This window comes from Dermacentor albipictus, chromosome 1 (assembly GCF_038994185.2).
Source record: "Dermacentor albipictus isolate Rhodes 1998 colony chromosome 1, USDA_Dalb.pri_finalv2, whole genome shotgun sequence".
NCBI lineage: Eukaryota > Metazoa > Arthropoda > Arachnida > Ixodida > Ixodidae > Dermacentor > Dermacentor albipictus.
Genome location: NC_091821.1, coordinates 445571167 through 445643255, shown reverse-complemented (window position 1 = coordinate 445643255; position 72089 = coordinate 445571167). Strand labels below are relative to the sequence as shown.

The following is a 72089-nucleotide window of genomic DNA, read 5'->3' as shown; positions in this document are numbered from 1 at the left end:
GCGGCTTTTGTGTACTGGCATGACTTTGGTCAATGTTAGGATATCCAGATAGGAATTGGCGCTTGAGGCATGGTTCAATAAATCAGAAACAGAAGCACTGAAAATATCCGTATTAACTTTCAGTACCAATTTGCACCTCTAACCAAGTGTCTCGGACATTCATGGCAGGTCTCCCTCTATCTTATTTGCAACCCGCTGAGTCTCTTATGTGTGCACCGAACAGGCCACATCTGGTAGAAACAACATTTGCAGCTCCGCGTTCTATGGCTGCCACGCTTGCTAAGGCATGGCAGCTTATTATTCGGTGGCATACTCCTAATTTTGTGGGTGTCATAGGATGTGTTCGCGGGGCATCAAATGGAGAACAAGGCCAAAGTCGTAATTTAGCAACTATGCCTAATTATGGTGCTTAACCTAGACAGTCCTCCTTTCTCCTTTTTAGGTACTTATTTACTCAAGCATGTAACATTTTGATAATGAACACCAATATGGCAAAATTTTAAAAAAGCAGATCTCATTCCGGAAATTGGAGGCCCGCCCTCAGGGTGCCATGCGCATTTCCGCGCCTCGTTGGTCGTTGTCGCCGTCTTCCGGCGCATGGTCCATTGGTGGCTTATCAAGTGAACTGCAGAATGCGAGGCAGTGGCTAAACTTGTCTTTAAAAAGAAAGGCGTTGCAAGCTGCTTTCTAATTTTTGAGCATTCATATTTCCACTGCTCTGCATTGTCGTCACCGCTTTTTTCATCGGGGGCTGTTTTCTGACTGAAGTGGCGAAGCTGCTATGAGCTCTTCCTTGCTGCAAGCCTGGCAATCTCAATAGAACTGATTGACACACTTGTCAGTGCGAAAATGTATATACAAATGCTTGCACTAATTTATGCTAGGCCACCTTTTCTTCTTTTCTCAAGATTCTATACATGCATACATACATACATACATACATACATACATACATACATACATACATACATACCATAAGTCAACAAACAAAGACACCAAGGACCACACAGGGGAAATCACTTGTACTTATTCAAATAAAGAAATTATTATTTATGGAATTGAAAATGGACGAAGAAACAACTCGACGCAGGTGGGAAACGATACCACGTATTCGCATTACGCGTGCTGTGCTTTACCAGTTGAGCTGCCCCCGGCGCCGTCTTCCCATTGTTATGAATGGCCGTACGGGGTGGCAACGTGCCAGCTTTCAGCCCGCTACACGTCTTCCAAGCCCACCAGACAGGGAGCCCTTCCGAGAACTGCGGATGACCGGCAGCCATGTGGCGCGCGGTCAGCTCAGGAATGTGGTACTCCGCCACGCCACCCGGGACGGAGCACAGTTCTATGAAGCCCTCGGTCGTCGACACCGAGAGCTATGCGGCACCGCGAGTTCTACAAAGCCCTCTGACGTCGGCTCCGGAGCCTTTGTGTGTGTGGGCTCGAACTCGTGTGCATTAGTGTGTGTGGGCCGTACTGCGGGGCGGCGGCAAGTTTACAATGATTGGACGAACATTCCCGACCACTCGTGCTCCGTCCACGCAGAACGATGACGTCGAACTATGACGTCAAGCGGAGAGCTAATAAGCAGCGTTTGCCGGCTGCTAGAGCGTGCTCGTGTCGTGCTCGTCGTTGGGAGCTGAGTGCTCGTTGTTATGCTCAAAATGTAGTAATGAGCTGTGTGCTCGAATGCTGTTTGCTGAATGTTAATCTAGCGGGCTCCATATGGGAGTCGCGCTAGACTGCCGATGTATGTCTTGTCTTAAAATATGTTAATATGTAAATAAATCCTGTTCACCGAATTCATCTCTACGACCTTCGACTCCTTCAAATGGTGGCAGCGGCGAGGTAGTCCGACGACTCCTACATCTGCTTGACAGTCGTAGGACCGCCCGACGAATCTAATACCATCCACTTTCTGGGTTATTTACGTGCCACTGCTAGAAATAAGGCAGCGCCACCACTCACTGGCGTGAGCATGCCTGCGGCACGCACTCACGTACTCGTGACCCCTCCGGCAGCAAAGATGTTCCTCATCCACCGCCAAGATTTGTGAGCCAGGTACTTGTGCACACCTACGCATCACGTACATGTACACGTGCACGTACAGTCACGTACACGTAGGTCGCGGACTCGTGAGTACACGTACTCGTGACGCCTGTGGCAGAAGGGGTGGTGTGGCAGAAGGCACACCACCACACGCAAGTGGGTTCTGTTCCGTGTGCACATGTCGTGCTGATCTAAACCACCTTTGTTGCTAGTGCCCCTTCCACCTCCCACCAAGGCTTCGTGCCCTGGCCACCATACAGCGGGGACCCTGGACTTCTTCTCTCCGGACTTCGGCTTGCCCGGATACCACGTCTCCGGACCATGCCATCGAGCTGTGGCGAACACTGCTGCTGTTCCTTCTGGACCCTGCAGCACCACCCGTCGGCGATCGGCTCCGCGACAGCCACGAGCGTCATGCCGCCCCCACTTAGCTGCCTCCAGGACGTTCATTAATAAAACGGAGGCAGCCTTACCCTTCCCCTTTTGCGATAACACCCCTCCTCTTTCCACCGCAGCGTCTTCGACGCATTTTAATGTGGAATAAACGTGGTTTCATTCATTCATTCCACATCCGCCGCCAGGATTTCTGAGGGCTGGCGCTGATGGTGTACTGAGTGGTGACGCTTACGTCTACTGATGACTTGTTTCGGCCACAGTACGTGCGACGCAAATTATGCTTGTTCATGCTCTTATTTAACGCAAACGCAAGTATGAATAGACTAACAATGTGCGTGTTAGTGTTGAAAGTTATAAGTGACTTTGCTCAATAATTGTTTTAAATACTTATCCTTTCCCCTATGAGTCATATATACATGCTTCTGGAAAACAATGTCACCGATTTATTTAGCACAGTTGAGCTAATGTAACTCTCTAATGCACAAACAGGTACTGAATCATCGGTGTGATGAGCATTTGCCAAAGTAACGAACAGTAATGCCGCGAAAATGGATTACAAAACACTGTCTCATAGTTTGTAGCGATAGTGTTGTATATACGTAAAATAGTGGCCACAAACTGCAAAAACGAAGAGTACCACAACGGTCCAAAGCACTCGATATTTGCAAGAAACTTAGAATTTTTTTTCATGGCTAAAGCATGTAAAATTGGGCGCCCCCTGCGGGTTATTGTGACAGGAAGAGGGATGTGGCAGAAATCCGGGGCACTGTTCTTACAAGAGAAAGTTAACTTGCTTGCTGTTGATAACCTCATTCTAATAGTGAACATAGACGCTTTGACAAACTTTATCACAGGGAATAACAAAGCCTCACAAGTCTTTTTAGGCGACATCAGAAATTTATATTATTCTTTATCGCACGACATGTTGTTGCAGTGTGTTGATGACGCCATTGATTCCTTTGTGGCGCAACTTTCCAAAATCGCACTGGTGTTCATAACAGCAGCCTCATTGAAGTTTAGTCGTTTTACCTGAAATCTACTTTTCTCTGTTTTAATCATTGGAACTACATTCAAAACAGTGATCTGGGCATTGGGTCATGCCTGGGCCCAATCCTAAGTGAGATCTACCTTGCTCATCATGGCCGGTTGCTAATGAGCACGTTAGATAAACGAAGCGTTGTCAAAGTATGCTGATTTATAGATAATTTTTTGGTCCTTGTAGGTTGCAGCAACGCCGCTCTCCAACGCACATCGGCCGCCCTTATGAAAATGAACCATGAGTTTCTGTGGAGGACGTGATGTGTTCCTAAGGTGACATCAGACATTCATAAGGAATGCATCGTCTAATGTTTTTTGGCATCACAAGTACATCAGAGACTCAAATGACAATGCACCTTAGGATTTCTGATGAGAGGAGTGTACAGCTTTTTTGTGTTATTGCTAATGTCAAAGTACATCATATATGAATGTGTACGATGCCAAGTCGCGAAAAATTCTTTGTAATGCGATAGCATTAAATGGCTCATGAGCCGCAAAATCCGGCATTGTCGGCGTGAGCACTCGATGTACAAAGAGGTTACAAACTCTCAACCTTTCATGGGAGTCGAACTAACCTACCTTTGGCGGCAATTAAGGCTACGAACCCACGACCTTTGGTGTTGATTAAGGCACCGTTAATTAAGAATGTTATTGAAGATATGGTTAATTAATGCACTCGAACGCACGTACGACTCTTAGTGGAAGTCGAAGCCTGTTAATTAATATGTTAATTAAGGCGCAGATGATTATTATGTTGTTAATTAAGACACTCGCATCCGCGACCCTTGGTGCTTATGAAGGCGCTGTTAATTAACGCGTAGTTAAGATGCAGTTATTTGAGGCACTCGAAACCACGACCTTTGTTAATGATGACGATGCTAACTAAGGTACGGTTAATTACGATGTAGGAATTAAGTCACTCGAACACATTACCTTGTGTGGGAATCGCACCCACGACCATTGTTGTTAATGAAGGCGATATTAATTGAGGTAACGTTAATTAAGATATAGGCAATTAACACCCTCGAGCCCACGATCTTATGTGTTAATGAAGGTGGTGTTAATTAAGGCGCAGTTATGATACAGTTATTTGAGGCACTCGCACCCACGGCCTTTGTTAATGAAGATGGTGCTAATTAAGGCACATGTAATTAAGGTCTAGCAATTAAGTCACTCGCACCCAGTACCTTGGGTGCGAATCCAACCCACGACCTTTGTTGTTAATGAAGGCGATGTTAATTAAGGTAGTGTTAATTAATATAGTCAGTTAAGGCACTGGATCACAGGGCTTTTGTTGTTAAAGGTTATGTTAATTAGGCATATTAAATTAATATATAGCTACTGAAAGCACTCGAACCCATGACCTTGTGTAGGAGTTGTGCCCACGAATTTTGTCGTTAATGAAGGCGATGCTAATTAATGTACAGTTAATTAAGATATAGTTGATGAAAGCACTCGGACACTGGACTATTGGTGGAAGTCCAACCCGTGACCATTGGTGTTAATGATGACGATGTTAAGTAAGGAACCGTTAATTAGGATACAGTTAATTAAGTCACTCGAACCCTTGGCCTTTGGTGGATGTGGTTCCGATTCATCGTTAGGGACAGTCTGAGAGACAAAAATCATGAAAACGATATAACACAGCATGAGCGCCGAGTGCTCAGGAAACGCTTCCGATATATCAGGGCTAGGCACAAAACAACGACGTCATTTTCTTTCCTTTTTAAAGAGCACTGTAAGATGGTGTTACCCCGTTATCACATTTGGTAAACAGTGCAATCCTATAGCGTATGCCTTGTTCTGAGCAGTTTGGTTTCTCGGATGTGTTACTAGTCTTTAAGTGGCAAACCGACAATTGTGCAGATTGACATGATCATGACATGGAAAACTGCGCGTAAAAAATTATGGGGTTTTACGTGCGAAAACCACTTTCTGATTATGAGGCACGCCGTAGTGGAGGACTCTGGAAATTTCGACCACCTGGGGTTCTTTAACGTGCACCTAAATCTAAGTACACGGGTGTTTCCGCATGTTGCCCCCATTGAAATGCGGCCGCCGAGGCCGGGATTCGATGCCGCGACCTCGTGCTCAGCAGCGAAACACCATAGCCACTGACCAACCACGACGGGTAAAAAGAAAAAAAAAAGAAAAAAAAAACTGCACGTAAGCGTCAGCGTCTACTTGCTGGAACGCACTGTAGTACTTGGTTGAAAGCACATCGTACGCCAGCGCACATTTCTGGCATATACCACATAAGACAAATGCACGCTACCGAGACATGTGGGTTTTTCGAGGAATCTTCGTGGATAGCACGATCAACACAGAAGGCACGAGCGACAGTAGTGCAACCCGCGCAGATTAAACGCACTAACACGAAAGCAAGATACGGACGACAGGGGCGTAAGCTGCGCCACACGAGCAGATTTGACGCTTTCCGACTGACACTGTTGCAACTGGCACTAAAACATCGCACACTGCAAACATGTGTCCCTCGGAGATCACGTCAACGATGTCTGAGGCCATATAGTTGATGTTAACGACAGCAGGAAGTTATTTAAATTGAAGTGACGGCGCAGGTAGCACGGGGAGCAGCGAAATGCATAATTCACGGGTTTTATGAGAGGTAACCGAAGCGAAAATCGTTCGAATAACGTCACCGCAACGGCTTTCTATAGGGTTAACATTTTCAGATCTCGAAGGCCATGCTTTTGCTGTCTGCAGATAGCAGAAACGATTTAAATTGAAAATGCGTTATAGAATTTCTTTCTATGCCAAACTATGGCTTACAATATAGACTTATCTGCGGTTCTGCTTGTCTTGCAACAGCTATGCGCAATTAGGCAGCCGCACAAATCCTCAGATGACGCTAGCCGAGGCACTGGCCGGCCCCAGCCGACCTGTTGGTGGCGCCACCCACCATCCCGTTTCCTATCCAATCCAATCCAATAAGCCTGTCGCTCTGTTTACGAGTCGGTCGGGCGTGCGAGCTGCAACGATGTGCTTGTTTGATCGTGTGTTTTTGTGTTTGCTGTAACTAAATATGACTTAGTTCGCGTGCGCATAAGTGCCACAGACAGCTTGTGTCTCGCTGCAAACTCGCCGTGTGCGTGGCGCGCCAGCCAAATGTGGACCAACGATGTTCATGCCGTGGAGTGCGTTCCCTTTGTCTCTGGTGGTCGTGGAAAGTTGGGTGGACGTCGCGAAGAAATAATGCGTATTGTTAGCGTGCCACTGCTCCTCCACTATGCACGGGTATGTCTGCTGGGAGTAACATCGAAGCATCGGCAACTTGGAGGGCGCTTTTCGACCGCGTCGTGCCATTCAAAAGGTGAGTAACCGTGCTTGCTGACTACACACGTGTTGTGCGTGCTTCTCGGTGTGGGCATAGGTTGCCTTGCGAACGTAGGAAAGAGAACTCCCACGACAACAGTGAAACCTATGCCGATGCTTGCTGGGTGTCAGAGTTTAGTTGCACGAATTTATTGCCATAATGCGGAATTGAAAATCTTGATAAGCGTTTCCTTCTGATGAGAAAGATTAAGTTCGGAAATAATCGTGTTCATCATGCGCGCTTGTGCGTGAGCTCCCGCATTTCTGCTGATGTCGCATAATAACGACTCATCTACCTCTTGACCGATTCTCACTGCAATGACGTTTCCTCGCTTACAAATGATTCGACATTGTAGATAATCTCTGCTTACAAAGTTTTCGATTTAGGAGTAGTATTAGGAGAAAAGAAATGTAAGCAATCACAGCGTGCTACTGGTACAGGTTTGTTTTGAAGGGGTGTTGCCATAACTTTGACGTAACTAAACATCACAAGGGATAGTCACATAAAGTCATAAAAGAAACTCTAGAATCGTTATGTAAACAAACATTCATGTAATGCGCTGCTGCTGCGTGTAAAATTTTGCCTTGTTGAAGGGGTCCCCGTTATCGTGACATTCATCAGTGACTTCGACTTTGTGCTCTGTTGCCACCCTGCACCAGTGCAGGCATTGTTTTCGTGACTGTTTTTACATGCTCCTTCGATGTGTTCACGATGTGATGGTCTTATTCCGCCACAGCTATAAGTTAACACAGAATTCTCTTTGTAGTGGTGAAGCCGTAACCTACAAGTGTCCACATAACCCGTGGCCATCGCTGCAGCAGCACGGCATGTAATCTGGATGGACATATCAGGTATGCTTTAAGTGTACGTGTTCACAAAAGTGAGCTTCGGTATCATTAGTGGATAAGTGTATCGACATATTACTTAATGAATCTTGCTAAATAGGCTAAATATTTATGCAACTTTATTCCACTTGCTGCTTATTTGTGTTTGTAGACATTATGCACACGTAATCTTGTTCTGTTAAAACTACACCTCGCATGTCCTGACGTTTAGTATTTTTCTCGCATCAATTGCTTGGCTGCAAGTCCGTTTTATTTTTGCCTATTACGCAGTATGTTTCATTTTTATTTTGGTTTTATTCGTTTGGAACTGTTTCTTATGCTGTAGCATATATTTCCCTGTTTTCCTTTCTGCTTATGATACACACATGTGCTGTTTTTGTCCATGTAAGAATTCGAAGTGTAGTGTGCCATATATGTCACAGGTCTAAGCACGCAGTGTGCATACCATTGTTTAACATTGATCTTTACAATTATGTCTGTTTTGTTCTCAGAATAACTGTCACTGGCAAATACACATTTGGTGAACTCGAATTTCTTGAAATGAAATAGGAAGGCCAGTATTCATTGTGCTGCAGTTACTTAAGTAGTGAAGTCTTTTCTGGTAAGCTTTCTATTTTTTCTCTCACTTTCTTCGTATTCTTTTCTTTGCAAGCTGCCCCTATTTATGCTGGTAGGCATTGTAGCAGTTGTGAGTGTGTCTAGTGCAGCAATGTCACAGCTAGGTTGCACACACTACAGGATACCAACAGATACCCATCACTGTTTTTGTGCATTTCTGAGAACCAGCTGTGTCCACTCGGCAAAACTTGTAGTGTCTATTTGAATTTGCCAATCAGTTCATGTAACTTTTCAGGACAACATTTACGCAGCGAGGGAAGGGAGACCACGCAACATGACCTTGGCTAACAACTGTTTAAGTTGTTGGAAGGACTAACAAAAATAGCACTCGTTGTGCACCAGTTAATTTGTGGGATGGCAGAAGTTGTAATACAAAGGCATAAAATCATGATAAATGGTGTTTGCATAAAAAGAAGTAAGTGAATCGGCACACACTAATTTCTATCCCTTGTAATCTACAAAGGATGCCTTTCTTCATGCATTGATAATGGGGGCTGCCTGACACTTATTGTTATTTATGTGGGGTGCCTGACTGATTTCTCTTGCCAATTTTCATCCATGGGTGAAAACAGATAAACAATCCTAATCCGGCCTGAAGCCCCATTGCGGATATGTGCGGCCAAGTCGGACGAGCATACTGGTCTTTTGAGTGAAATATGGTGATCTCATAGGTACATATTTAGGCACCAGCCAGTCTGCACTATGTACATTTGACCACATGTGAAAGGAATACAGTACAGTGCCTCTGACACGTACTGGACGAATTTGGTGCCACTTTTAACCAAGCAACCCTCGCTTGCCTCCTTGCCTTTCTCGATTCAATTTTCAATTCAATCAGTTCATGTAACTTTTCAGGACAAAATTTGCGCAGCGAGGGATGGGAGACCACACAACATGACTGTTGTGCATATGCTGCCTAATTTATTTTTGCTGGAAATATATGTGCATTGCAATCCACAAGTGAATTGACAAAGGCACCCAGGCATTGGAGGCTTGCTTAGTTAAAGATACCCAAAATTTGTTTTGTATCTCTGAGGGGCAATGTAGGCCATTCTTTTGATCACGTGCATATTTGGTCCAATTTACTAGCCGGTGCCTCAGCATGCGCCTAGGAGAGCACCATAATTCACTCAAAGGACCAGTGTGCTCGTCCCATTTGACCATGCATTGACACGACAAGCTGTGCACTAGATTTAGATTGTTTATCTGTTTCGTTCGCCTATGGCAACCGATTGATACAACAAAATCAGTGAGGAATACCACATCCAAAAATGGGACATGTGTCAGTCAACGCTCATTATGATTGCATGACAAAGAGGAATACTCAATAATGACGTGGGATAGCAACCACCATGCTTATTTATTAAATTATTTTTATGCAAGCTTGTTCATCATGCTTCTACGCATTTGCTTTTCAACTTGTGCCCTCCCTCTCAAAGCAGCGCTCGGGTTTAAATGACAAAAACACCAGACATGGTGGGGTGTATTTCTTGAATTGGATGTATGCCGTCATTCAGGAGGCCAACACATGCATGACATAGTAGGCTTGGAATGTATGAGAACTGTGCCCATAGCTGATGCAAATATTCTGTAACGACTGGCACTTGGATGTCTCTGGGATGCATTGGGTTGCCCGTGCACAAACACTCCTACGCTCATTTCCAAGCCACGTAATTAGTGAGATTTTCTCATTCACGCTAGCAATCCACAGACACTGCTGTCCTTTGTCAAGTGGAAACCGATATAGCTGAAGTAGTTCACGAAATGTACACACGCCACACCTGATCCACGTTGCACGTTTTTACAGCCAAGAGCAATTTCTGCTTACTGTAGTTACTGCTCCACCCAAAGGCCACACAGTGGTTCCTCAACAACTTTGTGTGAACCGACCCCACATAAATTTTTCGCAGAACTATCTATAACATCTCCAGATCGTTCTGCAGCAAGTGATACAGCGTGTATTTCTGTGGTTGATTGCCAAGTTTTGTTAATTTTCTGTGCTTTCTACCATGCAGGGTACACGTGCACTTACTTCAAGATGACGACACTCCACCTCAAGAACAGCCTCTCCTCAGTGATAAGTAGCGAGATTAAATGAAAGGAAAATATCACATCCGTAACCAGACTGATACTGTGTTTTCTTTCCATTTAACCTCCTTCTGCATTTAAGGAAGCATTGATATGCCCAATAAATGTTTTTGTTAAATATCTTTCTTTGAGTAATGTCTAACATGCAGCATATGTAGGGCCCATGTAATAGTTGACAGAAGTGCTGCATCTTCGCTGGACATACATACATGCATACAGGCTGCATATATCAAGCACCAAAGACAGTCACGCACAGGTAACATATTTAAATAAGGTCTGACTGCCATTGGGACACATGAGGAAATGTTACCACACGTGGTGGCCAATTTTGTTATAGGAGTAATATGAGCACCAGCAGTCTAATGTATAAGCTGATTAGAGATTCATTAGGAAGACGTGAGAAAGTCACAAGAAAACTGCTTTGGAGCGCACATTAGGAACACATTTCATGCTCACGAGAAAAACACTCGTCAAGAATTCTACAGAAAGACGGTGGCCAATATGTTATAGAATGACATTAGGAATACGTCTGAAAATTCCAAAGAAACTCATCAGAAAGTCTAATGGCTTTGATGTCAAAACTCGTCAGACTTTCTTGTGAAACTCATCTCATATTTTCATAAGGGCGAAACCGTGAAAACCTTTAAAGATTCCATTCATACGCTTGTGGTAAATCATGACATGCTGACTGACAACAGCTTGCGATTTTTAGACCTCCATTTCCTTCTCGTCGAGTATCTTGCGGCCCGTCGGGGTGCCGGATAGCCTGAGCAGCTGTGAGTGCTCTTGTGCCTCGATAATCTCTCAATCCTGTCGACCAGTGCCCTGACGCCATGCGGATTCCCAGCGACATCAGGTCTCAACTGCACATCGCGCCCCTGCCTCGCAATATGCACCCCGCAAACAACGTCGGCAGACGTCGGGCCAGGGGTAGAGCTCTACTCGAGCATGTCCGCAATAACCACATTGAGGCAAGCTTCGTGGATGCCGCGGCATATGTCCAACAAGAGGCATTCGCCGTCTCCATCGTAGACTCCAATTCAAGGCTCACTTGCTGCGCTACGGTACGCACTTCAAGGCCCGTGGTAGCCGAACAGGTTGCAATCGCGCTGGCTGTGCTCGATGGTCGCAGAGAGGCAATATATAGTGATTCCAAGGCAGCCATTAAGGCCTACGAAACCGGTATGGTCTCCCCCCAGGCCCTCCGCATTCTCCAAAGCGCCAAAAGTATCTCTCCGCATTCTCTATTTTGGTTTCCCGCTCACTTGGGGTTGATTGAGGGTTCTCCCTCTAACCCTAACGAGGGCGCACACGAGGCCGCGCGAGGACTCACTGACCGCGCCGCCTCAGCAGTCCCTCAGCCCCGCGGTGAACCCTTGCTTACGTTTAACGAGATCACCACGCACTACTATCTGTCAAGACGGGTCTTCCCCCTCCCGCACCCCGCGTTATGTAGGGCGCGGGCGGTTACCCTTCGACTTTTACAAGCCCGTGCGTACCCTAACCTCGCGGTTTTTCATGCCATATACCCCGAAAGATACCCCAGTGCGGACTGCCCTGCCTGTGGACTAAGGGCAACATTGGACCATGTGTTGTGGGGGTGTGAAGCCATCGGCTCCTCCTTCAGCGAGGATAGGTGGGCTGCGCTCTTGGGCAGCCCCGAACTCAGCGACCAAACCCTGGCCGTCCAGAGTGCCCGCGACCGGGCCGCCAAGCTCGGCTTGGCGGTCCCTACGTGGGACTAGCCGGGTGGCGCGGAGTCTCCCCTGCGTCTTCTCTGGACCAAAATAAAGTTACTTCATTCATTCATTCCATTTGCTTCTTCCACCTGACCATGTTTGCTGGATGTAAGAAAAAAGAAGTGGGAAACCTTTTTTTTCTTTGACTCTGCCCATTCTAAGCTAGTTATGCGAAGCATTACTAATCTTTGTCGCATTCATGCCCTAAGAAAATTTTGTAATCATGCCATGCAGTGCAGTTTTGCAGCTCAAGTTGGTCGGCTTTTGTGCGCCGGGTACCCGACTACCCTATCGTCAGCTATAGTTTGTAACCTATCGAAGAACACAAAGAAGGACAGTAACTTAGATGCCCAGCAAAGAAATAATGAACGAAAGAGACCGGTAGTCATATCATAATTGCATGCCTTGTCCCGCAAGTTAAGAATGATTGGCCCAAAGGTTAGCCTGGAAGGAGTATTTTCCGCAGCAGATAAGCTCCGCAGGATCTGTCTGTACAGCGGTAAATCCGCTCCACTCCACGCGCCACAGTCTGTTCTACCATACACAAGTGGCATTTTGTGTCTTGCGTTGTTGGAGTTGTTTATTCAATTCCACTAACATGTGGGATGAGCTATGTAGGCCAAACTGGTATATAGCTGCCATAGTGAAATGCTAAAAGAGCATGATTACAATGTGCACCAGGCTATTCAGGGACATATAAGAATTCACTGTCGCGTTTGAGCGCGTAATCCGAATTTTTATCGCTGTGAAGAGCTGAGAAAGCACCGATCACAACATGCGCGGGAGGTTATTTAAGCCGATTCTATAGCAACGCCTTGCAGCACGCATGTCAGCACGTCATCTCTGTGCCGATCTTTACAAAACGTAAGATTTCTTGATTAGTTTAACCATGCATGACATAATTACGCGTGTTCTATCACTTATTATGGTGTAGTCTTCTTCTCTCGGGATGGTGTATTCTGACGTTTGTAACGACATTGGTTGTTGGTTGTATATATTTCGTGCAAGCTGCCAATAAAACCAGTAGGAAGTCAGCGCTGTGTTCGTTCCTCTTGCCGGCTCGGCTTGTTTCTTCGTTTCCTTGTTGCGCTGTACCTGGTTTAAATGCAATACGAAACTCGCCCAATCCTGAACCATAAAGTACTCACTCATTACCAGGCCACATGAGCATTCGCCCCCCCCCCCCCCCCCCCACAAAACAGATAACGTGCAACCCCAGTCCGAACGTACAACAGCCGGAAGCATTGCTTTCCAGCGTCGACTACCGATCTGACCAAAAAAACACGTAGGGCAGCTCTGCTTGTTTCAGACTGAAGCCACCTAGACGTCCTGGCAGCAAGCATGCCGATGCGATTTTGTAGTACATTGAAATTAGCATCTCTATGTCTCTGGAATAATATCTATTTCTTTATGCAGAAATGGAAGTTCTTGAAGCCTAGAGCTCGCCGCTGCAACCAAATCGGTGTAGCGTGTAGATTTGAAGAAACCCTGTGATAACTCACGCCCACATACATGTTCCATTTTCATAAGCATGGGGAGTCAGACCCTGTCGGTAAGTGCTACGCAATAGTCGGTGCACCTGTTTATTCCACTTAGTTTCAAAATGCAACAGTTCCTGTGCCAACACTGCAGAAACCAAGCCTTTCATACTTAGTTCAAGTTTATTCTAGCCGCATAAGGCTAGGCGTGTCAATTCGAGAGAAAACACTTGCAGTTGTGGTTTTCTTTTCCGAAACTACCATCCCTATATGAAGTTAAGGCTCAGTCGAACTCGCGGACATAGTAGTTTTTGCTGTTGCGTCCTTAATTTACACGGAAGACTAGATAGGTTGCAAAAGTGTTCCTTTTACAGATATATGCGTACCACACAGTCGCTCACCGAAGCAGAGCAATACTAGGCAAGTAGTGCCTTCATAGTCCCCCCACAGCTTTCATAACTCCTTGTGAGCAGTTTCTGTTCTTTCGGCTAGGACGTGCCATTTCTTGAGGGAATTGTTGGCGACCATAGTAGCCCTGTCGGGCTCACATATATATGGAAGACATCCAGATATTTGCTGTCACCTCTCCGATGCTTGCCTGCTGATTAGCGGTCATGTTCTCGGGCAGAACCTTGACCACAATGTAGCTAGCATCAAATCGTTCCCGTCGTCAGCTCTTGGACCAAGTTTGCATCATTTCTTAAGAACAGACACTATTAAATGTTTGAGAAATGGTTTTCATGGTCTACCATCGTTCAAACCCTAACAATAGGTTCTAATCCGGTGTGCTTCCTGGAATGCCTCGTAAACGCTCAGACGCCTAAGTCTTACGCATTTTTCCCTCAAAGCGTACTGTGTGCCTCCCTGAAAGACGTTTTTGTTGCCCTGAATAGTCATGTGGCTAGACGTTTGCGGGCTCACACGAGCTTTCCGTCGTTCTAAAGGCACATTCTGTATTCTAAGCCACCGCCTAGTACATGTGATGTGTAACCATTTGTTCAAATTTGTGTATCGTCAGCCGGGCGGTCAATGCTTCGGTCTTCACGCACCGCATCTGCCTGTCATACTGTGGCATGTGCCTATGTAGTCTGAAATTCCTCAGTTTAAGGTTTTTTCTTCGTGCTGCCTCCATTCTTCGTTATTGTAGGGATTTCCAGCTCTTTAGTTCAGTTGTTTTGTATGCTGCCCAATCACAGTTCAAGAATTTTTATTAGGCTTTCTAAATATTTTGTTATTGTGGTGCGCGCCACGACTGCTGGAATATTAAATTTTGTCCTTGAACCACACGTTTATTCCCTGCCATAATATTTTTCTGGGACTGGTCTCATACCAAGAGTATTTCCACTTTGCGTATTGGATGCAAACTTTCTGGCTTTTTTATGCTTTGTCGATTCCTGTTTATCTTTTTATATAGCTTGGTTATTTTTTTTGTTTCGCTACCGCTGTAGTTTCGGCTTTCCCCACCGACGGTTCTTGAGCCGTAGTTGCCTGATTTTCTCATGCATGCAATCTAGCATTCCCTATAATTTGCTGTTTCATTATGATTTATTTTTGAGCACTCTGTTGTTATTGCTACTTGCCTTTAGTCGGAGTCTATTGCTAATTTTAAGATTCTATGTCATTATCACTACTCAAGCATTCTTGTCGTTTTTTTTATATGTGACCATCTTGATCTAGTTGTTTATTTCTCATTTCTAAGGCAATGGCATAATCGAGACATGACTGTATATGCCGCATTGCCAGGTTACCCGACGAAGGTACTTTTACTGGTGGTTAACTACTACGAGATCCCGTTTCTCGCACAGACACCTTCTAATCTTTATATTCACATAGATCCTCCACGTGGGAATTCCCATCTCCTACTACAATATTCTCACACAGTTTTTTAAAAACGCTTATGTGTGTAATTTCTGATATAGCAAATAGTTTTTCTTCTCCTCTTTGCTGCCATTGCCAGGGCGTTGGTACGCCCATCCACGTGCTTCTTGCCTTGCATCATTATTCCATGAACGCTCCCTCACGTAACTCTTTTACCTTCTATTATTTCATACCTCACCTAATCAGCGCGCCGGTGGCTGCGCCTTTTCTCGACAAAGTCATCATATTGCACCATCCTCCCGCAAAGTTGTCAATAACAGGTGGATACTCTACATATCGTTCTTAAGCTGTAACAATGAGTGAATAGTTATACCTCCTTCATTCGGGTGTAGTTGAATTTCCACAATTTATGCTGCTTGAATCCACACTGCACGTTTATTGAAAATGCCAGGTGGCACTTCCGCCTAGATTTATTCGTTTTCTTTGTATTTTTGTGCTAATAATAATAATAATAATAATAATAATAATAATAATAATAATAATAATAATATCTTTATTGCCACAACACATATACAACATTATAATCAGGCCTGTCTAAGCCTACAAGGGCTTGTGGGACATGGCCTTGCAGAATCGGCAAGGCAATACATTGAGATAGGAGAACAATCACATATCAAAGAAAATAATGACGCTGTTACATAAAGCGCACGACATTACATTTGGCTGCGCCAATTTATTGCAGCAATAATAATAATAATAATAATAATAATAATAACGTTTAAAGGGGTGTATAGCGTCGTTCCCAACAGAAATTATGTTTCCAACACGCCTCCCTCACCGTATCATGCGATGAATTGATCAATTTGACCCACTAATGAACGCAACTATTTGCTCCTATATAAAATGTAAGCGCAGCTTTCAATGCAATTATATGATAAAAAGCCAAATTTCGCTAGCTATGCAGTGTAATCAGACGCAAAGAGAACCAGCTATTGACAAAGAAGATGAAGTGTGTTTACCTTTATGAATCGGACGTTCAAAATTAGCGTTGAAAATTAACAATGCAGCGGCAGGCTTCCCGGCAGGCAACTTCTCAGACAGCCAGCTCATCGTCCGTGAGGAGATCCAGGCGCATGCTCGGTTGCACCACCTTGTCGCAAGAGACGCCGTGCTCGTGGGCCGCCGGCAGCATCTCGCACATCGTGGTCTCCACTCCTGCACCGGCTTCATCAGTCGCCGGCTGTGCGCGTCAGCTGTCAAACCGGTCGGCGTCTAAGGCTCCTTCAGCTCGCCATGCTACGTCTTTGAGCGTCTCCGAAGCTATCAGCGATGCGAGCGGGCGCAGCGTGTCGTCGTACAATGTCAACAACAGGAACTTTGTGAGCAAAACGCCTTCCACTCGCCTTTCGAGGAGAAACGCATCTCAGCTGCCTAAATCGAAGTCCATTAGGGCCGACTTGAACACTGAAAGTAGGATCAATGTGGCCGTGGAGACCAAAGTCAGCGAAGACACTCAAGGCGTTCGTTCTCATACGAATACGCTTGGGTCGTCTGCCTTAGCTGTGCCGAGAGAAGTCCAGTATACTCCAAAACCCCCTGTGTCACGCTCCTTCGCGAATGCAAGACTCGTTGTGGACCGAGGTATTGGTGCACAAGGTATTGGGTTTCGACAGTCCAGTTTGATGACCTCCCGCACGCAGAATGCTTCGGCGGCGTCGAATAAGTGTAATGGGTTGCGTGACAGCCCGCAAGTCACATCGATTGTCGTCAAGCCTGTCGACATACAGCCAATTCAGGCAAAATCAACACAGCCACTCTGCTCAAAAAGCTCGTTGGTTGAGCCGAAACTTTTTACAAAGGTTAACCTCGATGTCTCAAAATCCAACACGCTCGCGCCTGATGCTGGTTTGCCTTCTGAAGCACGGACGACATACCTAAAAGGTTCGGAATTGGACGAGCGCGGCCTGCTTAAGACAGATCAAACCAGCTATGGTGAAAGAGCGATTGTTCCGAAATCATTTGGGACATTAGTTTCGCAGACAAGAAGCTCGGAAAAGCCGTGGAAGGCATCAAGCTCCTGTTCTTCCGAACCTCCTGCCGTCATTCCTTCGCCGTTGCTGCAGGAACGTCCAGCGCAAATGACGTTTTCGCCGCCAAAATCACTTCAACCGTTGTCGCAAGGCACGTCCCACTTGAAGTCATTGAATTTAGGTGGAGCGAAAACTGATGCTGTAGCTTCACGATCTTCAAGTAAGCACATCGACATCGTCGGCGAGAAGAGGTCTCAGTCACAGGCGACAGCTCCAATGCTTCTTTACACGCCTGCGTTGTCAAAAAAACCTGTTCCGACTCAGCAAATCGAGCGTACTGACATCAAACCTGCGACATGTTCACAAGCCCATTCGCAAGGCACGTCCCACGTGACGTCATTGAATTTCGGTGAAGCAAAAACTGATGCTGTAGCTTCACGATCTTCAAGTAAGCACATCGACATCGTCGGCGAGAAGAGGTCTCAGTCACAGTCGACAGCTCCAATGCTTCTTTACACGCCTGCGTTGTCAAAAAAACCTGTTGCGACTAAGCAAATCGAGCGTATTGACATCAAACATGCGACATGTTCACAAGCCTCTTTGAAAAAAAACTGTCTGTAATGAAACGCGACTGGTTGAACTGACGTCGTCCCCGCCTGTTGAGCTTGAACGTACAGTTTCCGTGAATGTAACCCTCAAACGACCTTCGACGCAGCGTAATGCGGGGCCAATATAAATGGGGTCGTCGCATCTACAGGAACTGCGATCTAAGGCTTCTCGTAACTTCTAGATCCGAATGCCAGGACATCTAGTGCGATGCACTCGTAAGTTGCTTGCTACCATCTCCTCAAATACTAATAGCTCTTCAAGGTAGAATTCAACATTGCGGCGCTTTAGTGCTAGCACCAGTAGACCTTGGTTACAGTATAACACATACTTACCAACGCTATAATCTTCCATCAAATTATTGTGTCGACAGTTATCCGATTCTTATTACCTCTCAATTGACAAGGCTACAGGAATAGAAAAAGCACCTTCATATTGCCTGCGAAGCGCGGGCAGCCATTAGCATGTACGTATAAAGCTGAGAGTATTGTACAGAATAACACAAGCGCGCTGTTCAGGTAAGCTACGCCGGTAGAAACTGTATGCTCCACAGTGTGCAACATCATGGAAGAACCACTGGAACCAGCGGCATTCCGCGCGCTTTGACGCGGCCAGTGCCGGAATTGAGCATGTATTTAGTATCTCACGCTGCAGCCGCTACACGTCGGCTAGAACAAGGTGCACCACGAGCTAGCTTGGTCGGGCGGTAACATGTAGCCCTACATTTCAAGTGCGATAAGGAAAGAGCGCCAATTTTGCGCCTTTGCTAAGCGCTAACTTTCTCGTTCTACACGCACTTGCGCAATAGAACTTGGGTTTTCAGCTGATCGCCGCGCTTCTATGGGCCACGTTCAGCGCGCCGCACTACATGGGCCAAATATTTGGCGCTTGTGGCGTAAGCAGGGTTTGTAAACATATATAAAAGAACACTTTGTCAAAAATACCGACGGCTCAAGTCGATAATCTTAAAACAAGAGCTGCCGTTTATTTTCTTCATTTTTTAATGACAGAAATAATGGAAGAAGACGTAGCGCCTGTGACGTGTGCCTGTATATCTTGATTGCAAGTGTGCCTTCGCGTAACATTATGTCGATTATTAAGATTGGTTGAGTGAATATTGTGAAAACCATTTTTGGCATTCACAAATACTTACATACGCGCCTGCGAAAAAGAAGAACGTTACGAATCTACAACACTAAATGATCGGCTGGTGTTTAATTTCTACAGTGAGAGCCAAGGTGATCTTTCGCTCAGCCACGTCAACTGGAGCCTCTCTAGAAAAGCAAAAGTGTTGTTACCACCGACAAATACTGTGCGAAATGCTAGAACACTGCTTTAGCTTTACGTTATTCATATCAGAAAAGAAATTCAGAAATATACAACGATCACCAGGGATGCTGGAAGGGTTGTTATAGCCAATTCCAAAAACTATCTCTCACTCGTTACACAACTGAGCGTGCATATAACTTTTCTGTTCAGTGCAAAATAGCTGCGCAAACATTCGTTGATAAGGGCTTATTTAGACAGCATACCGGTTGCTCATAGTAGCACGTGTGCCAGAATTCGTAGGTCCTGTAGGTAGCGTAGGTAGCGTTTGTGTCTCGCCTGTACACAAGCAAGTCAGATTTTCACGCAGGTTTGTGGAACAACTCAAAACTTCTTTTCGGCGTGGCAAGAGCTTATGCAATATTTCAGGGAAATTAACTAACGTGTCAGCGTAACATTACTTGCAGCTCCACAAACCTGTGTTTCGCATCGTACAAAATAAAGCAAATAGGACGCGCAGCTTTTTTTGCGGATGCTATGATTTCGATCAGCGGCCGATATTGAGGAAGCCTCTAGGCGGATTGCTAGTCCCTCGTCATCATGGCAATATTACGACAACGTACCTTTTCCGATTTCGCTATGCGCGTGCGCGCACACTCGCTCAGCTGCATCCTAAGCTGCGCAACTATTGCCACAAGGAACGTGTGCGAAATAAGTGCGTGAACCCTTGCATGATCCGTGGCAGTTTCCTGAGTTTGAGGGACTGAACAATAATTTGGCGAGAATGTTAGTTAAAGAAAACACTTCAGGCAGTTCGTGGGAAATACTGAAAGACATACTGTCGACGAATGTGACTCCATGAACTAATAATGATCGAGCGATAGGCTCAGAGTTACTGACGAGTCCCAAACCGGATACTTGCTGTACTTTTGATTGCACAACCCACCTTAGAAAGTTGACCGTATTGTACTGGTGCGGCTCGCATAGTCATCTTACAAAAAAATGCCATGTTACCAGTGAGTCATCACTCGATTCTTGCCGAGTAAGACGAACGGGCGTTCTCGTGAAAGCACGATACCAGCGCATTGAACATTTGAACTGCACCTGCCGCGCTACGACTGATTCGGAAGTCTCGGCGATCTTTTAATCTACCGGTATATGTATTGCAGGGCGTATACCATTGGCTGAAAAGCGCGTGAGCACATGCAGGGTTTACGTGAGGTCAAGCAATAAGAGGAACGTCGCCGTACAGCCCACCGGAATGCATCGTACGAGACCAAAGCGACATACTCGCGGTGCCGCATTATAAGCAACTCGCGAGTCTTACTTTTTGCCGGCAAATTAAATTTTGTGCACTTGACAAAACGACGTGTTACGCCCACTTACCTCCATTGAACGCATTATTCAATACCGTGTAAGAGAAAAGAAGTGAACACCCCCGATATGAAACTGACATACAACTTTAAAGCGTCGCGACAGAAAGTGCTTCTGTCGTGACGTCAGAACTTATGTTGTTGCGAAAGAAAGTGACAGATTTCTAACGCCGCGACAGAAAGTGTCTCTAGTCGCGACAGAGAGCTTCTGCTGCGACTTCGGAATGGCTGTCGAGATAGAAAGCTGTTGTTGCGACTTCAGAACTCTTGTTGTCGCGACAGAGTGCAACGTCAGAATCGCTGTCACGATAGAAAGCTGTTCTTGCGACTTCAGTACTGTTGTTTTCGAGACAGAACGTTTCTCATGCGACATCCGCACTCTTGGTCGTCACGACAGAATTTTAAATTGCGACTTCAGAATCATTGTTGCTATAGAAAGTTGTTGTAGCGACTTCAGAATTCTTGTTGTCGCGACATAATGTTTCTGTTGTGACATTCCAGCTCTTGGTCGTCGCGACAGAATGTTCTATTGCGACGTCAGAATCATTGACGCGATAGAAAGCTGTTGTAGCGACTTCAGAAGTCCTGTCGCTGTGACATAACGTTTTTGATGCGACAGCCCAACTCTTGGTCGTCGCTACAGAATGTTCTACTGTGACGTCAGAAACACTGTCGCGACAGAAAGCTGTTTTTTTAGAAGGGTGATGGTTTGGGCTAGTTGGTTTTCCGTTTTAGATTGCGTGGAACAGCGCGAAGCAGGGACAAGAGACGCAAGGAACACGATACATGGTATTGAAGCGCTTGTACTCGTTTTTTTTTGCGTCCCTTGTCCCTGCTTCACGCTGTACCACACAATCTAAAAAAGAAAGCTGTTGTAGCTACTTGAGAACTATTGTTGTCGTGACATAGTGTTTATGTTGCGACATCCAAACTTTTTGTTGTGACGACAGAATGTTTCAGTTGCGATGGCGTACTTTCTGTCGTAATGTTAGAAATGTCTGTCGCAACTACAGAAACGTCAGGAACTTCTGTCGTACAACAGAAATTTCTGTAGTCGCGAGAGAAATTTCTGTAATTGCCGCAGATATTTCCGTTGTCAATATCAAGTCAAGCCGGCAATATCATTACTAATATGGATGAGCTAGTTCAAGTGGCTGAGGAGTTCTATAGAGATTTATACAGTACCAGTGGCACCCACGACGATAATGGAAGAGAAAATAGTCTAGAGGAATTCGAAATCCCGAAGGTAACGCCGGAAGAAGTAAAGAAAGCCTTAGGAGCTATGCAAAGGGGGAAGGCAGCTGGGGAGGATCAGGTAACAGCAGATTCGTTGAAAGATGGTGGTCAGATTTTTCTAGAGAAACTGGCCACCATGTATACGCAATGCCTCATGACTTCGAGCGTACCGGAATCTTGGAGGAACGCTAACATAATCCTAATCCATAAGAAAGGGGACGCCAAAGACTTGAAAAATTATAGACCGATCAGCTTACTGTCCGTTGCCTACAAAGTATTTACTAAGCCGGACGAGTAGCAAGTAACAAAAAGCACTTTATTCCAAAACGCAGCCGGGTATATAAGGAGCGCGGCGATAAGTAGGGGGCGTGTTGCACATGCGCACTGGTTGACTTCCAGGCACGATATGGCGCTCCAGTACATCTTCCCCTCCTTGGAAAAAAAAAGAGAAGAGAGAGAAAAAAAAACAAGGTACATTGATGAACATTTTCATTTCCAAACAGGGATTGCTTGGCTATTTACGTTCAGGAAGTTGATAACGTTGCGGCACTTGGCGTACCCGTTCACTTCTTCGAAGTGGGGCTTGAATTGCATCTGCTGGGGTACTTGGCATAGCCTGTTTTCGGGTTTCTGCTTGTGATTCAGCAGGCTGAGCAGCATGTGTGGCCCTGAGATGCTCTCTCGTACGGCGTAACTGCTGTCCACTGTCTGTAGCCACTAAGTAGGATCGCGGTGGCCCTGCAGGACCAATTACCATGGCCGGGGCCCACGTTCTGCTTAGCGTGTCGTATACGAACACTCTGTTTCCGCTACGAAGGTCTGGCAAAGCCCGTGTCGTTCTGTTGTAGTAGGAACGCTGTTTATGTCGTATTTCTTGTAGTCGCTGACGAACTGCTTCCGTGGGTATCGTCTTGGGCTCCAGGTGACAGTTGAGAACAGGGAGTTGGCTTCTGGTGTGACGTCCCATGAGCCTTTGAGCTGGCGACTGCAACTGTCCGTCCCTCGGAGTATTCCGCCACTCCAACAACGCATTGCAAAATTCAAGGGTGGAAAACGGGCATTTGTTTAGCAGATGTTTAGCTTCCTGAACGGCACGCTCTGCCAAGCCGTTGGCGCGCGGATGGTACGGGCTAGAAGTGGTGTGGCTGATATTAAATTGACCTGTGAATGCTTGAAATGTTGCACTGTTGAAAGGAGGGCCGTTGTCAGTGCACAGTTTGACGGGAATGCCATGTGTCGCGAATATTTCTGCACATGCGTTGATCACAGCAGCAGCGGTAGTCCGGCTAAGCTTGCGAACCTCGAAGAAAAACGAATAAGAATCTACCACTATGAGGTAATCATTGCCTTCGTGGTGAAAAAGATCGACCCCGACAACCTGCCATGGCAAACTCGGTAGTTCGTGGCTCAGCATGGGCAGCCTTGCATTTCTTTTTTTGTACTTGTCGCAAACAGCGCATGACTTCGCTACATCAGAAATGTTGGCGTTCATGTTTGGCCAGTACATTACCTGTCTTGCTCTCGCCTTCATTTTGTCTTCGCCGCAATGTGCAGCGTGGAGCAGGCCGAGAACTTCCTTGCGTTTTGATGGAGGAATTACAAGCTTGTTGCTTATGAGAAGCAGCCCATCCTCGACGTGTAGCTCATCACGGTAGCTCCAGTATGGCTTTAAGGCATCCGGGAGCTGCTGCTTGCTTTCGGGCCACTCTGTACTCGCGTAACGGCAGAGTTCGTTCATGAGGGTGTCCTTATCAGTCTCCGTTCTGATACTGAGCAGCTGTTGATCTGAAACAGGTAACGAAGAAACAACATTGACTTGAAAGTGCTCCGTTTCATCCACCAGCTCTGTTTTGCAAGGAAAGCGTGAAAGTGCGTCGGCCAAAGACAGTTCCTTTCCTGGTTTGTATATCACGCTGATAGGGAATCTTTGAAGCGTGAGGCGCATGCGTTGAAGGCGAAGAGGGCAATCGCAAAGTGGTTTCTTGAAGATCGATTCCAGGGGTCGGTGGTCTGATTCTACCGTGACTAGTCGTTGACCGAGTATGTAGTCCTTGAATTTCATGCAGCCATGAACTATGGCTAGGGTTTCCTTTTCAATTTGGGCATACCGCTGTTGTGTGGCAGTTAAGGAGCGGGACGAATATGCAATGGGGTGGTCATCTTGCAAGATGACTGCTCCGACACCGTACTGGCTCGCATCCACGGACAGTTTCACTGGCTTAGACTGGTCAAAGTATGCTAGGACTGGTGCTGTGGCAAGACTAGCTCGTAACTTTTGGAAACTGTTTTCCTGTACTTCTGTCCACGTCCAAGCGACGTCCTTCTTAAGTAGCTCCCGAATAGGTGCAGATGCGACTGACAGGTTTGGGATGAACCGAGACACAAAGTTTATCATTCCAAGGAACACTTGAAGCTCCTTACGGTTCTTCGGCGGTGGAACTTGCATGATGTCGTGAACTCTGTCTGGGTCCAGTGACAGTCCTTCAGCGGTGAGGAGGTGGCCCATGTAACGTACACTAGTCTGCAAAAATTGGCACTTCTTTTTATTGAGCTTTAGATTACGTTCCCTACAGCGTTCAAGCAAGGCGGTGAGGTTGCCGTCGTGCTCCTGCCTTGTCTTTCCCCAGACCAATATATCGTCCATTACGACAGCTACGCCAGCCAAGCTTCCAACGACCTCGTGCATGGCGCGTTGAAAAACCTCTGGTGCTGATGTGATGCCGAATGCCATGCGCAGAAATCTGTACCTTCCGAACGGCGTGCTCATGGTGCAAACGCGCGAACTTTCTTCGTCGAGGGTTATTTGCCAGAACCCTGACGCGGCATCGAGGGTAGAAAAATATTTGGCTCCTTGCAGCCGCGGCAGTACGTCTTCCAATGTAGGCATATGGTAATGCTCCCGCAAAATCGCCTTGTTTAAGTCGGAAGGATCCAAGCATATGCGTATCTTATCCTTTTTCAGTACTACGACCATATAGCTAGACCACGAGCAAGGGTCTGTCATCTTTGCAATGACGCCATCGCGTTCCATCTCGTCGAGCTTCGCTTTCACGGGCTCTTGGAGCGCGACGGGAATTCTCCTCGCTGGTTTTATGGTTGGTCGTACATCGGGTTTCAGCTGCAGGCGATAGGCGATGCCCTCAAGTTGTCCTAGACCCTGGAAGACGTCTTCAAAGCCAGATATGGGGATCTCGGACACTTCGTTGACGGCATCTATGCGTTTTATCAGGCCCAGTTTCTCAGCGACGTGTCCGCTTAATGTAACTGGTACATCTTGGACGACAACAAGAAACGTAACCTCGGTGCTTCGAGCCTTATTAGACACGAGCAGGTTTATCTTTCCGATTGCTTGTTCTGTGTGGCCGAAAAACGTACGCAGGGTTGCGTAACAGTTCTGCGCAGGCGCCGCGGACAACTTTCGAAAGACCGTTTCTGGCATAACACAACAGTTCGCCCCTGTGTCTATCTTACATTTGGTCATGATACCAGCCACATTTAACACTGACACCCAATGCTCGTCACTCGCGACCGCTTGAACTTCCAGAGCTTGAAGGAAGTATGTCTCGTCGCCAGCCCCATCTTCGTCACTAGTTATTTCCACCTGTCGCACGTGCCGTCTTTCTGGCCGTGTTTTCGAGCTTCTTGTGCGGCATACGCTAGCAAAATGGTTTCGGCCATTACAATTTTTGCAATACCTCCCTATTGCTGGGCATCTTGCCGCTTTTTGATGTTGTAAGCCACATTTCGGGCAGGTGGCAGTCTTTGCTTTTACAGCGTCAATGTTGATTTCCGATTCAAAAGAAGTGCTGCCGCCCTGGCTGCCTCGGATTTCAGCGACCTGTTCTTTGCTCTGTTCTTTAGCACGGCAGATCTCAACCGTTCTTGCGTAGTTCGGATTTTCAGAAATAAGTCTCTGCTGCAGTTCTTTGTCTCTTATTCCAAGGATTATTCTACTGCGTAGAAGTCTATCTTCAATCTCGCCAAATTCACAGTGCGCAGCTAGAGTCTTCAGTTCTGTGAGCCATTCGTTAAATGACTCGCCCTCGCGCTGGTTCCTGGAACCAAACCGAAACTCGTTGTAGGTGAGATTTGTAACTGGTCTGTAATGTTCTTCGAACTTCTGCATTAATACTTTCCGATCATTCTTCTGCTCATCGTTTTCAAACTTGAAGGTGCGGAATACACGCCTTGCATCTTCACCGATAGTCATTAAAAATGTAGCGGTCTGAACATCCTGGGGCTGCAGACTCAGCCTTGTCGCTGTTGCAAATAGTTCGAACTCACTTTTCCAGATGTTCCAGTTGTGGAAAATGTCGCCAGTAACGTCGAGCGGCTTGGGCGGTGGTAGCAGAGTCGAAGTCATCGTTGTGGCTTGTGGTTCTCGTTCCGGATGAGCCTTTGTCTCGTTCATGGGAATTAATACTGCTGTTAAGCTGGCGTCCTATGGCAAAACTTGCCGCACGGGCAGGAACTAACTGCCGTGCCCACTTCTGACACCATGTAAGCCGGACGAGTAGCAAGTAACAAAAAGCACTTTATTCCAAAACGCAGCCGGGTATATAAGGAGCGCGGCGATAAGTAGGGGGCGTGTTGCACATGCGCACTGGTTGACTTCCAGGCACGATATTGCGCTCCAGTACAAGGTAATTGCAAATAGAATCAGGAACACCTTAGACTTCTGTCAACCAAAGGACCAGGCAGGATTCCGTAAAGGCTAATCAACAATAGACCATATTAACACTATCAATCAAGTGATAGAGAAATGTGCAGAATATAACCAACCCTTATATATAGCTTTCATTGATTACGAGAAAGCGTTTGATTCAGTCGAAACCTCAGCAGTCATGGAGGCATTACGGAACCAGGGTGTAGATGAGCCATATGTAAAAATACTGAAAATTATCTATAGCGGCTCCACAGCCACCGTAGTCCTCCATAAAGCAAGCAACAAAATCCCAATAAAGAAAGGCGTCAGGCAGGGAGATACGATATCTCCAATGCTATTCACAGCGTGTTTACAGGAGGTATTCAGAGACCTGGATTGGGAAGAATTGGGGATAAAAGTTAATGGAGAATACCTTAGTAACTTGCGATTTGCTGATGATATTGCCTTGCTTAGAAACTCAGGGGACCAATTGCAATGCATGCTCACTGACCTAGAGAGGCAAAGCAGAAGAGTGGGTCTAAAAATTAATCTGCAGAAAACTAAAGTAATGCTTAACTGTCTCGGGAGAGAACAGCAATTTACAATAGGCAGCGAGGCACTGGAAGTCGTAAGGGAATACATCTACTTAGGGCAGGTAGTGACGGCGGATCCGGATCATGAGACGGAAATTATCAGAATAAGAATGGGCTGGGGTGTGCTTGGCAGGCATTTCCAAATCATGAACAGCAGGTTGCCATTATCCCTAAAGAGAAAAGTATATAATAGCCGTGTCTTACCAGTACTCACCTACGGGGCAGAAACCTGGAGGCTTACGAAAAGGGTTCTACTCAAATTGAGGACGACACAACGAGGTATGGAAACAATGATAGGTGTAACGTTAAGGGATAAGAAAAGAGCAGATTGGGTGAGGGAACAAACGCGAGTTAATGACATCTTAGTTGAAATCAAGAAAAAGAAATGGGCATGGGCAGGACATGTAATGAGGAGGGAAGATAACCGATGGTCATTAAGGGTTACGGACTGGATCCCAAGGGAAGGGAAGCGTAGCAGGGGGCGGCAGAAAGGTGGGTGGGCGGATGAGATTAAGAAGTTCGCAGGCACGGCATGGCCACAATTAGTATATGACCGGGGTTGTTGGAGAAAAATGGGAGAGGCCTTTGCCCTGCAGTGGGCGCAACCAGGCTGATGATGATGATGATGATGATGATGATGATGATGATGATGATTTCCGTTGTTGTTTTCATCAGGGCTATGCGGGAACACCTAGCTACCATGAATGTCATCCTCAATTTAGGTCATGTAGTAGATGCGAATGAGCTCGTATGCGTTGTGAAGCCCGAACTACGCTACCATGACATTTGCGTGAGACTGCGTAGTCACCGTGACCACGCTTAAGCATCATAGGCTTACGCCGTTAGACACCATTTAAAGCCATGCACTGAAAAAGTCACCATTTTAATATATTTTTATGCAGCTAGCGCAGAATATTACGTTGGAAGAACGTCGCTCCACAGAAGCTGCCTCAAAGTGGGCTGGCTACTGCACTGCTGACAGTGTCCGTTCTATAAGACTGCCAAAGCCTCCACAAAACGGACTATGATATTTTTTATTCACAACAGCTATTTTGAGCTACCATGTAAATTGATGCCATTGGTTCATTGATTCACTCAAATAATCGTTCGGTCATACATAATGGTAAAAACAGAAGGAGACTTGCTGGAGAAGACACTAATTTCAGAAATGGAGGCCTAAACAACTTCTGAAATATTTCCGAAATACGAGAAACGTAAGTTAAGACAAAGATGCCATGATAAACAGCGTGGCTTTTGTTGCAGTCTCGAAGCTTGTTCCCGGCAGCGGCGTTTCCGGTTGCTTAGGAGGTGCTTTGCAGACCGTCAGGCGCCTTCTGCGCCACCCCCACCCCACTTCCATATGTCGCCCTGAGCAAGTTGCGCCTGCGCGGGTGGCACCGAAAACCCGACCGTTTAACGTCACTGCTAAAACAGTTATACTTTTAACCTTGACGGGTATCTGAAATGGTTGATTATGAGTGCGGTCGATACTAAATGGTTGATTATCGCAGTTCATTAGCACGCCTGCTAATAAATTGTTGATCATAAGCCTCCTGTATACGAGCGCAAACTGTCGAAAAGAAATGTTCATCTGCGTTCGCGCAACATTTCCAAAATTTCATTCGCCACACAATGGATATGCTCTAATGACAATTTGTAAATTTCGAAGAGCACATCTATCATTAGAAGCTTCATATGTCTCACCCACATACTCCTCACTAATGAAAGTTTTTTTTCTATAGATGTTCACTTCAATACGCCAAATAGATGGTCAATAGCAACAGCTTGTACCGCAAATTGTCGACAAAAACCGAATCAGCGTGAACTTAATTTTTTACGGGATTTGCAATGAATCTGCAACGAAAACATTACGCTGTAAAAATATTGAGCCAAGGAAGAAATACCAATCTAGGGCTCTCAATAATTCTAACAACTAAAATATGACACCTGAGATTTATATAATGGTCTTTCCGTCCATCTCATATGTTACTGAACACTAAGAAAAAGGGTTAGTTGTTTAGAATAGAGAATAAGGAAGGACCAACAAGAAACGTGGGGAGGTTAATCTGATAATCATGCTTGTGTGCTACCGTGTGCGGGAGAATGGGATCACGATTTACGCCGCAAACATTTTTCTTACGTGGCTAATGCGTTTACCTTTCAAGCTTTAAAAATACTTCCGTGCCATTGGTAGCACGTATCATCATATTTTCTCCTCACATGGAGTCATCATACAGGAAATTTATTTACGCCGTCAACGGCTAGATCATTCCCTTAAGGGCACGATAGCCATAAGACAAACGCAGTGCCCAAATGGCGTAAAACGTTTTACTGAGATAGCGGACCATAATAGCCATATCAGATGCGATGAAGCTGCACCTAAGCGTGCTGCTAACATTAACTCGCTATAGCGGAGCGTGAACTTTGACATCCGACAGCAGCAGCAGCAGCTTGTCATTGCCGCGTGAGGCACAGCAGCCAATTTTTCAAGATTTTGAACACCTTCAACCTACCTGACCAACTTCTCATGTTCTGCCACAGGAACATACGGATGATGATTTGGTAAAGAAAATAAATGGGATTTACAAGGCATTTGCGAATTTTTTTGCTGGCGGTCTCATATAAGCGCGTTGTCATTAAGGAATAAAGCAGAAGCTTGCTACGTAGATGCCTGTAGAGACCTCGAGTTCGGAAATGTGTATGAAAAACTAAAATTGACAGAACCCATCTCACGATGACTGTCGAGGGTATTGCGCTTAGCAGTGAAGCAGTGTAGCGACGCAGCGAATTGCCACCGTCGAAACACCTTATGTATGAGGCTGGTACTGCAGTGGGACTTCTTTATCGGGTTTCCCTTTGAACGTTTGGCGCCATCTAGTAGCACCACCGCGAAGCGTGTGCGTGGCCTCCGAAATGCTTGGCGCGCGGTGCCTACGCCGAAAAAGGCATCCTAGTAGCGGGGCTCCTCTCTCGTGATTTTTTTTTCTGGACACGCCCCGCCATTTGATTGCACTGGAAGGAATTCCGAGCGTGCTCTCGAAGACTATCAGCGTGGCTCACCGATGCATGGCAATGCTGAGAATTGTTGCCTCTCTAGACGCAAAACCGCTGGCACATACTCAGTGGAGCAAGTTTGCCTAAGATTCAATGAAGGGCGGCTCATGCCACGTGCATTTATGGCTTAGCTCTCTATAGCGTCAATCTGAAAGACGTTCAATGAAAAGCGACATGAACCTAGTACACGTGCGATACACATATCCAAAGCACCGATCTGCTGTTGTTGAGGAACCTTCGTAACCTTGGCTCAACTCTGCAAAGCATGGGGGACATATCCATGGTTTCCTACTGCTACGTAGATTCGGCTGCTCAAAATCGCGCATTGCGAAATCGGCCGGAGGAAGTGCAGCAGGGCTCCGCTTCCGATGAATTGTTGCTACAGCGCGCTGCCTCCCACTGCACACGCTCCGCCATCTTTCATGGGTTCGGTTCCACCGAGCATCGGAAAAACTAACGGCATCTTTCTCGTGTCATTAAAGAGCGGCACGTTCCTAGTGGCAATTGCCTATTTACCGACGTCCGCTTCAAAGACGTTCATTCAAAAGCGGCACACACCATCTGGCACATACCAAGTACACCGAGTTGGCATCTAAAAGGTTCAGTGAAAAGCAGCTCAGACCGAGCTGCACAAACCTAGCGTTCTGTGTTCACAAAGAAAGAGATTCATTGAGGAGTGGTGCATGTCCGTTCCACGTACCCAGTCCCGCATTCTCAGCGACCCATTTCAGCGTCAGAGACGTGTCGTTGAAGAGCGGCACATATTTACTTACACAGTGTCACATACTCAGCTACCCAAGTCGGTGCGCCGGTTGGTTTCGAACATTGTCCCTTAAGCACAGCAGCCGGATGCGCCACCTTTCCGAAGTGGAGGTCCAGTTTCGCGGCAAAATGGTTAGATACATATATATCCAGTAGAGTCTCAGTCAACTGAAAGTGCTTGAAGTACTCCAAGAATGCTAATGGCGTTAAAAGCTGCAAGGCGATTCGACGTTCACCTTAAGTCAGTGAAAGACAACGCCTTCCTGGGTGAGCTGGAGGTGAGAATGTCGGTTATTAACCGTAGAGTTGAGAGCTGCGCTGGAGCGATAATGTTTGGTCGACATCAAGTAGACGTTGCGTCACCTTCAAAATTTTTGTCCTCAGTTGCCTTCATCATCATCATCATCTTCATCGGGGTCATATTGAATACAAACTTCATCGCAATCATCATCAGCATCATCATTAGTGTCAACACATAGCCAGTAAGACTAGCGCCAGGTACCTATTGGCCTCTAAGCAGTCTCATTAAATCTCCCGGTAATCCTTGTGTGACGAAATATTTACTGACTAGTACGACAAAAAACAAAAGCCTATACAAAAACACTAAAAAGAAACCTTTTAATCTACGCTTAGTGGCACGCTACAAAAATTGTTGTAACATTCTGAACAACTTGCTAAAGAAGTCCAACCAACAGCATTACGAAAAGGAATTTGCAAAACACAAGAGCAATTCCCAAAACAATGGCAACTTAGTGCGTTCACGAACTCACCTGAGTCCGGCAATACTGCTGACCAAACAAATCACAACAATGAACCCTTACTGATTCTTCTAGCATAGCAGATGGTTCCAGTGACTACTTTTTTAGCCTATACAGCAGTCGTCATATGACTACTGCCTATGCCATTTATTGTTGCAATCATTCTTTTTTCTCTTTCCTGTAATTGCAGATGAGGTATGCTCCGAGGTACTAGCGGCAAAGAATGCTAGTCCTGGCTTAGATAACATTTCTGTATTTGATCGAAGACTTGTTGCATCACTTTTTCTGATCCACTTTGTACTATAATATAATATATTGAAATGTGGTATTCTTCCCACTTCGCTTAAGAGGGCTAAGATTATTCCTGTACACAAGAAAGGCCATAAAACGGAGGTGTTTAACTATATATCATCCTATTTCTATTTTCCCGTTGATCAGTAAAGTTGTTGAGAAGTTATTTTGCGCCAAATTATTTACTTAAAAAATTAGATTTGTGGCAATCTTCTCCATTTGGTTTTCGCGCTGGCAGTTCGACTAACTTAGCTCTAATATCCCTAACCGACTACATTCATCACTCGATTGATACGGGTAACTTCGTTGGTTCGGTACTTTTGGGCTTCACTAAAGCTTTTGATAGAATTAACCATAACGTACTTTTTACTAAGCTATATGCCCTGACAATTACTGGTGCTGTACTAAAACTCCTGAAAAACAAAACCTGCATGATGGAGAACAAAGAGTTTTCTTTTTCTGGAGGTGCTTATTCTGATACTAAAGTTATTAACCATGGTGTACCATAAGGCTCCACACTAGTTCTCTTACTATTCTTCCTTTATATTAATGATTTTCCCACGTGTCTTAAAGGTGCACATTGTTTACTTTGCGCAGACGATAGTACCATCTCGTCGTATGACAAATCTCTAGCAACTTTAATCCTCAAACTAAACAATGAGCTTGAACACTTTGTTGCATTTGTGTGCTTCCGCCCATTTAATTATCAATCCTACCAAAGCCCAATTCATGATTTTCCGATCAAACCAAATAATACTACATGTGTTGATTGAGATAACTCTAGATGGTCATCACATTCCTGTCTCCGGCTGTGCATAATTTTTTATCGTCACGTTAGATTCTAACGTAAAGTTTTCTCAATACATTGCTTGCATTAAGCAAATGTGTGCCTGCGGTATTAGAGCATTATTCAAATCAGGAGCATATTTCTCCAAAGATGCATTATTAGCATTATACTTTGCTTTCATTTAAAGGCGCTATAATTGTGGCATTGCTTACTGGGGAAACTCATACTTCTGTCATATCTCGTCCATTCGGCAGTAACGAAACCAAGCAATAGGCATTATCACTAATAGTGGGTTTTTCACGAATGCTACTCTATTACTTCATGAAAATAACATCCTTGTTGGAACGAACTTCCTTATCTATCATCTAATAATTATGCTTTGTAAATTACTTGCTAAACAGCTTTCATACGAATTCATTTATTCCAGGTGCATGATCAATAATAAGAATACTAGGTTTGCACGTAACTACAATTTTCTACGGCCTATGGTTCATTCTAAATATAGAAAAATGACATCGTCATTCGCGGGTATAAAACTCTGGAATGGTTCACGCAAGAACATTAAATCTTCATTCTTTCATGCATTTAGTCATGCGCTTAAGCTTTTTTACGTGTATAACTAAGTTTACATCATTCCACTACATTTGCCATTTGTATGTATTGACAATTTTTTTATGCACTGTAAGCTTGTATACTGACAAGTGTTTTCGTTTATTTGATTTTTCTAAGCTGTATTTTTGGCGATTGTGGTTGTTCCTTAGCTTGCTCATCTTTCATACGTCTCTACATTGTTATCATTCACCAAAGGTCTCGCTGCCATCCTTGAATTTGGAATTCTCGTCTGCATGTTGTCGCTTACCCATTCACTGTATTTCAAGAATATTACTCCAAAACTGACACTGAATAATAGGAGGCACATTTCAATGGCCCCAGTGGAACTTATATTAAAACTGCACGAACCTCAAGATTGTCCCACTACAGAGGCTGGAAACAAGTTGGAAACAAACATACCCGGTACGGAATACTGGCGAACTCGCCGGGGAAGATTCATAAATTATCCACCAGCCTCCAAGACGAGTGGCAAATTAAGGCGTACTTGCATATTTCTTCGTACATTGTATACTAGAATGTCCTTGTGTCTGTGTTTTGCTCGTTCTTTCAACGAAGAGCTATTTTTTCCAAGTCTAAGTGATCTATGTCAACTACGTCATCGTCTGACTTGGCTTCACACAGGATAGCACACACGCATCGTGCTAGAGAACATGTATAGCCGTCGGCAGAGGTGCGGTTGCAGGCTCTTTATGGAATTAAGGAACGATATGTATTAACTGATACCAACACATGCCTTACCATATCCACCAGCGCCGGCCACTACCCCACACTATTTTTTCGTAAAAGCAAATTTATTTATTTGACTCTTTCAGCCGTTTGAAATCAAATAATTCATGTTCTCTCTATCGTCTGGAATCGTACTCGAAGGGGCGCTTACGTCACCAAACGCCAGTTATTAGTTTAAAATGTAAGGCCTGTCGCGAGAGAAGTTAGTGGGGTCTGAAGATTTAGATACCGTGGCAAGTGGTGGCGCCGTGTCACGTTTGTTCGCAAAACATTTGCTCACCTCCTTTTGGTCCATGCTATGAAATGCATGCTCTTCATTCTAAACAGCGCTGAGTGAAACAGTCACAGCCAAATTACACAAATAGGCACTCCAGACACGAAAATGTGCGCCACTTTCTTGTCCTCTCCGGTGTCTCTATTTGCGTCATTTGCGGGTGATTGTTTCACTAAAGCGCCGTTCAACATGAATAAACACTAAATGACACTGTTTCTCACTTATTTTGGAATCTTCTTGCTTGCGTATTACAGATTTCTTGGCCTTATGCTTGCTTGTGACTAGTTTGGCTATTCCTGTGCCACTCAGCATGGCAACCAGCGTTCAGAGATGCTGTTGAGTCCCACGTACAGGGATTACATGGTGGTAAGGGGTTAACCATGCTCTACGCATTCGTGGACAACAACTTTGGTTTGTTCTCCACAAATTTTAGAGGAGCCCTGTAACAGTGTATGACCATGGTAAATGAATTAAACGACGCAAAGAAATGCTTCCGTGAAAACTTGTGCCAAATATTTCTCACTTCGAGGCAGTGGGCAATGGAGGATGTTGCTGCAAAGATCGGTAATGTTTGACTGCGCTTCATTATTGAAAAATTAGAAAATACAATATTGTTCATAGTGTCGCCATGACACTACGGATTTGTATATCCGGTATTCGGCGCATGTAGTCTAGTGAAGCCATGTTGGTTCTTCCGCAGCGCCAGATGTTGATATCGCTTAAGTTTCGCTGACGCTATTGCAGTGCTTGTTGGCGTGTTCCCGTGCGCCTTCTTCTTTGTGTGTAGAATTCCTGTACTCGAAGATTGACTGGAACGCAATCACAATGAAAAACGGGGGGGGGGGGATGCACAAGCGTCGCCTTTAAGAGTGGAACGCGATAGCATTCAAAGATCCCTGACTGCTGACCATGCTTCCCGGCAACTGCAGCTTATGTACCCGTAATGTTTAGCGGGAAACGCTTGTGGCGAACGCTACGTACGAAGGCGAGCTTTCTGGTAGAAATGCGGCCACTTGCGTGTGCCGATCCAGGAGATAGTGCACAGCCGCGCCAAAAGAAATCATCATTTTCGTGTTTCTCTTATCGTTCGACGCTTATCGTCGTCCTCAGCCTCGCTCTGGCGCAAAGCCTCCCAGGCTTCTCTACTGTCAATGTTTTAACGCGACAGCGTTAAGGAGCTCGTGTCGCAGAAAAGCTGGTGTCGTCGGCGTCGGCCGTGAGTGATAAATCTCGGGGCACTTCATAAGTAAAAAACCAACTTGCAAGATGGGCTGGTTGGGAATCGAACCAGTGTGTCCGGAGTGGGAGACGGAGACGCTACCACTCAGCGACGAGTTCGATGCTTCAAAGCCGTACAAAAGCGCCGCTAGTGAATGCGGTGTTGCCTTAGAAACGAGCCGTAGAAAGTTATACTGCGGTGTATATCGGTAATTATGAACATGTAACTTACAGAAGTCGCAGTTACACGAGTAGTGAAGTGCGTTTCCGCTACATTTCTTCTGCACTTTCGGCACACGCAGAGCCATCTTGCGGCAAACACAGAAGACCCCCTCCTATCAATGTACGGCGCTGCCCCGACAGGTGGCGCGCCACGTGCGCATTGGGGCTGTGAGGGGACCGGTGCGAGGCGCGTCGCGACCCGGACTCCCTCTCCCCTGACGACGATTCGCCGTGCTCCCTGATGGGTTGCAGGATCAAGCGTCCTTCTTTCTTTAGATCACTATCTGTCTATCTCTCTGCCCGTGACGATCACGACATTTGGCTGGTGTACATCGTTTCGCCCTCCGAGACACCGAGTTCTGTGGTTTGTTCCGCTTGCTCAGGCGCACGTTTCGTTGCCGCGCCGAAAGCTGCGTTGCTCGGCGCTCACCGCGTGATAGGTGGGCGCCAAGTCCGACGCGGGGCGCGTCGTAAGTGATCGCTGTGCCGTAGCACATTGTCTTATACCCCTCGGCGGGTCGACGGGAACGCTGTCGCGTCCCACTCTTGAAGGCGAAGCTTAAGCGTCCTCCAATTTTTCCTTGGCCCCTGGGGAGCCAGCGAGTTCCTATGTTACATGATCTAGCGTACCTTTCTCCTTACAAATTTTGCAGAGGCCATCGTTATAGTCCCTCGTCTGAGTTAAGTAGACCCAATATGGGGGATGTTTAATTCTTTCCCTGGAGCTGCCGCCAAATACGAGCGTTCTTCACAGAGAGAGAGAGAGAGAGAGAGAGAGAGACCAATGCGGAGGCAGAAAAATTCTTTCCGCTTTCTAATGGTGAACAATTTTCCTGTACGTGATGATGTTATCCTTGATCCCTGGAACTGGCTGCTCTAGAGTTGCCCAGTGGTAGAGTGCTCGGTCGAGCTCGTGAGCGGCTTCGTTACCTGGGATTTCTTCATGGGCCGGAACCCAAATAGAAGTTATGTTCCTCCTACGAGGGTTTTTGAGTAGAACTTGGAGGGCCTCTTCCGAGATTAAAACTTTTCCGAATTAAAATTTCTTATAGCTAGTTTGTTTTCGCATAATATGACTCCCGCTTTCGTACCCGCAGAAGCGAGTGCTACTGCAACCTCCTCGGCTGTACAGGCATCCCTGGCCGTTGAGGCCATGAACACTCACCGTCCTCAACGTGCGGGGACTGTTTCATCCTGCCCCCGTACCTGCAGGTAGGGTCAGAGGCGGGCACCCCAGTTCCCTGGAATAATAATGTTTTCATTGAGTCAATGAATGATCTTATCGTTTCACATTTTAATATTTCAGTCAGAGAAGATTTCACATAAATGGCATGCGCCTCAAAGTTTTGAGGAAGAACTTTGTCAAGAATGTAAGACAAGGTATTCGGAACTTTAATGATAGAATGGTGTGGCAATATAACCCGCATATATCGCATCTCATATATCGAAAGGCGACATATACATATGCCTCAATATATACGGCACTCGTAGCTCACGGAGAATTCTGCCGATACCAACATCGCATTTTCTGGGACACAGGCACCTAACGCTGTCGCGTTAAAATACACCTGCAACGCAAACAAGGCATTTCTAGTGTTCGCCCATGCGGTAGCTCTGCAAAAGGCGGTTCACAAGCCGTTTACTCTAAGTGAGTGGCAAACTGCGACACTGTTGTGGAGTTATTGGCTGAAGAAATGGTGGCAACGGGAAAAAGAAGCACTGCACAGGTTACCGCAAGACACGCAGATTAGGGAAGCGTGAACGGACGCATCAAACTACCAGCGTTCAAACAGCGAAAATGGCCGCATTTGTGGCCGTTGCTTCATTTAGAGCCGGACTACGCACAATACCCAGATGTAACGCAACCTGTTGCTGGTAGTGCCAGGCAGGATCGCTTTCGAGCGTTGTTTCACGCAGTGATGAGCGAAGTATGGCTCGACGCCCACGTCAGACGTCAAGCGCTATAGACACCATCGCAAAGCCGAGTTCACACACTCCTGAATACAAAGAGTAAGAATACAAAAAATGCAAAGTTCGTGCCACGGTGACATTTAGTGCGCCTACGGGGCATTTCAGGCAACGTTCCATTGCGCCGTAGCCTGTGAAGCACGGGCCGTTGAAGGAGCAGGAGCACCGCTGGGAGGTAGGACTATGTGTGCTTGCCGATAAATCCGCTTATATGAAACGCGTTGAAATGTTTTTGCTGCAACATGTTTCTAATGTAGTGCTTTCTCATGCCAACTGCATTTCTTGACTAAGATAACCTTTACTGCGAAACATATTTTGTCCGAGTGAGCTCAGCTGGTTCACAGAGAGCGGGCGTATCTTACATGCGCTCACCAAGTTTTTCATCGAATTCGGCGGAAAAGCGCATCCAGGTCAAATATAGAGGCCACTATCGGTTGAATTCAATATTGTGCTACTGTGTACACCTCTCCCAGGCTGGTGTGGCTAGTTTTGGAGAATTTACGGCTTTTTCTTTGTGGGACCCCAGTAAGCATATCTCCGGTTGGTAAGCCTAGCAGTAGTATTGCAAATGCAAGGCTCATCCGCTAACAACAGAGAGTGCCATGCGCCTACTCCTGACCCTTAAACCAAACGTAGAGGAAGACTACGCGATACACCATGAAGCAAGCGACGAGGATTACGCAGCATGGACACAGGAAGACAACACGTAGTGGGTTGACTTCATAAGCAGGGCTCACTGACACCGACAGCGCAAACCCAATTGTGAAATGAGCCCAACACCAACCCTGCCCGTAACCAAGGTCAACCAGCCCATTCACAGGCCGCTACCTTGGCCCAGCCTAATACCAAGGGTAATTTTAAGCTTGTTCTGCGACCACAGAACGGGCTTCAGATAAATGAAGTACAAATATCTATGCTATCGCTCGTCCTGCTTAATGGAATTCGCACCACGCAGCAACAAGCCAATATCAGGATCCGCGAAGACGCAGCGCAAAATGCGTCGTACTTATTGCACTCATTACTTGTAGCAGTAAAGTTAGGAAACAAAGTATGCAAGCTTCCTCAATGGAATGATGTATTGTACACAACGCAACTTTCCCTGATGATGAAGCTGGGTTCGGTTGTCGTTATTTATTCTCTGCTGCCAACGTTTTACGCGCAAGCGTAAGCGGCCCGCCAGTGAGGTCCAAGGAAGTTTGAAGCTGCGTAGGAAGCGAACGCCCGACGAGGAAAGCACCTGGCGGTGGAAAAGGGAGACGCGTTCCGGGGAAAGTGTGAAGGAACGCGCTCAGTACGAGGCAAACGAACGCTATGTATATATACGTAGAGGAAAGTCTACGTGGCGTTGTGGAAAGCGGGAAAGGAGTAAAGAGGCGAAGCATCGCGGAGGAGGAGGTTGGCGGAGAGTGCTGGTCCGATCTTCTATGGCAATTGTTACTAGTTCTGTGTCTAGTATGCACGTACCAGGTGCGTCTCGTGATAACATCGTCTCCGCGTGCAATACGCTGTTTGTGTCAGTGAAAGCGTGCGACGGTGAACCGACGATGGCGGCACAATCTCACACGCGCAAAGGACGCACATGGCGGCGAAGCGCGGCGGCTTATACTCCGGCGGCGGCTGCGTGTGGCTCGCCCGCGCGTGAGCCCCATGTTGGAAGCAATCTGTGATGCGGACGGTCTAAGCGCCTAGGCGCACCGAGGGCCAATAGTTTCCTGTGCGTATAGCATCCATATGCTTTCGCGTAACCTTGTCACTCTACCTGCTTTACTATTGTGAGCTCTCTATCACGAAAAAATAAAGTTGTGGGTTTGCGCATTGCAATTTTCCTGGAAGGAAAGGGTAAATATCAACATGTGCACGAACGCTTACGATGGGCCAGTTACTTACATGATGCGGGATCTTAAAGGGTATGGTTGCATGGCAGACACACTTCTTTGCAGCTTACGATTCAAGCAATTAACTATAGCTGTTATTCGTGCGCCTAACTTGGGAGTCATTTGGAGAGCTCTTTGTCAAGGTTTTTTTCCCATTTCATGCAAATGGAACTACATTACGCTTGTCTCGCCCACGTTTCAACTTTGCCCCGTACACTTAATATTATGAATCACGAACTTGTTAGTTAGAATATATAGAAATTTTAAGAGCAACTACACATAGAATGTCTCTTTTTTTTTTTAGTAAAGCAACACAGGCAAACCAAATAGGAACACATAAGGTGAGCTGAAAGCAAATATTTACTGTGTTTTCCACCACTTTTACGCCAGGGACATAGTACAGGGCGCTTGTTCTGAAGGAACAGCTGTGAACCCTACTTATTTCTCATGAGAACAATTGATAATGCCCATCTGACAAGTCTTTCGCGCGCTGTCGATAACACTTCAGCAAAGGGCGCGTTGGAGGTCATTGCTTTCAAGCATTGCTATAAATGACGATACAGAGTCATGGGTTAGGGCAGTGGATATGCAATATCGGTGAGTTTTGGAAGCTCGGTTACTAATGTAGTTTCGACGCACATATTTCTGAGGTCGGTTATAAGCGTACTTTGGCTGTGCACGTGTCTTTAATTATACGCATTGTGTTCCACACAGCGCACACAGGCCATCCGAGGCAAATATGCACTACCTGCTGCTTTGCATAGCTTTCTTTATGGCATCTACCACAGGTAAGCTTTTAAGTAGAAATCGATATTAGCCTACCACATCTATACAATTATGATAGCGTAAATACATCCCATAAATCGGGGCCTCTGTTAGGTGTACACCGATGTCGCTTGATGAAGCTGATTTCTATTGACCGCCCTTGATCTTCTGCTCCTAATTCTTACTTAGGTGAAGCGTTGCTTAAAAGGCCTTCAACTGCGTACATTATGAAATACTGCTTAATCAAATGTTACGGTGTGGTAGAGGAGGCTCAGTGTGAATACTGACTACAATTATTAATGATATTTATTAGTTATTTAGGTTAAATAATGTAACACCGTCCGAGCTCATGTTAACGCAAGCTGTGCTGCAAAGATCAATACTAGGGACCCTTTTGTTTTTGATTTCGGTGAATTACGTTACAAAGGAACCCAATAGTCCTGAAATTATCATGTGCGCAGGAAATTCCAATGCATTCTTTAAATAAAGACAGTTACAAGCACTGGAATCTAAGGTGTTAATAATGTGTCGTCTCTTTCATGCAGGCTAAAGCAAATGAAGTGCAACTTAACACAAGAAAAAAAACATACATAAAATATTGCCCAGTACATCAAATGATTACTAACGAGTCGAAAATTGCGTTTAATGCGAGCCTAATATCAGACAGAGCAAACACAAGTTTCTTGGTCATTATTTGTAGAGTACCTATCTTGTAAAGCTCACATCAGTAGCTTCGCCGCAGAACTTACAAAGCGTATGATGAGTTTGCACAATATAGCCGCCGTGATCCCACAATGGTAATGAAATCTGTTTAGCGTGCACTCTTTCACTGAAAATTACGTTATCGTAATTTATTATGGGGAACGATGACACAAAAACATTGCAATAAATTATTAGTTTTGAATAAAAAGAGTACTGCGCTGCTATGCAAGCTACATATACATAAGGATATCCTACATAATGATCTCCGTGAAATCTGAAAACGTCGCCTGTATTCTTAATATAGCACATGTTCAGGAAAAATGAAATCTGTTATAGCAAACTACTCCAGTTAGTGTACAAACAAAAACTATGCACAAATCGCAACATTGATGGACTTTAGCGACCAACTTTAGGGACCGAAAACGACGCATGTCAGTCATATGAACTAATTACGGAAAAAATACACGACAGAACAAATAACCTTGCTCCTCAATAAACGCAAAATTAAGTCAAACTCTTTGACCTTAGTCTCCATCTCTTTAAAAACAACTAAGAATTATATCATGACCCAGTATGTTCATGATTACTTTGCCCAGCAACGCTAATTTTCTGTCCTTATGGTGCATGTCAAAATATTTCCTTTATAAAGAGTGCATTTGCCATCTATGTCTTGTGTTTCATATTTGTTAGATTGATTATTTGCACTGCCCGTAGCTAAGATATTTGTGTTAGTACTATTGTTAGGTGACGTTCTTTTTTTCCTTTTTGCCTTTCGGTAAAACTACTTGTGAATTCACCACGTTTATATTTTATTACCTCTCACATTTTTTCTTTATTTTCATTATCTCTTTAAATGTTAACTGGGCAAAAGCAGCGAGCTTGTCACTGTCTATTTGGAATGTTCATTTTTGCAAACCAGCTAAACAGACCTCTGTCAGGCATTGCTACATTATTTAGGGTCTGTACCTCTCTTGGCATAGCTAAAAAAAATAAAGCATCTGAATAATGAAGAACTATATAAAGAGGACTTCAATTACCCCAGTGCAATGTTGGTTTAATGTAACATCTTAAGAAATGCTATGAGAACACAACCATTAAATGTCAAGAGTCTCAAGGCAGGTTATACTATGGTCATTTCACAAAGCTAACAAGAAGGTATTTGGAAGTCGATTAATTTCAGTAAAACTGTGAAAATTGTAAACATAAATTTATTTACCGATATAGGCGGACTACTGTTTATGTCACATAAATGTGTTCCCTTGGAAGAGTCCGTACCACAATAATACGCGGAAATTTATCCCTGCGCTCCTATTATTAAACTCAAGCTTGAAAACTCAGCATAGCGTCATCACTCGATTAGGCACTATAAACAGATAATAATACGAAGCATCTTACAACACTCACGACTGATACATTATTGTAATTGTATGAATAAAGCAGGGTTAGAGGTGGGTCGACTCTTGAGGTTAGAAGCTGCATGCTTCTTCATAATATACTTCACTTATTTACATAATAGCAGAGTGCAATCAATATTAATCAGAAATTAAAAGAAATATCCCGAAACAATTCACTGAAGGTTACCATACGTCCCAAAGCGAAAGTTAAGGGAACATGCATATGTGTCTTTATTTCGCGATGTATCGGCTGGCCAACCAGTGTAGTGCTGAACGTTGCAAACTGAGGGAAGTGTGGCGCGACTGCTTCGCTAATCGGGAGATCGCGGGCCGAAGCGCGTAGGACATGTGTGGGCGCGAGTCACAGCAATAGCCGCAGACAACCTCTACTCATGCAGCGCTTTGTTTCCATACAGACGATGCGCACTACCATGATGGCTTCTCGTAGCCATCGTCGGCGCAAAGGCGTTTGCGCGTGGCACTACGCTTTTTTTTCTCACGTTTCTGCCATGCCTGCCTCCTCCGCTATCTTCCTCGCGCTCTCTTTGCTCTCACCGCTCTTTGCATGCCCCGCTGCCGCTCTCATCTTTCGCTGTGCTCGTCCATTCTGTTACGAGGTAGGAGGCCAACGCCGACTGAAGGAACGGGTGCCTAAGAACTTCACTGTAAAAGCACATTTTCCCCCATGAAAGCACTATTATGCATGGTTCGAACCATTAATTTGGGCTAGATGGTGCACACTTGAATTCGGATCACGAGAGGGAGAACGACACAGGACAAGCGCCCATGTCGTTCCCCCTCTCGTGATCGTATTAGTTGGTGGTGTTGCTTCCTAATTCAACTATTATGCATACTTGGACATGCAAAAAGAAGGAAAAAGTGGAATAATTTAAATGCCTGCGCCATATATTCACTTGTGGACAAGTATCGCCTCGTCATGACACTCTCAACGGCGAGCAGCTCTGCGATCAACAAATTTATTTGCTATAAAACTTAACTCTTTTAGCTTTCTTGAGGCACTTGAAGCAATTTCCGGAGTCCATCCATCCGTCTGTGTCTGTAACCGCTTTCGCGACAACAGGCGTTTTTGGGTATTACATTGTCTATTGGATGGAGCACCGGACTGTTGCACTGAGGGAACCATGTTCGAAACCAACTATGGACCAACTTGGATTATGTATATGTGATATCGAGTATATGCCGCTGATCACTAAATCTATTTAACTCCAACTTGTATCACTGTGTATGCGCCACTGGGTATATGTACTGCGGTGATGAGCAGTTTATATGTTATGTTCTGTGCCAGTGCCGGTAGTACAGCGTACACTGACAATTGGTATTGCGTAAGCTCGTTTTTTGCAATCCACCGCGCTGTGTTAACTTCTACAACGGAAACCTATTTTTCGTAATTTCTCTCTCTATGTTTCTATATATTATATATATTTTCTATATAAAAACTAACAAAGATGTGCCTGTCTCTCCATCCTCTTCTCTCCCCCTCTTTCCTCCACCTCAGGGAACACTATCATACTGGGAACTACAACCTGGTTAACCCCCCAACCTGCTATTCCCCTTTTCAATTTTTCTCCCTCGTCGAACTCACTTTTACTGACCTTTTGACCTTTCGGTGTTTTTGCAATTACTGGTGCGGATATCTGAGACTTCTGAAATTAATGCGCTACATATTAAAAAAAATACATATTTTCTATTCTAGGGGATGAAATTAGAGACGTAAAGGTCGCGGTCGGCCGTGCCCTGGAGACCATGGGCGAGTGGCTGCAGAATGAAGACTCACCTGGCACGGAGGAGGAGCGCGCCGCCCTCCAGGAGGTGCTGCGACAGATCGCCCAGATTCGCGCGAAGGACGCCGACCTCGAAGAGGTGGACCCGTATATCTGGGCCAAGGTCACCGAAGTGGCCACAAGCATCGCCAAAAAGGTTGTCATCGCATTCGTCACCCAGCAAGCGATCGGTCTCATTGGCGGCGCCATTGGCTGATACATCCAAACCGACGTTGTGCACCATAGTATTCCTGGCAATCTGAAAGATTTTTTTTTTGTAAGCTCATTTATAAAGCAATAACAATCACTGCAATGTCGTATTACCTTCTTAAGTTCTGGCCCTGTGGCCGCAGAAGAACAGCGGATCTGCAAGCACAACGCTCGTGCTCTTTGTAGGGCATATATAGAAGGCCGTGCAAGTGTATACGCGCTAGTTTTGGGCTGTCAGATCAAACATTAGCTCCGTGTGCGGACGGTGCTGAATAGGTTTCTTTGGAGTGTTGTTCTTCGAGGCCCTATCTCCACTTCCAGTACTACAAATTTCTTACTGCTCGAGTCACTCGAATATTTTAATTTCGTCAATGCAAGGTTGCATTTCGCAACTGATCCGATTGCTAGCCTTGAAGGACGCAATAAAACAAGTTGCGGCGTGCATCGAGGAACCATAAACTTCGGTAGTGCTCCTGGGGTATCAAAGTGAAGCTCGCTCAATCACGATGTCCACTTCGGGCGCTTACACCAGGAAATCACCTACGGATAATTTTTTTTCATCTTATCATTGGTTCTTCAGGGAGCACCTCCTCACAGTACGTACAATTGCACCAGACGCGAGTATTTCGGGCATTCAGTAACTAGAATCTTGTGCGCAAGATATATGAATGTTACAAGACCGATCTTCATGGCCATGCACACATCGAGCGAGGTTTCATTCGCGGTTCCTGGTGTATTTACAAGAAAATTAGAGAACGTGCAACACTAAAACATGTATAAGTGATTGCTAATGAATAAAAGCACTACCACACACTTCTGGAGCAGTAGCTGGTCACGGTATTGAATTAGATGTTCAATTTGTTATTGTAAATGCAATCGCCTACTTATTTGTGAAGTAAGAAACACGGTAGTTCAAATTGTTATCGTTTTCGCATATGACGCATGGAGCGTGTCTGAATTACGAAACGTATAATCATAACTGTACTTAAAGGTCTGCACACCTATGAAGTTGCGCGTCAGAGATCGTTGTCTGCGATCGTAGCCTTTCGCGAACAGAGGCGTACCGATGTTGGCAGCGTGCCCTGGTGCAGCTTCCCACTTCTTGTGCACACATCGTGCGATATGAGTGGTATGTAATCGTTAATGCCATAACTAAACTTGAAAAGTAGGTTCTTCCGCCTTAATTGATTACCGGCTACTTCAGGTATGCCGGTGCCACGTGCACAGACTCATCATTAGCGCCATGGGCGTAAGCTCCGCAGAATGGAATGAACGTCATCTCCCAATTGACGTAAGCAACTTGAAAAGGCGGACATTTGTGAATTTCAGTACTGGAAGCATGTTTCGACTTATTTTGATCAGGATAATATATATATATATATATATATATATATATATATATATATATATATATATATATATATATATATATATATATATATATATACTATTTATATTATCACGTTCAAAAGAAGTTCTACGCAGATTTGCCAGTTGGCTTTTGGCTTTTCTGCAGTGCGTTTTCGGTCCACAAGGATGAATCAGTGTGACATAGCTTCGCTTTAATATATATATATATATATATATATATATATATATATATATATATATATATATATATATATATATATATATATATATATATATATATATATATATATATATATATATATATATATAGTTGTGGCTAAAGAAAGCACGCTGGCCCTGGTAGTATAAGAAAACGAAAGTTCGACGTAGGTTGGATTTGCATAGTCAAAGTCGCACTTTGACCAAAGCTGGTCCACCAGCCGTAACGTGAGTAAAGTATGCTGTATGCTGTGCAAATCAAACGTCCGTCGTGCTCTCGTATATATATATATATATATATATATATATTTCATGCGTAACATGAATAACAATATTTATATATTAAAGCGAGGCTTGCCATGTCTCACTGTTTTATCCGCGAGATCTGTACACGCACTGCAGGAAGGCCAACTGGCACACGTTCGTGGGACACTACAGTTTGCATTCGCAGTAGCGCGCCAGCGCCGACTGGCCGGCTGGTCATTGCGTGATAACGGCTCGAAGCGACGAGCTCAGAAATAGTAGCACATGCGCACAAGCTTCACTGGCAGCGCGAGTTGCATCTGCTAGGCATGACATCACCCTTATCGTGATCAGCGGAGCTTCCTTACTCATAGGAGATAGCAAGTTCGCGTGAACACAAGATCGTCTTATGGTCTGCAAAAAGGAAATCAAAGCCACTTAAAGAAAGATGGTTGAACGCCACGCTACCCTGACGAACTGTACATATCAGAATTGCATTACGGCCTGTCACGCAATGCATTCCCGGCTGTCATGATGCACTCAGGAATCTTTGAATTCTATCGCGTCCCACTCATAAGAGGAAGCTTTAGCTCGAGTGAGTACTCCTATCTAAATTCATGTAAAAGGAGAATTCGTTTTCACGGCAACCACTACACCACATTTGGCGAGATTTGTTGCTTTTAAAAGAAAAACCTAAAATCTAGTGACTGCTGGATTCGAATTTTCGATAGAGGTGAATTTTTTTATTGAGAATCGGCAAAAATCAAAGAGTTTGAGAAAACGAAACTATCAAGTGTAAAACTCTGTAATTCAGCCGAAGAATGATGCCATAATTGTGTGCATTGCATCTAATAGTACCTCTACAGCGGAAAAACTTGATATGTTACAGATGAATCTAAAAAAATTTTGTAATATGAAAATACAGCTTTTGCAGAACCCTTGTACACAACGCACGGAGTTCACGTAAGATGTAAAATGGCATATCCACGTTGTCCGCTTTCAATGATCTAATGGATGCCTTTTAGAGAACCACGATATATGTTTTTGATGCAGACGTGTTAACTTGTAAACTTCGTGCCTCTGTATGTTTTTTAATCTTTCGAAATTCGAAAAACATTTTAACAAAATTCAGGCTCTAAATCTAAATTCCGCTCCCAGCAGTCACTAGACTTTAACTTTCTCTCTCAACTGCAACAAAGTTCTTTAAAATATGTCCAGGGGTTATCTCAGTAAAAACGTTTTTTGCGTTTTACATGTATTTGAATAGGCCGCGTCGAAGTTAGGCGCAAGTTAAAGCTTCCTCTTAAAGGCCATGCTTAAGCGTCTTCCAAATTTTGCTTTTTACTCTAAGACCCCGGGTTAGACAGCTTTGGCTGCTGCAACGAATTGTAACACAGTCTATGTAGGCCCAGCCAGCTTGCGTCATCGTTTTCCCACACGTGTTAGCTACGCTAGTACCTGTCAGTGCGGGGTTTCTGCAGCGAAACACTGTGTGCTCCGGATGACACAAACGTACCCTAACGTGGTTTCAGAACGCTGGAGGCGCTTAGGCGCGGCGCTACAGGATCAGGAAGCCTAGAGTTATCGTATATAGCTCCCACAGGGAGACCGAGTTACACATAGGCCAGCCATCTTGCAATCCACTTTTGTGCAATGAAGCAACCTCTCGTTCGCGCAGGGGCTATATCATTTATAATGCCCTCAAGACCACAAAGGTATTAAAGATGGGATCTATATCACGACCTGCTTGCAGCACTGTGGAGGCTGCACGAATTCTTAGCCAACAGGAAAGCCGAATGCCCCTCGTGATGTGCGGATCCACGCCTGCTTGCCATCATGTTACACGCGCCATGGTTGGTGGATTGACGCAAAAACATTTTTTTTTTACCATGTTACCGTAAACTGTGTTTGCGGTGCGTGGGACAGCAGGGTTTAGCTTTACCTATACGCTTTCCCTGCAGTTACCTTGCTGCCTCTTGAGCAAGTAGTACGGGCGGATCACCTTACATATGTTGACCTGCGCCGCAGTGTCTGCTCGGCGTCTATTTGGCGTCTACTTGGCGTTTGGTCGCTACCGTCATCAGTGTCATTATGTACCATGCTAGAGCGGGGTAGTAAATTAATGATGCAATGAACATGTAGTTAGGCGTTTGTAGCTTTCCGCATCATTAACGCATCACCAATGCTAATGCTGTAGCGCCATATGCCAACTAGAAAGGAAACTAGTTTTACGGCTTCGTGCGGTGTCTGTAGTCCTAGCATCCTGAAAACAGCCAACATCAATTATTACAACAAAACATGCCTAAATGATTTGACCTCAGCTGTACATGAGACTTAGCAATGACGGATTTTGCCGCTTGTTTTTGGCTGATAGGGCCGAGTGGCAGTAACAAACGCGAATTCTGGTCGAAGTGGGTGGTGGGCGCTGTATGGGCGCTGCCATGCTGCCGCTGTTAGGGTGGCTTCTCTCCAGCAATTCGAAATTCCACGTGATGGCGCTTGGCGAATGGCAAACGAGCGGCACGTTGAAAACAGAAGCCCAACTCTGCGGGAGCCATAGACAGTAGCTTTCAGGAAGCCGAAATTAGCCCCCATATTGAGCAATGCATCTTAATTTGAAGCCCATGCTTGACTTGATATAAATTACGCCTTTTGTGAACGTCGCAAGACGCTCGCTGCGTTTCCTTCGGTACGTTCAGGACAGGCGTCCTTTAAATCCCCTCAAGCGTGCGCTTCAAGTTTAAATGCATTTCTCATTTCTGAATACGCGGGTAAGTGACAACGTCGACAAAACCCTGAAGTTTAAAACCGCGATGCCAACGCGCATTGGGTGCTCCGTAACCGTGACACTGTACGAGAAGGCGATGCCGACGCACACCAAAAATGCCGACAAGGCCCTGAAGTTCTAAACGAGGCTGCTCGCGGTCATCGAGTTCTCTCTGGTCATGGGTCCTTGCGCACACCACACATGTTTACTTACTTTACATTTACTGCAATTGATACTGCCACTAAAGCTACGAGCCTTGCTTCATGTGATATTCTACCATGTTGCTATCGCATTCAGTGACTAACCATTATGACGAAACTGACTGCTTAATAAATAAAACAATCAAATTTTTCATTAGCTGCATACGGAAAAGCGGCCTCTAGCACAGAAGCGCTATACAGTACCAGTTATGCAACGAACGCTTTTCGCCCGCAACTACGTGCCTCATAATCCCATTGTATTTTTGGCTTGGCAAACCCCGTACATCAAGTAATTATTGCGTCATCATACGTCAAAATGTTGGCCAGTTCCAAAAATACTGCAGCTTAGAAATGTAAGCTGATTCAGAATATAGTGTAGTAAAACGAAACTCGCAGTTTCTCCCAAAAGGCAAAGCATCGATTGTGATAGCGGATTACTAGACAGCTATAGGAATTAACGATAGTAGTTTATCCACCGTGTAGAGTTGTAAACATTCGATTACTAAATAAATCAACAAGCACGTGCGAACAGCTAAACATGAACACATGTGCTCAATGACCGCGGAAACTCGCTCTTAAAATGGTTGATAGGAAACACCATAGCAGCAGCGAGCGAATTGACCTTTCCCTCGTATCTCTCTTCAATGCGAACTAAACATCTAAAGCACAGCGCATACGAAGCTACTGGCACTGGGTCCATGCACTTTGTTCCATAGCAGATCGCTTGTAATATGAGACCCACGCGGACACGCACTTTGCCCAAAGCGTAGGTCACTCTCGAGATACGCCGCCAGCGCGTCCAGCCCGTAACCAGCAGAACGAAAAATTCACCCCCCCCCCCCCTCCGTCTTCTCCCTCACCTCCCTCGAGCGTGCGAGATTGAGCCGCGATCTTCGGCTGAGACTCGCAAGCTTTCACTCGCACCTACAGCACACGGCGACTATGTTGCCGCATTTGGACTCACGGTGACAGCAGAAGTGACCCTATAATTGTTTCGCAGTAAAGATTTTACGTTGCGACGCTCCTCCTACCCGCCTTACACAAACGGTGAGACGATAAAGTGCGGTTCGCAGTGACTCTGCCCCTATCTCGCCCCCAACTGTCTCGGGCAAGCTTTCTTTCACCGACTTCAATTGGATCTCGACTCACCTTCCAACTCTTCGGAGCGCTCCTCTTAGGCGCCTGTTGCTTCGTTAAGCGTCGGCGTAACCGGCAAAAAGAACGAGCCCACCGAAGGATGAAAAAGCAGAATGCGAAGCGCAACGGAAGATCAACGACGGCGATAGCGAAGAGAGCGCGATTAGGAAAGCGGCCTAGGAGGGCACAGCGGAAGCATGAGGAGGAAAGCGGAGAAGGGAATCCGACGAAAGAGTGAGGAGGAAAGCGGAGTGCTACACGAGACGTGCTCCAAGGCGGCGACCTGCCATGAGATGGCGCCATATTAATGTGCGCCGTGAAATCCCTCAATCTCCAAAAGTAGTGCCAACCACTTTCCTCCTCCTCCACTCCATTCCTGTGTTCGGCACCGCCTCGACAGTGACGCCACCTAGGCTGGCCCTGCCGTAGCAGATGACGGCTAACGCGCTACTGGAGGAAATCTGCGGAAAAATTAGTTGGAGCCCTGCGGAGCAGTTATTCAGGGGAGATTGTTCTTCGTCAGTGGGTAACTGGCCTTAATAATATTCTGTTGGACGTGTGCAAAATAATAGAGAAAAGAACCATTATTTAAGGCGTAAAGTACCCGCGCGTTGGTGTTGTTTAAAGACGACGCATACAAATGGTGTGCTCGAACACGTGCTTAATTACCTCAGTTTCAGCTTTTTACTGCGTGGAAGTATGCGTATACGTGGTTTCGTAGGTTCATGTGCGCACCGGCCGTATACTTTTCTTCGGCCGGCGCGTGAGAGACTCCAACTGTCTGGGGCCAGCAATGCCTAGCAACATGGTCGCTTCTACTCCGCGCCTTTTACAGATGTGTGTAGCTCATGCATGGGTTGCGGCAGCCATGAGCAACGTTTTCACACGTAGACAGTATTGATAACTTGAACAACGTACCAGCACATTAAGTAGTTAATTATTCATTTATTAGAGCGCAATTGCTTGAAATTTGATTACAAGAACAAACTTTATGGGACAACTGGACAGAGGTTCCGGTAATAATTATACCTCCCCCCCACTCATTAGCGCCTGTAACACTTTTGCTGCGCTAACTTTATATCGCTATACTGCGTGCGTCTGTATCTTTTTACGTTGTAAGTTTTCGCATGGAAGCACTGTTGCTTTAACTGGAACTCTCAAGGCACACAAGACCGAGAAAAAAAAATTGAATATTGGGTTTTACGTGCCAAACCCACGATCTGATTATAAGGCACGCCGAAATGAGGTACTCGAAATTAATTTTGACCAGCTGGGTTTTTTTAAAGTACTCCTAATGCACGTGAAAGCGGCCTCTTTGCATATCGCCCCCATCGAAATGCGCCCGACGCGGCCACGATTTGATCCCACAATCTCCCGCGATCAATCCATCTGCGCGTACTTTTGTAGCACTGAGCCGGCAATGGCTTTTGGGTGGCGCTCGAGATAAAAAAAAATATTCAAAAGCGCATCGCGTGCTTCTACGTGACACAGATTGGCCAATGGAGGAGCGGAGGAGGCTGGGGCGATTGGAGGCGTGGAGGAGGAAACGCCGGAGAGAGCGGAGTGGCGGAAAGTTCCAAAAATGGCGCTACCTTTGGAAAATTTAGGGGCCTTAGTGCATCTTCACCCAGTCGATGATGACGTCATTACTAAGACATGCGGCGATCTCATCCAGCGATACCACATATAAAAAGGAAGCACTGGCGTGGGTTTCTGACCCACTGCGCATGCGGCCATGCGCTACTTCACTCACGCCGCAGCCGCTAGAGAACATGTTCCGCGCGAGCGACGCATTCCCTTGTTTACGATTTCATCGTAGACAAAGACATTCAACAAGAGTCGACACTCCCATAGGGCCCAGCAGCCGATTTGACTGCCGCACACCATGTGGCTGGTATTAAAACCTGAAGCACACTGCCGGTTTAAGTTTCGGGCGCGCGCGTTTTGAACGCTAGCTTGTACGCGTTAGGCCGGTTGCGCTGATCGACGCCGCATTTCCTTTTGCTTCTACTGTTCAACCGCGCGTGGTCTTAGCCCGGAAGGGCTTTATTATTTACTAAAATAGGTGCGAACGGTCTTTACAGCCCTCCATCGAATCTTTGCAATGCGCAATTTAATAAAGTAGACGCAAGACTCATTGCGTAATGAGGAAATGTTTATTTGGCTCTAAATAAATGCTGGTTCTGGGTTTTTTGTCGATTAATTCAATGTTGTGGCACCAAGTAAACAGTAGTAGCTCCCGTACGAAGTTCCACCGTAACGCTTCACCTGAAAAAAGTAAGAACAAGCATGTGCCATTTTGGTATTTAGTCATAGGAATACTGAATCTAGGGGCGAAATGTGCGAAAGTGGTGAATAGGTGGCATTACTAAAAAAAAAAAAGCAATTCGCTGTCACATACAGAGCGTAGACACTACCCAGCACACCCCAAAGAATACCCTACAGTATGACGAAAACATCTAATTCCCAAGCATTCCCCCATTCCCGGGCATTATGTTCTGCACTTTAAGAGCACAAATACACGCGGTACGGCGCGTTTTCGCGACACAGCTCGGTCTCAGCTGACGCGATGGTACGCTACGTGCACAGAGTTGGCCGCAACACAGCATCTCAGCTAAACCATGCCAGATGCTCGCAGACACTCGCACTCAATACAAATACCTGGGTGCAAAGCCTGCTTTCAGTCGTTCAGAAGTTGCAATTTCGGAGTAACAAAATCCAATTTTTTAGGCGCCTCGGCGTTACCTTTTGCGCGTTCTGCCAGCTCAAGCAACACACTTCTGTGTTGTAACGGCTGACAACCGGTTGCGTTTTCGACAAGTGTGTACCGAATAAAGATATATGTTGTTGTTCTTGGGGGAGGGAGGGGTGGGGGAGTAATGGTTTTTGGCTCCGCATCGTTCAGTACACGCGAAGCTAAATTCGTTACAACCCCGTGTTCGCCAACCTTGCTTGAAAATATCCCAAAATGTAACGAATTTAATTACAATAACGTTGGGGTAGGACCGAACGTCTGGAACTCGTCGCAGTAAGATTCAGTACACCCGAAACTAACTGCTTCACCACATACGAGCTCCTTTTCGATAGCTGCATCAACACGCCAGGCGTGGCAGGGGTGCCCAAACAGTACCCAAATAAGACACAATTACGCTTGGGCCAATAAAAAGCGTAGCAAACATTCCTCCCTGCAACACACTACACGTCAAACTAACTCGCCACAATGACCGAGCTGTTTTTCGCAAACTGCGTCACAATGCAACGTTCCGTGCCATAACCCTAAGGGCCAAACAATGAAATGCTCCTTACCTCAGTAAGGAAGCCTTCATTGCGGTGAGGCCACTTAATGTCACTCTGAAAGCTTCCTTACTGAGGGACCCTCGGTGAAGGCTTCCGTGATGCTTCCTCAGCGTAAGGTAGCTCCGAAGCTACCTTCATGCGCCCTCACGCCGCTCCTGGCCCTGAACGAGCGCTTCACCTCACTGCTTAGCTACGTGACGCTTACTTGCGCATGCGCGCTGCCGCCCACCTGCGAAGAAGTGCGAGCATGGTACGTCTTGCCAGGCATCTTCGTTTCAGTCACGCGTGTGGCATGATAGTGTTGCTAGGCGTTGCACGACGCCGGCGTGCCAGCGTTGCTAGAGCACGTCAAGGTTTGCATGGTGACGTGGTACTTTTTTGCGTTTAGTAAACAAAACTAGAAGAAAACGTCCACGCATCTCTATAGTAGCTCTTCAATTTAAAAATTGTGTGAAAATACAACATTCCTTTATTGAATAGTGGTGTTAGCGTGAAGCTTTTAAGTGATAATCTCGAACCCAGCCATGCGGCAACCGCTCCTTACGTGAGGACGGGCACAGGAAGGTTTCAGATTACCCTTGCTTCTTCCATCGGTCCTTCGCTGTAAGGAGGCCTCACGTAAGGTTAGGAAGCGCTCGAAGGAAAGGAACGTTTCATTGTTTGGGCCTAAATTGCTAGACATGCAGCGCAGACTGTCAAAAAAGAAATGTTTCACCTTGCCGTAGTCCAATAGCGCAGTGCTGCCGTGTCAAAGTGTGGAAGGGACGCGAGAATACTGCGGGAGCCCTAGAAACCAGTCTACGTCAAAAAAAGACAGACGGGTCACCGAACAGGCAAACGCCCACATGTGCAATAATTGCCTTCAGTCGATGTATTTCCGTTCTTTAGATCACTATCATCACTTTCATCTCACTCGCTTGAGTGGAGTATCTCTTGCATGACTCATGCATCCGGCGCATCGTGCGTGTCACTGGTTTGTCGCTATAGGTTACACAAGAAAAATAATCGCAAAGCATAAGTTTGTTTACACGCAAAACTTTGCACTTTCAAAAAAAAAAAAAACCACCGCCCAACCACATATGGCTAACCAACGTAGCTGAAAGCTGCGGCCCCGGTCTTTCTTAGCAGGTTAGTCCCGACGTTTCATTAAACGATGGCTTGGTAGGCTGCCGGATCTTCGGTACGCAGTTGTTGCTTGCGCTCGGCTGCACGCTCGGCTGCACGATCGAATTAGCCTGTTGGGCCCGTGCTGCCGTATCAGTGCGGCGTAGACGAGCTCGTTCCTGGTTCAACTCGCGGCGTTGCTGGTCGAAAGCTGCCTGCTCCCCAGGAATACGTATGACGCGTCACCTACCCATTTAAGAGCCTTCGAGAAACTGTGTTCCCACTACTGTGACAACAGTACTCACCGCGATGTCACTACTGTCACTAATGGTATCAAAGATGTCACTACTGACGCAGCCAATCGCGTGCCTCTTTTTCTCTTTTTAACACGAAAGTGTCTTATGCCGGGATTCAAGCTTCATTTCCTGCATCTAATGTAACGGATGTGATGTCGGCGCCAACGAATAAAATAGTTGGCTGGTTGCGGCACTGTGGAAGTTGCACGAATTCTTATCCATTGGAAGGCCGACTGCCCCTCGAGATTTGCTCATCTGTGCCGCGTCATCTGCTCAGCGTCTGCTTGTCATCCTGTTACATGCTCCATGGTTGGTGGATTGGCGCAAAAAACGTTATGACGCCGTAACCACAAGCTGCTTTTATACGCATGTGAGAGCAGCGCTACACTTTCCCTGCACGCTTTTCCTGCACTCTTTCCCTGCAGTTATCTAGCACCCTCCTTCGCAAGTAGTACGGGCGAATGCCCCAAATGTTTACCTGTGCCACAGCGTCTGCTCGGTGTCTGCTTAGTGATTGATCGCAACCGTCACCACATACCATGATAGAGCGGGGTAGCAAATTGATGATGCCGGGAACCATTACGCTTTGATAGAGTTGGCATCTTCAACGCTTCACCAATGCAAATGCTGTGGAGCCATCTGTTAACTAGTAATCAAACTGCTTTTAGGGCTCGGCTCCATGGCTGCAGTCTTAGCAGCGCGAAAACAGCCGATCTCAATAATTACGACCAAACATACCTAATGATTCGCCTCAGCTTCAGATGAGAATTAGCGATGATGAATTTGGCGCATGTTTTTTGCTGACATGGCGAGCAGCCACTAACAAGCGTGAATTCGGATCGAAGTGGGCGGTCTGGGCTGAGTGGGTGCCGCCATGTTGGCAGCGTAATCACGGTCAGGGTGGCTATTATGGTTAACAGCACAAACTTTCACAGTGATTCTCGGTATACGATGTGCATTCGCGCAGGTCATAGCATGTCGCGTATCACTGTACCGTATCATGTAGCAATCAAAAATAAAAATGCCTAGTGTATACCCAATAATCAGCCAGTTACGCACGGAACTATATACTGCTGCGCAAGGATATTACCCATGTAAACCTCGTGATAGTGATGATGAAATTGATCTAAAGAAAGGAAAGACGCTTTATTATAACCTCGTGCCTTCGGCAGTGCTGCAATCAGCTTTTGAGGTGGATGCAGTTGTGGTGAAGCGAAGTACCTCGTCGTGACACTAACCAGTGCCGACAGGGGAGCGCTTCAGTAGTCACAGCGTAGCGGAGGCTCCGACGCCGTATAACATAGTGTTGGCACTTGCAGCACACGGTTTGTCTTTAGCATCGCATTAGCCTGCGGTGCCTCATCGCCTACGGAATGTAGCTTCAAAATGTATCAGTAGTACTTAGCGCCGCCTAATGCTTTGCTTGCGACGACAACAATTAAGAAATCTGGTGCGCTAAGTGGCGCAGAAAGGCAACGGCGTCGACGGGTGAATCTCGCTTTGGTCCGGCTAGAGAAACGCCAGCGTGAAGCGAATTTGCTTCTTCAGCAGCCGGTCGTACCGTGTGAAGAGGCGCTATAAAGTATAGGGAAAAGTAAACACACGTATCGAGACTACGCGGCGCACATGTCACATTCTTCGACCCGTGGCAGGATACGATGTTGTTGTTGTCAATGATGATGATGATGATGATGAGAATTTATAGGCATCTCCTTTCTTACGGGGCGGTGACAGATAGTGACCAGCCTGCTTGAGTTAACCAGATCCAGCTGCATGCAACATGCAACTGCTACGTGCAACCGCTACATCTCGGGACAAGTGGTGCAACTAATTTTGATACAGCTAGACTTTCTCTCTGATTCGTGAACACAGCCGACGACTCATACGCTGCGTCGTCAAGCTCAGAATTTCACCATTTGCGATGGCCTGATTCAGCGACGTAATTACGATGGCCGCCGGTGTTTATTGGTTATACATTGGAGCCTGCTTAACGAAATGTGCACATTCTTTCATGCTGATCCGCCATGTGGGTACTCCGAAGTTTTCAAAACTCACAAACGTCTTCGACTGGCGAAGGATGTACAGCCATGTTTGAAATTTCGTTCGCTTTAGCCCTGATTACCAACGCAGCAAATATTCTGCCCCCCAGGAGCCAAGTGCTCTGCAATCTCTGCCTTGGCCTGCGCGGCCATTTGGGCGTGTGGGCATTGATTTTACATGGGGCCCTTCTGTTAACAACTGCTGGTAACGGCTGGTAACCGGTGGGCCATTGTGGCAGTTGATCGTCTGACGCGATACGCCGAAACCACCGGCCTCCCGGCAGTTACAGCCCTATACTTTGCATCGTCCCTCATTCGCCGTTTTCTCATGCGCTACGGCCCACCTCAGGAACTGCTCAGTATTCGCAGGGACGCCTTCTTGTCCGAAGTATTTCAGTCCATCCTCGATTAGTGCGCGGTTGTTCATCGGACATTTACCGCCTGTGACCCTCAAATCAACGGGCTCACTGAACGCTGTGACCGTACGCTTGGCGACATGCTCGCTATGTATGTCGCCTCTGACCACCCAAATTGAGACCCCATTCTACCCTTTCTCACCCGCGCATGCTACACATTGATACAGAGCACCCCTGGTTTTCGCCATTTTTCTTATTGCATGGCCGCCATCCGTCGCAGGCTATCTACACAATTCTCCCGTACTGGCCTGATGAATCCGAGTGTGTGCTCGTTTCTGCCGTGGCGAGGAATGCTAAGGAAAGCCGCGAACTCGCACGGGCCTTAAGTGGACCAGGAGCGCCAGGGAGCAGCCGCCCCGACAACACCGCCGCTTTCCTTCCTGGCACGCATCTGTGGCGATCAGTAGCTGCCGTTGCAGCTGGTCTCTCTTCGAAATAACTGGTCTAGTACGAATGCCCTTTAACCTGCCGTGGTCGCTCAGTGGCTATGGTGTTAGGCTGCTGAGCACGAGCTCGCGGGATCGAATCCCCGTGTAATTAGATTTAGGTGCACGTTAAAGAACCCCAGGTGGTCCAAATTTCCGGAGTACCCCACTACGGCGTGCCTCATAATCAGAAAGTGGTTTTGGCATGTAAAACACCATAATTTAATTTTTTAACGAACGCCCTTACCGCATCATCGAGCGCACATCTTCAGTACATTACGTCATCGAACCAGTCACGCCTTCTTCGGACTTGCGCCGCCGGGGATTAGACATTATCCATGTGCAGCATCGCGAGGAAAGCTCCTGTTAATAATAATAATAATAATAATAATAATAATAATAATAATATTATTATTATTATTATTATTATTATTATTATTATTATTATTATTATTATTATTATTATTATTATTATTATTATTATTATTATTATTAATGCCTTCATTTCTGTCACATGTGGGGTACACGACACTGGCAGCCTGCAGTAAAAGCTTTCTTAATTGACAGCTTGACAAAGCCGCAGGCCCCCCTACGCTTGACAGAAGTACAGTGGCTTTGCTTACATCAGAAAAAAAAACATACACAATACACAGTGCAGTACATCATACACCCTGATAAATGAATTCCATTTCCCGGGAATGGATAGAAACAAAATTATCATGATATAAGGCAGAAAGCAATGATAGAACAAATACATTGAATCCAATTTTTAAAAAATCATACGAAGGTATAGCTTACTAAGGTAAGAAAAAAAAGACAATTCAGTACAATTTAAATTACAATTCAAAATACAATTTAAAAATACAAGTCGTAAGCACAATTCACTCATCAGGTCGAAATAACATCCATATATGTACAATAATACAGGCAATGGAAACATGGTCACTTGGAATAAGGAGAAAGGACTTTATTAAAACAGAAGTAGGTCGAGAACAAGGATAACGGAATAAGAATAAAAAAGAAGTAGCGTAATTGCAGATTGCCAGTTATAGTCAAAGAGGTGATCATTCGGACATATAATATTTTCGGAGCTCTTTAAATGTATATTTTTCCACCTGTATGTTTTGTCTGTGAAGTTTATTTAATAATCTCAGCAACGAATTTTACAGTGTTTGAAGACCATATGTTGGGCGGTATGTTTTTACATTCCGGTATTCGTTGTAACGGGTGACATGGCTAGGGGCGTCGCTGTGTAGGGGGTAATGGTAGCGACGACGACGAACGCTGACCAATCGCCATCACCAGCCCTAGGCACGTGGTCCGCTCCTCGTGCTGGGACTCTTGCTGCCGCTTGACCGCCGCGTTAGGCGCTCTCACTCCGCAGCCAATGAAGCTTTCGACATCTATTTCACTTTTATGATTTATTGAAGAGATAAATCAATCGTGGAAAAATGGGTAGCACTACCAGAGTAATATCGTTCTTCGGCAGATACAATCGTATACGGCTCTGCAAATGGTCCCGTGACTGTATCCTAGGACTAATTATCCGAGTGACAGCACATCGTTAATGAATAAAGCCAGCCCAAGATGATGAAGTGTAATTTTAAAAAGTCATTTTCTTTAAGTAAAAAAACTGCCAGCAGGATAGGAAAAAGGGACTTGCTAATGTTACGTTGGCAATGTAGCGTATAGAACATACTGTGAATGTATATTTTTGTAAAACTAAAGAAAGAGAGAATGATAAATAATAGACAGGGAGATTTACCCTGGACTCAGCCCGGCTGAGTACCTTTCCGGGGGGGGGGGGGGGAGGGAGGAAATAGGAGTGGAAAAAGCTAAGGAAGGCGAGATATTTGAATGGTGAGGTCGTCGGCGTAGTGAAAATTCTTAGCGCTGTATCAAAGATGGTTGCTAAGTCCATCGTTGCCATGAGAAGTCGGACGTCGACGTAGCGCTTTTGTTGCATTCACACTTGCGCAAGTAAAAAGTAAGCGGTGAAAATAGACAATGTAGCCTGGTCGTTGCCACTTACGAGAATAAGGCAGATGCATTAATTTCGCGCACTTTGTAATGAGAAGATACTTGTGTCTTCAGTCAAAGAAAACTGTGCTTCCAGCCGCACTGACATGAACCTTGCTGGAAAGCCTAGAGACAACCGGACTATTAGAAGCATGTGTAGGTGACTTCGGCAACTCGACTTCGTCCGCATCACGACCAACACACTCATATCTGCGCCCCAGCTTGGTTTGCAATTCGTATGACCGTTGCAATTCGTATTGGCAAGCGTGTTCGGAGTCGGCGCAGGTGGCCACTGCCGCGCGCTATGCGTCATCGTTTGACGTTAACCGCAAGCGCGTGTTTATCGTGGAGGCCGACTATATAACCGCTTGCCAGAGAATAGGCGTGCGCATTCAACATGGAAGGACAATAGAGCGATACTACCAATACAGAGAGCTGTGTTTATGGCTGTACAGAAATGGCAAGACAATGTTCCCAACAATGATGAATAAAGAAGTTTAATAATACTGCATAACTTATGGTATATATAATTAATAAGCAATTTGCATAACTTCACAAGGCACACGTATAGCATAACCATAAGGTAACCAAAGCATATTCATAAGTTTAACCGTAAGCATAACCACAAGCTAAATCACAAAGCATAACCATAAGCTAAACCACAAGCATCACCGAACCTTTTCGCTTCGAGATATCCAGGCTTAACCTTAGCTAAGCCGTAGCTAATGTTTTTTCCCTCCATGGCTGCCTCGGTTAACCCGTACTCAAGTTTGATTGCAATAACATTTTTTTTGGAGGCCCGAGGTGCATTGGCCAGCGCAGGGACGACGTCGACTTCGATGTCGCCCCTGCGCTGGCCCACTATCGACGGCTCACCTGCGGCTTGTGCTCGAATGATTATACTCCGTTTCATACACCAGATGCAATGGCGTGGAAGCTACGCAAGGAGTCCAGTCACCGAAATTTATTACTCCGCGCTTTTCCGCCTATGCTTCGCAGCGTTCCCGTGGCGTTTGCATGCGCGAGCATGCACGTGAAGCTGCCGCGACGGGCTTGCAATTAAAAGATAACTAAAAGTAAATTGATTTAAAACAACGTGTTAGCAGCCGTATAAGTACATAGAGTGTTTCGATGGGTAAATTCTTTTTTATGCGAAGCATATTACTAGAGCTCAACCCAGCTCCTCAGGCACGGCGGTGTCGCCTTCAATACCACGTGACACCGTGACGTCACGACAGAGGAGAAACGGGGCTCCAACTCGCGCCGTCACTCGCGGCGTCGCGGCAGTATATAAGCAGCTGCGCTTGCCTCTGCTAGACACTCACGAAGTGAGATGCCTCCTGGAAACAGAGCTGCTCATTGGAATGAGAAGCGAAGGTTGCGGCGTGCTACAGAGACTGTTTCTAGGTGGCTTTGCTACGGCGCAGCGACTACGCGCCCCGCATCAGACGCGGTGAGCGTCGAGCAACGCAGCGTTCGGCGCGACAACGAAATGTGCGCCTGAGCAAGCACCGCACGCCTGAGCCGACGCCGACGACACCGGCTTTTCTGCGACACGAGCTCCTTAACGCTGGCGCGTTAAACTAAAGGCTAGTATGCTTCGCATCCTGGGCTTAACCTTAGCTAAGCCACAGCCAGTTTTTTTTTTTCGTTTAGAACTGAGCTTATATAGAGAAGATTTTCAAAAAATTGGGTCAGGAAACAGCGAACTATTTGTAAATGCGAACGCAGCCACTGCAAAAAGCATGTCTAGCCTCAACAGTGTTGCACCTGACGTATGAAACGGAGTGCAGAGTGCTTCTAGAAGCACAGTGTGCGTTTGTGAGCAACGCGTCGTCGTTGAGGCGATGCAGCTCCAACGCTCCGCTCAGCTGTTTTTATGGTGAAGCTAGGCCAGCGTTCTGCCAGCCGCTGCTGGAGTGGCCGTTGCTGCGTCTAACTTATCTGAGTGGCGTGGACAGTACAAGCCAAGCTAATGTTCTCCAAAGAAGCACTAAGTAGTCTCTAACGGCGATGGTTTCTCGCTGGTCTCATCGCGTGCAACTTCGAGACGCGACGTCTGCAATGCCAGCGGCGATGCTCCAAGTCACATTGGTAGGGTTGTGAGACGCGCGGTAACAGATAGGACGCTGTTCCTTCGGCAAAGCAGTACTTGCCTTACGTGCTGTCTCGCGCCAACATGTTGGCTGAAACGCGTGCAGTTTGAACACCGAAGACTCCGAGAGGACTGTTATGCCTTGCTATCACTGTCAATGCTACAACCTTCAGGCGAAGCTGCTATTTCATTAAGGCTACAAGAGAGATCTTAAAGGAAAGCCAGAGAGGTCGACCTGACCTAGCGCGCTCTTGTCTGCTACTCTGCACTGAAGAAGAGGTAAGGGAAGTGAAAGTACTGGGCTGGACGTTCATGATAAGAGAAGTGGTGAGTGCTTATGGGCACTAGACGGCGGCCGTAATAGAGCTGCTTCCCTGCTTTCGTATCGTGCAGAAGCTTCAACAGCACAAGGTTTATACACTACGCTCAGTGCTGATGGAATACACTGATTGAATGCTTTTCAACTAAGGTTTATCGGTAGGCTACCTATGGTTACCTAATAACTGTCGCATATGCTCTGTATTCTGACAATATTTTCGCCGCATGACCCAGGTCCACTTTCCCTATTTGTGTAGATAAGCCTATTTTTTTCTCACGGATCAACAGGCTGACTGCCAATCCGCAACGCATACACCCTCTACAGGGTGTCCTATAGTGCGGTATTTATTTATATAAATAAGGATATATAAACTCAATGTAGCAAGGAACACTCCGCATACAAAATACTAAACCCGGCTGATACGCTGACATTATCGGCATCTTTGTTTGCGTATTCTGAATTAAAAATAATGAAGAAAGTCACCTTGATGCGGACGAAAATATAGCTCAGCGGTATACGGTTGTCTTACATTTTAAATCTGGCCCGTTAAATGCAGCTAGGTGCTACAGAACTAAAAAACCTATCCTATGAGAAAATGAAACGTTTTCTTCTTCTTCTGTACTAATCCTCTGCTTCCTGTGACACCGCGTTTTTAAATCTGCGCATATAGAAAAAATCACGGCGAAGACCCTTGATTTCGTCTGTCATTTATGGCCACTTTTATCACAGAAGCAATAATAAAGCTAGAAAATCACGCTTGCCATCGAGCCGCAGAAGCAGCGCCTGCGCAACGCAAGCCAAATGAAGAGAAGACGACGAACTTGAAAATTTGCCGGCGTCAAGACGACCACGAAATTGTGATGCGGCGGCGCGTTTCGGGCTGTAGTGCCCCGAACACCGCGAGCTCCGCGTCAGTGTGCGTGTCAAGCTTTGTCCTCCGCCCATCGAGTTCGCGCCAGCCCTCATGGTGTAACAGCAACGCAGCACCAGCAAGCCTCACCACCATATCGATCACCGGTCCTTCGCCGCCGACGCCTGTGTCCTTTAGCCGGCAGACGCTGCCCGTAAACGTTTCAGCGACTATGCAGCCCGCTGCCTACGCGTCGTCCGGCAGCGTCAGCAGTGCGCGCAGGGGCGTATGCCAGCGCACGTCTCTACGGAACGTAGGGAGCTGCAGGAGCACAAGATGCACGGTGCCAGCCTTGCTTTCGGGACGCAGCCTGACCAGATCCGCGTGGGCACCATCGGGATCCAGAGCCTCCATTGCAGAAGACGCAAGGCAAGCCTTTTCCGCTACTAGGAACGCCAACTATGGTGGCCATTCGCGCCAGAGCCTCGATAATGGGGCTATGCGCCTTGGGTCGTCGTTCCAGTGCACGCAGGCTGCGTCGTTCTCACACGTGCTGTGTTCGCCGCAATTTTCCGGCAGGAGACCACGCGAACTGACTACCGTTCTAAGCTCCGTGGACATCGAAGTGACACATACGTCTCGGCGGGCCAGTTCCAGGTCGTCGGCATTCGACTACTCGGCTGCTCGTCAACCCGCGCAACTTTCGACTATCGCCCTGAGGCCAGTTGCCATCGAGCCTCCGCAATTGAGGTCGATGTTTAGCCCTGCTTCGGAGAGCAGCACGCTCGGCAAGCCCTCCGATGTCCCAGAAAGTGACTCCAGTTCATTCGGTCCGAAGTCGCCCGTGCAGTCTGTGCCTGAGAATGGTACAGCGAATAAGGACGCGGCCGTTGTTTCGCCTCCTCGAGCCATCGAATTCACACCATTACAGCCAACAAGAGAGGATGGAAAGCAAACTGAACCAACTGATTCACATCCTGCACAGCTCTCACCACCGACACCGATTACAGTACAACCAATGTCACAAGATTTACTTACTCCACTGAAACCCCTCGATCTTCTTTCTTCCCCACCAATGCGAATGGACTTGACTTCTCCGCCCAAACCGATCGGATCCTTGTTAAGCCAGCCAATGTCCACAGGCTTACTTTCGCCACCGAAGCCCATCGATGTTTCCTCGGCGCAGCCAATGTCACTGCAGTTGCTTTCCCCGCCTAGGCCCATTGAGTTCGGTCAGGTGCAAGGATTGTCGCTACAGGTAGAAGCAAAACCAAGCGAAGCTGCACAGTCAGCAGGATCCCTTTCATTGACACCAAAATCACCTGAAGAAGGAGCACTCTTCGTCGGCAAGCCTGAATCTCCGCTCGTGGAAGTTAAAGCACTTTCACCGCCACGAGGTGCTGATACTCAAAGCGGTACCCTTGTCGAGGTCAATTCTGCTGTGCCTCTGCAACTGCAGCTAGTATTATCGCCTCCAAAAGCAACAGACATTCAGCCGCAGCAAACAAGCCCGCAGAGCCACGGTCTCTTGGACAACGTAGCAGGCAACGCGGGGTCTGGTCCGTTGTCTCCAATGTCAAATGCTCAATCTCCAGAGCTCAAGCAAGGCGACCTCCTAAAAGGCCTGGTGGCCTCACCGCCGCAACAGGTCCTAGAGTCTACGAATGCAGAACCCGCTAGGCGGCCAAGTACGTTCGTGTTGACGCCCCCTACGCCAGTAATAAGAGTGCCTCCTCAAGCTCGGAGGAATACACTGACGGGTATGAACCTTGCGGAGCGACGACTATCAACAAAAAAGCCTTAAAAGGTTTGCTGGAGCAATAGCGTCACCGGACAACTCAACGTCTCATTCTACTCCAAAGAAGTGCGACTTATTTGAATTCAGGGTGTGCGATTGCCGTCTTCCACGATCGCGACACGTCGACAAGCAAAACGCTCAAGTGCTTTTCGATAGCTCGGATCATGAACATGGTGGTGTTGGAGCGAAGATCGTCATTAGCATGCACTGTTGTGTGAAGCGAGCATACGAAATACTTACCTGTTCTCTCCTGAGCAAGTCATTCGGCTGATTAGCACAGTTAAATTATGCTTGGGTGCTGCGCTGCTACCGCTGGCAATAAACGAGAATTACAGTATTACCCTTCTGTACTGAGAGAGCCTGGTGTATCATTAGAGTAACAAATCCTTACGCTTTCTACCACAATTGAAGACATTCTGTGATCTTGCGCTAGGAAATTGATGCGCACATACCGCGGCTACGTTAGAAATGCACAGGGTTAAGGGCTCAGTATAGTTGTAGCGCTGCATGAACAGCTCAGTGTGCTGCGCAGTTGTTCTAGCTGAACGTAAGATAAGGAATGGCAACATATTGTGATATAAATGCTGAGCCACTGAGAGCGATAACGCTCTCGTATTGGCAATAAAACATTTATTGTAATTTCAATGGCGAATCTGTGCACATGTGTCGGGCACTGCCTGCAGTGTCGGCCCACCTATACACCACCGGGTGTGCTGCCTTGGTAGTAGTAGTGCAACGTTGGTACAATCAACTCACCTTAATAGCTTACTATGCCGTCCTGCACAGCTAAGAGGCGCTAGCATTGGTCGCTTCAACTGGCGCTGTGGTCGAGTTGTTTTTGTTTGGTACAGCGTCATTTGCCACAGCGTCGGCATGCTTCGTCTGCCAAAGCACTCACCTGAAAAACGCAACGCCATTCTTGGGACTACATACGTTGGTGACAAATCAGCACGCTTACTTCTCTTTTTTTTGAGGGGGGCGGGGAAAGGGGACAGTGAAAATAATTATTGACCAGGAACCAATCTTTCACATACTCATGTTTTGTTCTCTAGGGAAGTTCTGTCCTCATGCAATAATAATAGAGAACAGAACGTTCATGCGATAGGATAAAAATCTTGTTCAATTTTTGTGTCAGGTAGAAGAAGACCGCACACTTGGAGAATGCTGTCGCGACCCTACTCGCGACCAGCAGGCCAATCGGGCAGGCCAATTGGGCGGCGCCATGCATATGCAAGAAAACACCGAATATAGTAGGAATCAGGTGGCCTGCGGTGACGGGTGGTGCACTGAACGCAGGCGTGAGCTCCAACACTAATATGCCATCGTTGTCACGCTCTTGTCACCATTTCATCGTGGTCATTTCATCGCCGTCATGACACAGCGATTTTTTTTTAGTATTCGTGCTGCCCCCTTGCCGCCGTTCGTACTCTGCTGCTGTCTCTACGTAACCATATAGTTGTCAGCCCACCGTTGGAGTCGTCATCGTCATACCGTCGTTATCATTACATCGTCGTCATGCTACTGCCGACGCCACCTCGTCAACAGAGGGTCGCCGCCAAATCGTCATGGTGGTTCCATCGTTGTCGTTTTGTCGTAGCTATTGCACTGTCGTCCACAAATTGTCATCGTCTCTCTGTCGCCACGCTATCGTCGACCCGCCATCGTTGTAATACCACTCTCGTAATGCCATTCTCGTCATGCCAGTGGGATGAATCCAACATCGACATCATGTTTTCGTCATGCCATTCTCGTTACAGGGTAGTCGTTATTCCTGCACCTTCATAGAATGGTGACCATATCATCGTCGCCACACTGGTCAGTGTCTGAAATCCGTGGTCGGCTCACTTCGTCACGAGAAAGTTCCCTCGTCCTTTGGCGTTCACTGCGCCCACAGGGGACGGAATTGAGCCCACCCGTGCTCTTTCCGACGAAGCGGTAAAAGGTTCAACCAAACCAACTACTAATTACCCCATTAAATGAAGGAAGGTTTGGGCGCCGCCCTGAACCCTACGAACCCAGTGCCCACTGCGCGATGCGGTGGTGTCATCGACTACGCTTTAGCCAGTGGTGTCGAACTAGCCACTTGCGAGTACGTCTCATACTTCCGTATGCGTAGTCCACTATTACCTATATTGCGTAGCACCCATGCGGGTCAAGATTCACTGTGATCATTTCATGCCGTCCTCATTTTTCCGCGGTCCGACATCGTGATCATATCTTCGTTGTCATATCGTAGTCATCTCACCGCCGCCATCACGCTATCATCACCCCGTCGTAGACATTCCACCATCATCATGAAGTCATGTGACATCGTCGTCGGCGCGTCGTGTCCATGCGATCAGAATCAGAATGTCGTTGCGATGCCGTCGTGGTCCCTCCGCCGGCTCATCACCTCACACCTTCATCGTCATACGAACGTCATCTCATTGACCTCTTTCTGGTATTGCCACAGCGTAGTCGTTATGCCATCGTTGTCATTCCAGCGGCATCGTTATATTGTCCTCGTGCCATCGTCGTCATACCCCCCTTCTCATTCCCCATCGTCATTCCTTTGTCATTTCTCTGTCGTCACACCATCGCGGTCAATCCATCGTCGTCATTCTACCGTATTCATTGCAGCGTCCTCATCGTGTTGTCCTTATGCCGTTCTCGTCACGCCATCACTCTATCTTTACCATTTCAGCATACTTATCCTGACGTCATCCCACCGTCATTGTCGCACCGTCGTTGTCATTCGAACATTGTCACAAGATTGTTATTATGCCTTCATCGTCATACCGTCATTGTCATTCCAGCGTCGCCGTTATTGCATCGACATTCCATTGTCGTCATCTCGTTGCGGTCCTGCCATCGTGGTGACGCTTCATAATGATTTCACGTGTGAGATGTCATTGAGCTTGGTAGAGATATTGCTGTTTCTTAAACGTTGCCAAACCTGTTGCGCATACTTTACTACGTCATGAGAAGTGCTCGAAAGTTGGTTTGATTTGTGCGTCCACCCGTGCCATTAAGCTTATAGCCATAGTTGTCGTCATTGAACTTATTTTGTCAACGCCGGGCCGCTCCTCACATTGAGCTTCCATTTTGAACTTACGCAAAAAAAACATATTTTTTCACAACCGCGAGCTTCGCACTACGAACTCATCTCACTTCAGAAATGCGCACTTGGGAGCGGGCACGATAGCCTTTTTTTTTCGCTTTTCAACGCCTAAGCCTTTCTTGAAAAAATTATCACCTAGGCTGTCTCAGTGACGCAACCGAAGTGGGGTACGTGAAAAGTATTATGCGTGCTGCAGAGGGTATATCATTCTCGGGTTGAGAAATGACTTAATGAAATACACAAGTTACATTTATTCAGACATTAATAGGGCATTTTATACCTAGTGAAGTCTTGCAGTCCAATATTTCAATCGCGCTCACTCTCTATTCGTGTACCTGTTCGTAGCATGCCGCATTAGTAGGTAGCTGGTGCTCCTGAGCTTGCCCTAATTCTTATGCGCTTGCACTGCCTAGGAAATCGGACACGTTCCGTCAGGGTCAAATGCTTTGGATATTGCTCCATGTTGCAGCCGCAGTATCTTCGTTCTCTTTGTAGACCCTACGAGCTGAACGCAGGGGCGAAATAACCAAGCAAGCGCCAAATCTCTTCAACTAGCTGCGCACTTGTAAGCCTTGCAACTCCAGGTCAGCACAGGTTTAAGCTTGGTGGACTGTTACCTGCAATGGCTGACAGAGCTCTCGGAAGCGTGACAACTCCTACATGGGTCGACGTATGCACTTTCGAGCTGTGCCTAACTGAACGCCGAGCCAGAGGCTAAATTTGTCGCCAATCTTGTCAAGTAGGGGCGCAACAAGGGCGCCATCTGCACATGCTACACATACATGACTGAGGAATAATTATTTTTCCTCCAAAGGATGGATACCAATTTAAGCCACGCGGCTAGCATGCCGGTAAACATATCAGCAGTAACACCACAACATGATTTCGTTAGATGCTATTTAAGCAAGACACCCCCAGTGGCGGACCGAGCTTAAAGACGTGTCATGACCAATGCAAAGGAATGTAAGAAATGTATACAACTTGAAACGCACGCACTCAAATTTAAATTCAAATTCAAATTCAAGTTTATTTACCAGACAATATGCTGGAAGGTCCGCTGGGCTAAAAGCCGTAAAAACGGCTTGACGGGGCCCAGGTAACCGTTACATGGCAGCGGCTATACAAAATCCAGAGGAAAAGTACTAAGATACACTGTTACAAAAATGAAAAAGATGCAGATCACAATGCATAATATAACATTCATAAATCACACAAATACATTTGAAATGCGATGCACATGAAAATGCATATGCGAATTTCGACACATAGTACCGCATATTTACACTCACACAAACACTCTAAAAATGCTGCAAAAAATTAATGCTTTTAATAACCGATTTGCAAGCAGCATATACGTTATATATAGTAGATATTTTAAGATACTGGATCTTTTACTAGCAAACAATAGAACAAAAGAAAGAACGTAGCTGTTTTTTACTGCAACTGGTTGTGTTTTCATGCGTGTTTAGTGTTGTTGGGACGTTGTAAGCCAAAGTTTGATATTTATAAGTTGTACGAAATCGCGGTATAGACCATATATGGGTGTTTCTTGTAGGTACTGTAATAACACGACGCTCTAGACATGATAAGGCTGTAATAAAGTCCGAGAGTTCTCTGTTTGAAAAGTAGAGTGTGTTCAACAAGCGGTATGAGTAAATATTGTCAACCCGAACGATACTGAACCTTTCAAATGATTTGCGTGTGTTTCCCAGACGTTCAATGTTTCCAACGTAGCGAATTATCCTTTTTTGTAGAACAAGTATTTTATTTATGTTTCTTTTTGTTGTTGTGCCCCAAATCAACGTACAATAATATAGATGTGAGTTAAATATTGCGTGATATATTTGAAGTTTGGCCTTGAGTGGCAGCAGACTACGGCAGCGAGATACGACTCCTGTTACAGATGAGATTTTCCTACATAGGTAATTAACGTGAGCATCCCAACTTAAGTTCGATGAAAAGTAAACCCCAAGTATTTTATGCGTATCCACAATATCTATTGGCTGTGAATCAAGAATTAACGGCTGGTGAATAGGTACTATTTTATTTTTAGCATGAAATATTACAGCTTTAGTTTTATTTGGATTAATCTTTAGTCTATTGATTTTTGACCACGAGGAAATCTCCGAAAGTACGTCGTTAGCTCTGGATATTAGATGAGGCAGGTTAATGTCAGAGATAAGTTCGACGCTCACCGCGTCCAATGCGGGGCGCGTAGTCGCTGCCCTGTAGCCCATTGTCTTACACCCCTTGGCGGGTCGACGGGAACGCTGTCGCGTTCCACTCTTGAAGGCGAAGAAGTAATGCATGAGTTGTTTCTTCGTCTAGCCGAACCAAATATAGCCAAGCAACAGCAGTTCACCAGGCTAAACAGTGGTTCAACAACTAAAATAAAGGCTAGTATGCTTCGCATCCTGGGCTTAACCTTACCTAAGCCACAGCCATTTTTTTTTCAATACGATGAACTATAGCTTCTTTCAGTGTCAGCAGTGCAGTTTCAGTAGACCTGCCGCTTCGAAAGCCAAATTGTGCGTCTGTTAGGACATTAAATTTATTGAAGAACCGCGTAATTCGAACAAAGATAATTTTTTCTAGGCACTTAGAGAAGCCAGGAAGGACTGAAATAGGTCTGTAATTACTTTCTACGTTACGATCGCCTCCCTTAAAAATGACTGATACTCTGGCTCTTTTCATAGCTTCTGGAAACACTCCAGATTCAATAATTAAGTTAAAGATATGTGCAAGAACTTCTGTGATGAAATGTATAACGTGTTTTATAGGAGAGATCTGCAAATTATCGGCATCGAGTGATTTAGTATTATTTAAGCACATAAAAGTCTGACACACTTCATTTTTATCTGTTGGATCAAGAAAGATGCTCTGCTTCATATTACTGCGTCCTGTAGCCGATTGCATATGTTCATTACATGGAGTTACTGCGTTTAGGAAGTGGTTGTTGAAGTGATTTGCGAGTGATGTGCCAGTTAAATCACGACCGCGAAGTGTTAAGGATTCAGGCAGAGCATGTTTATTTTCATGGCCAAGTATATTATTGATGAGCTTCCAAGTGGCGTTACATCGTTGTCGACTAGCATTTTCAAAAATACGACGATAATAGACTTCTTTAGCACGTCTAAGTTCTGCATTTAGTCGATTTCGAATCGACTAAATGCAAGAGTCAGGCAAGCAAATGCAAGTGTTCAACGAAGGCTTCATGCAGCAACTGCACCTCATTTGTTAGCGGTTTTGCATTCCACAGAGACGCTATAAACACTGGCCCACATGCAAGTATTTCAGAGACCAGAAAAGCAATGATATAGCCAACGAGGATAATATTGTTTTGACCGCACATGGGTTGTTTATAACAAGATGGCGATGTGTTGGGCGGAAATTTTTCGTCGTGGTGCTGGTGAAAGCAGCTCCGACGGCAAGAATGAGGGTGACGTGAAAACGACGGTAAGCATAAAAAATGGCACATACCCACAATGACGAATGCGGAAGGAATGCGTTCGTCGGTGTAAAACATCGTCGAACGCCTGGACGGTCTCACTCTCAACAATGACATTGCAACGGCAACGCCACATATTTTTATGCGATTCTGAGTCGCCATCTGTCCGATGTCAGCACTGCCATATTTACAAGAAAAAATATATTTCGCCCAAATCGTCTCGTTGCCAGGGCCAAGGAAGCAGCGAAGGCCAGAGGGTTCCTGGAATGAGGAGACCTCCCACCGAGAGTTGAACCAGGGCTTACCCCGGAAAACTGTTTCCAAAATAAAAGTTTATTCCTCCTCCTCCTCGCCCAAATTCTGCAGCTGGCGTGGTATTGCTGTGCTCGTGGCTTCGCCTAAAGGAATTTAGGCCTCCGG

General features: G+C 46.1%; 1 protein-coding gene and 1 long non-coding RNA gene across 6 annotated transcripts; both read left to right on the top strand.

Moving 5' to 3' along the window:
- Window positions 1–6445: 6445 nt before the first annotated feature.
- LOC139059189 (uncharacterized) lies at window positions 6446–10458 on the top strand. The gene is made up of 3 exons (XR_011513983.1): window positions 6446–6811; window positions 7581–7665; window positions 10293–10458. It is a non-coding gene; the product is annotated as an uncharacterized lncRNA (long non-coding RNA).
- A 5895-nt stretch (window positions 10459–16353) lies between these two features.
- On the top strand, window positions 16354–44650 carry LOC135903078 (uncharacterized). Of its 5 annotated transcripts, none has more exons than XM_065433447.2 (3): window positions 16385–18254; window positions 40410–40483; window positions 44271–44650. In XM_065433447.2, the coding sequence occupies exons 1-3, from the start codon at window positions 18247–18249 to the stop codon at window positions 44552–44554; spliced, it is 366 nt and encodes a 121-aa protein (XP_065289519.1). In that variant the 5' UTR covers window positions 16385–18246; the 3' UTR covers window positions 44555–44650. The 5 variants fall into 5 exon arrangements, 3 of the variants coding, with proteins under 3 accessions (XP_065289520.1, XP_065289519.1, XP_065289518.1); XM_065433446.1 differs by lacking the exon at window positions 16385–18254 and adding an exon at window positions 40254–40292; XR_010564707.2 differs by lacking the exons at window positions 40410–40483; window positions 44271–44650 and adding an exon at window positions 36951–37054 and having other exon boundaries at window positions 16354–18254.
- The last annotated feature ends 27439 nt before the right edge of the window (window positions 44651–72089 follow it).

Excerpts from the sequence above, each read along its gene's own strand:
- LOC135903078 (XM_065433446.1), top strand. Across the intron at positions 40,484-44,270 it reads CTTTATGGCATCTACCACAG|GGGATGAAATTAGAGACGTA; the intron begins GTAAGCTTTTAA and ends TTTCTATTCTAG.